General features: G+C 39.6%; 3 protein-coding genes across 3 annotated transcripts; 1 reads left to right on the forward strand and 2 right to left on the reverse strand.

Annotated features, from left to right (window-relative positions):
* Positions 1-8281: 8281 nt before the first annotated feature.
* LOC134659137 (uncharacterized) lies at positions 8282-22695 on the forward strand. Its single transcript, XM_063514763.1, has 10 exons — positions 8282-8419; positions 10590-10797; positions 12087-12393; positions 15780-15945; positions 16252-16391; positions 17278-17410; positions 18080-18301; positions 19445-19502; positions 21069-21181; positions 22562-22695. The coding sequence occupies exons 1-10, from the start codon at positions 8306-8308 to the stop codon at positions 22682-22684; spliced, it is 1584 nt and encodes a 527-aa protein (XP_063370833.1). The 5' UTR covers positions 8282-8305; the 3' UTR covers positions 22685-22695.
* A 3790-nt stretch (positions 22696-26485) lies between these two features.
* Positions 26486-37036, reverse strand: LOC134658954 (serine/arginine-rich splicing factor 7-like; the record flags this gene model as incomplete). Its single annotated transcript, XM_063514561.1, has 2 exons — positions 26486-26673; positions 36726-37036. Coding segments are annotated over 2 exons (351 nt in total), but the record flags the coding sequence as incomplete, so codon positions are not given.
* Positions 37037-41226: 4190 nt separating this feature from the next.
* LOC134659179 (uncharacterized) lies at positions 41227-54382 on the reverse strand. Its single transcript, XM_063514812.1, has 10 exons — positions 54227-54382; positions 53391-53598; positions 52691-52854; positions 50420-50564; positions 49939-50093; positions 48332-48471; positions 45891-46020; positions 44213-44434; positions 42741-42911; positions 41227-41346 (listed from the first exon to the last, which is right to left on the reverse strand). The coding sequence occupies exons 1-10, from the start codon at positions 54338-54340 to the stop codon at positions 41227-41229; spliced, it is 1569 nt and encodes a 522-aa protein (XP_063370882.1). The 5' UTR covers positions 54341-54382.
* Between the last annotated feature and the right edge of the window lie 17707 nt (positions 54383-72089).

Raw genomic sequence — 72089 nt, forward strand, 5'->3', positions numbered from 1 at the left:
AACGACAATGTCTGATAAAGTCATAAATATTAACAAAGTGCGGCCCGCGTCAACTTCGTTAACTACTACCCTTGGCTGCTAAAAGGTTGCCGACCGCTGAGCTAGACTATAGATTAGATTAAAAATAAAATCATATACAAATTCACAAAATAAATGTTAATAATTATAAATAATAAATGTTTTGTTTAACAATTGTATTAGATATACAGGGTGGATTTTCTTTTTGGGTCAGTGAGGGCAGCTACCAGACCAGACCCCGTGCTGCTACGAGAAAACGGTCTTAGAAGACCTTCCCTCGATTTTAAATTAATGAAGATTGGCTTTTACATATTTTGGAAAAAACATACAGGATGCGAGAAAAAGATCATTTTTGACAAACTTCTTTTTGGATGCCAATCGATCCCGTTCCTGGAACCAAAAGAAAATCCACACTGTATAGGTACTCGTATACACGAGTATATCTAATACAATTGTATTATAACATTTCTATGAATATATTTCTATATGGAATTATAACATAGACATGTTATAATTCCATATAAAAATATATCCATAGAAATGTAAAAAAATAGATATATTTTTATATGGAATTTTGTAATCCAAAATAGTTTTGTGTCTATGTATCATTTACAAAATATATACATTTGTGGACTGAGCAAATTGTTTTTTTTTCATACGACGTCGGTGGCAAACAAGCATACGGCCCGCTTGATGGCAAGCAATAACCGTAGCCTATGGACGCCTGCAACTCCAGAGCACTCGCGACTAATCTTTAAAACAAACAAATAATGTATTATTATAAAAACAATACAAAAAGAAAACAGACACACAAGCAGAGGTTAAAACAACAGGCGGTCTTATTAATATCGATGGAGGCGGTCTAATTGCTAAAAAGCGATCTCTTCCAGACAACCTTTTGGGTTTGGGTTCAAACAAATGCATTATCTATGAAAAGGGACCTTATTGTCGATGGCGCTTACGCCGCACAGCGTCGCGCGGCATTGTATTTATATCGGAGCATCGTTAATAACGGCGTAACCGCCATCGACAATAAGGTCCCTTGTCATAGATAACGTCACAAAAGGCCTCACCGTTTTTTTCGTTGATTACGGCTTATGCTTTAGGTCTCGTATAGCCGTAAGGAAAGATGTTGTGTCTATAAAGAAGGTTCCTCTTGATTAAATCTCGTGTGTCCCAAATCTTAGTATACTTTTTGGAGAGTTTGTACCGGTGTCTATACTCGTCTATGGTGCTTAAAAACTGCAAGTAGTCGCCCACTGTTGTTGAAAGAAAGAAAGAATAGTTGTTTACGATACAAGTGCGGAAAAGAGGAAATTCGAAACGAGTGGCGATAAATTAAAACACGACCGAAGGGAGTGTTTTTAAATAGACACGAGTTGCGAATTATCTATTCGCACGTGTATCGTACAACGTTTTACAGTACATATGGCCCTTTAAACTTTTGACATCACACGAAAAGTGATATTTTACGCACTAGTGCGGGAAAATTAGGACCATATGTATACTGTAAAATACTTTTTAGAGGTATATATGTAAGAATATATTACTTAGGAAATTGTTTCTGTTGACATATCAAACTTTGAGAGCCACAAATTTACCAAATTTTCGCGTGTGGGTCAAGATCGGATGCAAAAATACAAGAAAATAAACATTTGATGAGAACTTTTAAGTTTCTAGTTATTCATGGCTACAATTTATATACTTACGTTGGAGGAGGTTAAACATCGGATATATCCTTTTGGATACCTTATTTTCTGATCATTAGAAGTGGTTTTGTTTCGCCATCCGATCTTAACCCGTGATGACAAATTCATCGTTACCCCCGAAAAAAAAATTGTCTCATCTTCACACCGGTACAAAACTGAAACCGTTCAATATTGAAAGTTGCCAATATTCAGGCCTAAACGTGCCTAAACTATGGTTATTATTTAACGAATTGCACCACATTTCTAGAATCTACTGTGATCGAATAAATAAAATTTTTTCGCGAGGTCTCTCAATTAGTCCCAAAATCGTCCGGCATTACCCCAACATACTTTAATTTAAACATAAACTTACACATGAGCTGAAGAGGTATGGCTGAAGTATTTCTCAATTGATGTTGTTCAGCAATTTCCAGAAATACATGGGAGTTGGAATGGTTATTGTATCTCGAAATCATGGTTTTGAAACGCGATTCGAGATCTTGATACATTTTGCCAGCGCCGAAATCGAAATACCTGACGTATATTTTTTCCACCCTGTATACGTCGCGCATCTTCATATCCATATCTGGAAGAATAGATCTATCTATAATAATTAAATATCTGGGTGACCGAGCTTCGCTCGGAAAACATATAAAAACTCGAAAATGCGCGTTTTCCCAGAGATAAGACCTAGCTAGATCGATTATTCGCCCCCGAAAACCCCCGTATAGCAAATTTCATCGAAATCGTTAGAGCCGTTTCCGAGATCCCCGAAATATATATATAGATATATATATAGATATATATATATATATAAATAAATAAATAAACAAGAATTGCTCGTTTAAAGGTATTAGATTAGATAGATAAAACAGCCATATTCGAACTTTAAGATACTTACGTCAAATAAGTAGGTAGGTAATAGATTCTGGGCGAAAAGCTCGGAAAACATAAAAACTAAAAAACGCGCGTTTTCCCAGAGATAAGACCTAGCTAGATCGATTTTTCGCCCCCGAAAACCCCCATATAGCAAATTTCATCGAAATCGTTAGAACCGTTTCCGAGATCCCCGAAATAAATATATGTGTCACCGTAAAATTGTAAACACTCGTCAGATTATAATCTCGCTAGTTAAATTATAAACTGACGGTAGGGAGATTATAAAGTAACCTAACCTACGTTAGATTGTAAACATGGTAAACTAATAACGGGTACACAAACTTACGGTGTCATAATATATAAATAAACATATAAATTAATAAATATGCAAGAATTGCTCGTTTAAAGGTATAAGATAAGCATAGAATAATTTTGAGATCTGTTTTTCCGGACCTACATCTACATATACAGTGGCGCCAACTGGTGAGCACAAAAACGGTAGCCCTCAATGAATGCATGGGATAAGGGCAAGCGAATGATGATTGTAGTAGAGTCCAGACGAGATGATTAAATCGACCGATTTGATCAGAAAAGAAATCGGCGTCGATCTCCAATTTAATCACTATTTTTAGTTTTATGGTGATATTTTAGGGTTCTAAATTAAAAAAGTGCACCCAAACGCAAATACTGGAGTCACAAATTGGTATTCTTGCGTCCGCACCTCCATTTTATCTGTAATATTGGTCATCGGCGATCGAATCAGCGAGCCAAATTGGCGTTTGCGTCCGCCGGCCTGATTCGATCGGACAATTTCATCAGATTGGCGAAAAATTGTTTCGTCTGGACACGGCTAGTACTTTACCTTTTAGAAATTCTATAGTCATTAGTATAACGGCGCTCGCTTCCTTCTCTCTCATCGTCTTGTTGTCAATTTTTGGTTCTTGTTTTTTCATTCTCCTGCTTTCGTTCTCCAAAATTTCCTTCCAGGATTGGTCATTACTGCCTGTCAGTTCGATTATCCAGAGCACTGAAGAGCACAGATTTCAAAATCACTACACCCATAGAGAAACATAGTAAGAATAGAGTATAGATAGAGTGCTCACTCCATACAAGATGTAAGATGTACAGAAATGTTTGAAAATTGTGACCTGTAATACCTTATTACCAATAAATAATGTCTATGTCTACATTACAACAGTGTAAGGCCTGAGTGGACGCTAGAGTTTGGCGTGCAGCGAGGCGGGGCGTGCGGTGTGCATGTTAAACAAATGCAAACGTATAGGAGCGGCTAAGGCACGCTGCTCAAATTACTCCTAACCCGCTGCACGCCCCGCCGAACGCTCCGCTTCGAGCGTCTACCCAGGCCTTACAAGACTATTATTTTCGTAGTCGACATCTAGCTTCGAATAGCGGAATTATCAGTACCGCTACTTGATACCAGATGTCACACCTGTTGCTACTGACGAAAAATGTACTACTAAAACAAACAAGTGACAAAATCATAGAGAAAAAAATACATAGAGTGCTCACTCCATACATCAGTTTTAGTATCAAAAAGACTATTAGCATCTAGCATCGAGTAGCGGAACTATCAGTACTGTTACTTGACAATAGATGTAGCACCGACCGGAAAGTCTTATCTCAACAGCATAAGACTTTCCGGTCGGTGCTACATCTATTGTCAAGTAGCAGTACTGATAGTTCCGCTACTCGATGCTAGATGTAGACACTGAAATTAATAGTCTGAACTGATGTATGGAGTGAGCACTCTTGTCTTACTATATTTCTCTATGACAAAATTCACGTCATAATTATTTTTTCTACGTTTTCGTAATCAGAACACGATACCGAAACTATTTTTGTTACACCTTGTATTAAGTAAATAAATATTAGGGGACTATACTTAGGTACACACTATGGGTACATATTAAATACATACATGAATTTATAATCCAATGAAATTTAAATATTACACGGGCTATGGTCACAAGAAAAACCGGATAAGTGCGTTCCGTACATTTAGTAGGTATTTGTTTTTTTTTTTATTTATTTTTCCATTTATATCAGCATAAATGTATAAGCAATGTTATACCAAAGCGCTTACATACTAGTCACAATCATTATAAGCAAACGGGTCTCTATTGTTTCCCAAAAAGTTTTAAGTTATAATGCCCGCATTTTCGTTAGTCATAATTTATTTGGTTCAGAATCGCGTCACTTTTCAGGATTACCATAAAACAAACCTAAACTAACCTATCCACAGGATAACCTTACGAAAATCCTTTCAGGAAAACCGTTAGGTTTCAGTTTGATGTATGATTCCATGTACCTACATATGTATATATTTTTAAATCTAATTTCTATTACACCTTATGTATATAATTGCATGAATTCTATAGTAATTTAAATTGTACCTATTTCTTTTTCCTTATTTTCTCGTAATGCATGTTAATTATAAGATGTAATTTTTTTTTTGAAAAGATGTGTCCCGCCGAATTTGTTGCCGGTCCCATATTGGGATACCCTCCTCCAATTGAGGGGGGATTTAAATCTTCTCGGGGCAGAGGTGTAGGGTTGGAGCCGGTCTACCTAGCTTTATTTGACGTTCATAAGCGCATTGTAATTATGCCTACTTGAATAAACTATCTTTTTATATTTTATCTTATCTTATCTTTTATGACTAATGATAATATGACAACCAATACATTACCTATGACTTAAAACTTTATGGGAAACAAAGGGACCCCTAAGCAAATACACCAAAATAATTTAATAGCAATTCGATAGTAAATTCAATATTAATTAATGTCTTATAATAAATACAAATATAAAATCTCTTTTCGTAATAGGGTCCCGATTTTACCCTTTGGGTACGGAACCCTAAAAAGGGTACTCACGTAAAAATAATTGTATTCCCAATGGAAAATTCTTCATGTTGTTTCTTTTTAACCTGTTTAAGTTTGTAAGTTTAGGTAGGTACATTGTGAGTGGGCCCAATGAAAACATTGAAAACAATTATTTTTTTACAAGAAAGAATCAAATCCCGGACAAGTGCGAGTCTGACTCGCCCGCCGAGAGTTCCGTGCAAATTTAACTTATTTCTTATTTTATTCATTGAAATAATCAAAAGGTAGCCAAATACAGCTGTCTCGGCGCTCAATACGAATTTGTCGCATTTGGCGTCGAGAAGCTTACGCTTGGTTCGTGGGGCAGAGGCGCACAGATGCTCCACAAGGCGCTCGGGAAACGGCTGAGGGAGGCAACGGGCGACCCCCGCGCGGGCAGCTTTCTCGCGCAGAGAATTGCAATCGCAATCCAGCGCGGGAACGCTGCCTGCGTATTGGCCACCCTCCCGAGGGCACCAAATTTTGATAGGTATTTTTAATTTTTAGTTTTAGTTATTTTAATTGTAGTTAGTTTTAGTTTTATATTCTATGTCTTTTAGTAATTTTTATTAATAAAGTTATTTATTTACAAACAAGATATTATAAAGTACTAAAAGAAATTAAAAACTAGCTTAAATCTAAAATAGGCCCTTAAGGCACTGTACCAAGGATTTTATTCATATTTTTTTTATATATTTACAAGTTTATAGTTTTCAGATTTTCCCTGTACTTGTAGTGCAAGATGATTGACTTGCTAAATTTCATAGTTCTAGGTCAACGGGAAGTACCTTACTGTGACCTTACGCACATTACATACGCACATTAACATATACATTTTGATTCCCTTGAGAGTGTCGAAATGTAAGTTTTTGCGGCGTAAACGGGCGTATCATTTTTATACGTTAACTTAGAAATTAGATTTTTTCACAGCTTCAAGTGACCGTAGACCTGAGATACCTCCACGCGTTCCCGAGATAAAAAGTCTTGACAGACAGACGGACGGACGGACGGACGGACAACAAAGTGAGCCTATAAGGGTTCCGTTTTTTCCTTTTGAGGTACGGAACCCTAAAATTCCTAAAAATGAATAAATTTCAATGGGAGGTCTTATTCTTTTTTTTTTCACGTTCCATCCAACAGATATCCATTTTCACCGGTGGTGAAATAGCTAGGAACCAGTTTATTTATGCACAAAAATGCGGTGAAAGCTGTTTTTTTTTTGTTGGATTTGGATATTTTTTTAGCACAAAGTGTCATTTTGTATTTTGAGTTTCCAAAACGCCGCGCTTGGCGCGCTCTTCAAAATCTCATACAAAAATATTAAGAACTATATATATTATTATATAATCTGTGGTTCAGGTGCGGTACAGAATAAGGAACTCTATCAACACCAAATTGTATCAAAATTTAAAGGAAAAATATAGACAATAAATAAAAAATTGGCCCCACAACCACAATGAAAACTTACCACAATCTTATAAACTTAATATAGGTAATTTTCAATTGTGTATTAAGTAGCTGTACTTCAGTTTACTGTCAATTTCCTAATTTCACAGTTCCATGATTTCACAGTACCTATAATTAATAGTTTAATCAAAATTATCACATTTATGATTTAATTAACAATTGAGATAACATGAACAATCTACTATAGGTAATTATAAACAACAGCGCGTATCTATAATGGTGTTATGTTTATTTCATAGGTATTCTTTAATTAAAATTTAAGCATATTCATGGTCATAATAATTATGTTTGAAAGTAATGTAAATTAAGTACCTAAACGAATCACAATGTAGGACCAGTGCCGTCTTTACCATAAGGGCACACGGTGCCCGTGCCCTCAGGGGGCCCCCATCCTCAAAGGACAGACAGTAACAGTATATTTGATTACCCATAATAATACAATTATAGAAGATCATAGTAGAAAAATGATAGTTTAATTAGCTTTCTTTACTTTCCAAAAGGGCCCCAAATTCTTATGTGCCCAGGGGCCCCAGCATATATAGTTTAAGACGGCCCTAGTGTAGGCACCTAATAAGTGCTAAGTAGGTACTTCAGTAAGTAAAGTTGAGTTCACCGATTGTTTGATGTTTAATATAATAGAGCCAAGCGTTGTTAACAATTTGGGTTAAATCATTGACTTGTATCTCAGGACTAGCCTTACGGGAAATAAGAATGAGAATGAATGGGGCCAGTACAGCGGTGTGAAAACGCTGCAATGCGATTGGTTGATGAATTCGCGTCAAGCGCGCGCGGCCGTGCGATTGGTCGCAACTAGCTGCGTTAGACTGCACAATTGGCTCGAATTCGTGAGTGATACCGCTGAACTAGTATCATTTTTAGTGCACGTAAGACCAGTCCTGAGATATAAGTCAATGGGTTAAATACAAACAAAGAGAATAGAGTGAATAGAGAATTACTGTCATGGTAAATTATGTAGCCCCAGTACATTTACTGCCATCTTTTGACAAAAGATTAAAACTGTTAGAACGCCATTTGACTTAGACCCTTATTTTTTCACTGTTATGTGTGAATTTGTTAAATATTGAAATCAACTCCATCAACCCGAGTGTAGGCCAAAGGCTATGGCGCCATCGCTCGAAATAATAAAATTGACATTTACCTACACTTCGCGCCAATAAACACACCAGTGCTGCCACCTACAGTTTATAAATGTACATTCCTAGCACTAAGTATATGTTATTACGCGAACCTGCCAAGCAACATACACTAAACAACACAAACATAACATCTAACTTCAGTAGTTCAGTACCATCTCAACCGTGACACAGACAACACGTTAAACATACCTAAGTATTATTATCAATCAAAATGTTAAAAAACAAAAAGTACATATACGGACCTACAGATATTGAAGTGCCCTCACATTTACATCTCGGACACTATATGTTAGATAGATTGATTGAATTCAAGGATGGAAAAATCGTAAGTTATTTATGTTAATACTAGTTTTTCCTGTTATTAGGTATCTATGTTATTGTGTCATTCTGATGTTGCATAATTTCTTACTTACCTACAATCAGTTTCAAAGTTGATATGTACCTAGTTATTTTTAGGTTTCCGTACCTCAAGGAAAAAACGGAACCCTTATAGGATCACTCGTGCGTATGTCAGTTGTCCGACCACTCACTCTCTTTATCTCAAAAACTACTGTGTCTAAAATTTTGAAAAAAATACACAAATATAGTGTTTTACCTATACATGACAGGATAACCTATTAAAAAATGTGCAGTCAAGCGTGAGTCAGACTTAATTACGTAGTTAATAGCATCGGTCGCAGACGTTTCTGCTTGTAAAAAATTAAATTAATTACGTAGTTTTAGAAACCGACCGCTACGGGTTTTTTAAAGATAAGTATTTCATTTACGTTCCACATAAAAAAATACATTGTTAAAAATTAGGTAATATGCGATACCCTTGGAACGGTTTTTTATATACTTACATACCTAAGTTTTTCGCTTTTTAGAATGACCTTCGAAGAGTTCAAAGGTTACCATAATGAAAACCTCGTATCTCGTAAAGTGTAACTTAAAAAACTTCTAAATTAATGATTACACGGATAAATTCTATTCTGGGGCACGTTTCTCAAAAGCTTGTACTTACTTCGTAACTTGTTAGGTACAAGTGGGAGTCCCTTTCTAACAAAAGCTGTCAAAAAGTGTCATCCGCTTGTATTACAAGTTACAATCTTTTGAGAAACGGGCCCCGGTTTAATTTATTGCCCGTATTGGATTTACACACTGTATTATAATATATGAAAATCATACAAAATAATCAATAGGTAAGTCATACAAAAAAAAACGTTATGAAGTAAAAAAAACAAATTTGTTTAGAGCTTGTTGCTAAAACAAAATATAAAACTTGTTAATATTATATGTGAATTGTAAATTCGTATACCTATTTAATGTAAATAAATGCGGTCAAAGGTCCACTATTGTATTTAGGTTTATTATACTTACAAAACTGATTCGGAATGCTGACTGAATGTCATTAGTACCACTACCACCAGTTTGTCACTGACATAAACGTCATCGAGAACGTAATTTACTTTCTATGCATCTCGCTCGTACTCGCATATTAGTGCAAGCGAGATGTATAGAAAGTAAATTACGTTCTCGAAAGCGTTTAAGTATGTCAGTTTTGATACTGTCAATGACTCATGGTACGGGCTTTATAATACACGGTTAACACAGTGATTTTAGATACAAGTGCGAAAAATAGGAAATTCGCACGTATATAGTACAACGTTTTACAGTAGGTAAAGCCTGACCGTAATATATGATCATTGTCAAGATGACGCTGTTATTCTCATGTATAGGGTGACAGTTCAGTATAGTATGAAATAATTAGTTCCAGTGAAATTCCACAAAATGGCGCGTGATCATATATTCCAGGCTTTTACATAATACATTATGTACATCGACAGAGAGCAATGAACTTAGTATACTAAGATGACTAGGTACTCTAAAACTATTATAATGGAATATGTTCCTTAATTCAACGAAACTAACATTACAGTCGCATGTTTATGAAATATATGTTTTATCAGTCTTAAGAGTGTTTACATAAATAGTCGCGATAAGATGGAAATAGCTAAGACAAATATAATGAGCATGGATTGTACTTCACTACATAGTATAAAACAAAGTCGCTTCTCTGTCTGTCTGTCTGTCTGTATGCTTAGATCTTTAAAACTACGCAACGGACTTTGATGCGGTTTTTTTAATAGGAAGGTTTATGTATAATTTGTTAACCCGTGCGAAGCCGGGGCGGGTCGCTAGTACTTTATAAAATTAAACTATTTAGTTAGACATATCGTGTATACATTACGATACATGTGCGAAAAGTAGGAAATTCGCAACGAGAGTGGCGATAAATTATCGCTAAAGCTCCCTTCGATCGTGTTTTAAATCGACACGAGTTGCGAATTACCTTTTCGCACGTGTATTGTATAACGTTTTACAGCACTTATGAGTGGCCCTATAAATCCCACTCGTTGCGAATTTCCTATTTTACGCATTTGTATCGTAACGTACTATATACGCGATATAATCCGTCTTAATAGTTTAATAACTAGCTATGTTTCTATTTTCAGATAAATGGCCAAACCCACGAAATGACAACCCTAGGACAGATAGCTCAGCAGTCCATGAATCTGGCTGTCTCCCTCACACACATGGGGGTTAGAAAGAGAGACGTGGTAGGGCTGTGCTCAGAGAATCGCGTCGAGTTTTGGAGTTCTGTTATAGGGACTATACTGTCAGGAGCTATATTGACTACTATCAATATGAATTATACGAAAGGTAATTTACTAATTTTACTATTCACTCTATTTTAACGGCATTGGCAGCGGAAAAGTGTTAAAGTGCCACTATAAACGTCATGGAATTCGACGCTCTTCCACACTCTGATGTCACTATAGTATAGTTAAAAACTCGCTGCAAAAAACAAGTAAAAAAGAGACAGAACCAGGCGTGGCTCACTCCGCGATTTCGTCGCTTTGCTACAGGTAGTTAAAAGTACATCCGTTCCGCCCCAATTTTGGGGAAAGCCATAAGCATAGAGAAATAAATAGTAAGACAAGAGTGCTCACTCCATACATCAGTTAGACTATTAGTTTCAGTGTCTACATCTAGCATCGAGTAACGGAACTATCAGTACTGCTACTTGACAATAGATGTAGCACCGACCGGAAAGTCTTATGCTGTTGAGATAAGGCTTTCCGGTCGGTGCTACATCTATTGTCAAGTAGCAGTACTGATAGTTCCGCTACTCGATGCTAGATGCTAATAGTCTTTTTGGTACTAAAACTGATATATGGAGTGAGCAATCTATGTATTTTTTCTCTATGCCATAAGCCGCGCGTGGCGCTGTCGCCAGCGCCACCTAGCGGCCATATCTGTGCTGATCGTAACAGACGCGTTTTGTTAGAGAGTGAGTCTTCTGTACTTAGTACTATTATTTATTCTGTGACAGGACGCCGCCCGCCGGATGCATTGACGTAAGTATATCTCAGGACTGGCCTGAATGCCTGGGGCATGAATGGGGCCAGTACAGCACTGTGACACCGCTACAACGCGATTGGTTGATGAGTTCGCATCACGCAAGCGATTGGTCGCAACTAGTTGCGTTAGACTGCACGATTGGCTCGAATTCGTGAGTGACACCGCTGAACTAGTACCATTTTTAGTGTCCTTATGTCCTTAAGGCCCGTCCTGAGATATACGTTAATAGCATGTAGGTGTGTTAAATCGGTGCAGACTTAGCGTGGTCTGACTAGTTGAGGAGAAAACCGCTACGTTTACAGAAGGTCGGTATAGCAGAAAAAGTGAAGCTGTACGTACGTACGTGAGTGAGAAGAGCGGCTGTGTGCACATTTCCCCCCGCAAAAAATGGCAACGATTTGTAATACGTGAGATATCGCTTGCCCTCCTCCCTTCCTTGTCCGAACTTCCGACACGTCGGAATAAGGGATTCCGACTTCCGACTCGGAAGCCGCGGTGTTGCTCTAAGCGTATGACGATCTTCTGCATATTGACGTGACATTGACCTTACCCAGGCTACATTTTAAGATGTCTTACTTTGCTTTCAGGTGAAATGACCCACGTATTAGGCATATCGAAGCCAAAATTCATCATCAGCTCCGAAACCGCCTTCAAAACCCACGAAAAAACATTCAAATCTCTTCCTCACATTAAAAAAATCATAGTCTACGGTGACAACCCTAAAGTGTCATACAACGACTTGATTTACAAGAATAATGTGGAATTTGATGATTTCGTGGCCTCTGATGTTAACGGCCAAGAAGATTTGGCATTCATTTTATACTCTTCGGGCACAACAGGGTTGCCAAAAGGAGTTATGTTGACGCATTTGAACTGCTTGAATACTTTTTGCCAGTGAGTAGGTACCTTTTCGTAGCATTGTGTGTTTTCCACAGCCTTAGTGTTTTCCATTGACGTGTATCTCAGACGGTCTAGCATGCGAACGGGCCTTACGTGCATTGAATATGGTACAAGTTCAGCGGTGTTACTCACGAAATCGAGCCAATCATGCAGTCTAAAGTGGTATCCAGACAGGACTGATCAAATCGGTCGATTTGATCAGAAATGAAATTGGCGTCAATCTCCAATTTTAGATTCAACCGCCAAATTGCCGAATTCAACCGCCGATAATGACCGATATTACCGATAAAATGAGGTGCGGATGCAAGAATACCAATTTGTAAGGCCAGTATTTTGGTTCAGAGGGATTTTTTCAATTTAGAGGGCTCTAATATCACCATAATATTATTATAGTATTCTTGCACCTCATTTTATCGGTAATATCGGTCATTATCGGCGGTTAAATTGGGCAAGCCAAATTGTTATTTGCATCCGCACCTCCTGATTCGATAGGGCAATTGAATCAGATTGGCGAAAAATTGACTAATCTGGATACGCCTTAACGCAATTAGTTACGACCAAATCGCGCGCGTGATGCGACCTCATCAACCAATCGCGTTGTAGCGGTGTCACACCGCTGTACTGGACCCATTCATGCCCCATTTCGTATTGCCCATAAGGCCAGTCCTGAGAATGACCGTCAATGGTATTTTCATCTTTCAGATGACAGTTGTAAGTAGTGCATAATTATTTTCCATCGTACTTTCGGAAACGTACGAACGTGTCTTGCTATTTCAGTCTCGGTACAAAAAGTACTGACTGAAGTGGCATGACAAATACGAACGTTTCCGAGAAAATACGACGGAAATTAATTATACGATACATCTATAGCAATGTACCAAAAATAAAAAACAATGGGTTGCACTCCGGGAGTGCCGATAGAAGTGAAAACTCAAAGACTTGTCCAAAATGTCTGCAGCACTATGTATAATTGACCCATCCTCCTTTCTATTGACAATCTTTAGTTCCGAAATTGCTGGTAAATTAGATTAAAATATAAATTGTAAAGTTACCTTGCAGACCTCGCATCTAAATACACTCGGGTGCAAAGAAATCGGACCACCCCAGCATTTTCAACATTTTTTCAATTTGTGTAAAAACTGTAACCTCGATCATGATAATTTAAATACCACGTGGTAGATAATTTTCTGCCCTATCAAATGACATCAATATTCAGGAGTGGGGATGGATATTGTGCAAAATATGGGCCTGGAAATCACCCCCCTCCAACTGCCTCATTAGCGCATGCACTAATTGACCACTTATCATTAGGTATAAAAACAGTCATTATCATTGTTTATGCATCATTCGTGATTGGTACGTCTTCCTGAACACTACTCTCATCGCCTGAACCTGGAAAAACTGGAGAAAAATGGATACTACCTCGACTGAAGCCGGCCAAGCAGTTGCCCTATTGCAGGGAGGGCTTAGTCAACGTGCAGTGGCTCGACAACTCAACCTATCGAAGTCATCGGTTCAACGTGTCTTCCAGAGATTCCGCGTAGATCAGACGTTATCCAGAAGACCCGGAACTGGCAGAACTCGCATCACTTCTGAGAGAGATGACCGTTTCATCGTTCTTACCTCGCTACGAAATCGTCGACTGAATGCCGTTCAGCTTCAGCAGAAGCTCCTAGAGACCAGGAATGTGTCTATCAGCCGATGGACAGTTAGAAGACGACTGAAGGAGAAGGAATTGACAGCTCACAGAGCTGCAAATGGCCCAAAACTCACCCCAATACATCGTGGACAACGACGCGTCTTCGCTCGCGAACATGAAGAATGGACCCTTCAGCAATGGAGTTCCGTACTTTTTTCCGACGAGTGCAGGATAACTTTGTCTGGCAATGACGGACGGGTACGAGTCTACCGAAGACCTGGGGAGCGGTTCTCTCAATGCTGCATCGAGGAACGTGTTGCTTATGGTGGGGGGTCAATCATGGTCTGGGCTGGTATTTCTTTGGAAGCGAAGACGGACATTGTGTTCATCACAGGGCCAGGTACCAGACCGAATTCAGGCGGTTTGACTGCACGTCGGTACGTGGAGGAAATCCTGGCTGATCATGTGGTCCCATTTGCGGGTTATATCGGCGATGAGTTCATCCTCATGCAAGATAACGCTCGGCCGCATACAGCCCGGATCACTAAGGAGTACTTGGAGGAGGTCGGCATCAGAGTCATGGAGTGGCCAGCCCGCAGTCCTGACCTAAACCCGATCGAGCACATTTGGGACGAGCTGAAAAGAAGAATCCGGGCCAGAAATCCCGCCCCTGAATCCTTACTGGAGCTAAAGACTGCGATCGAAGAAGAATGGGCGGGCATCCCTCAAGACACTGTAAAAAAATTCATAAGATCAATGAAAAACCGAATGACTGCATGTCGTAGGGCTAGAGGAGGCAATATACGGTAATAAAATGCTGAAAATTGTTTTAATTTTTACTTGATATCTTTAGAATCGCAGTTTTCCCATTATGCATAAGTTTCACTCCAGTATGCATTTTTAGGGTGACAAAGTTCTTAGCCCTGAAAGCCTGAAAATATTGGAAGTAAACCTGTGAAAAGCACATCAATTTATAGAGGAAAAGCCAACCTTTCATTAGGTATATAATATGTCACAGTAGCACATACAGTTTTTACAGAAATTGAAAAAATGATAAAAATGCTGGGGTGGTCCGATTTCTTTGCACCCGAGTGTATATTTGGTCATGATATTTTGAGTTTTATTCACCAGTACTAGAGTTCACTTTTATTAGCGACATCATCAAGATGTAGCTTTATTGAATTATTTCATTGAGTTTTTCTTTATTGATTTAAATGCGCGCGCCTAAACGAAATAGCAGGCTCAGGCATAGATTTTCGAATATTTACACTTACTTTCCACTTTAAGCAACCTTGTGTAGTTTCTAATAAGGATTAAAATAGATTTGCGCGTACGAAGTTACAATAATGGTCGCACGTTGCGGCAAATTTGTAATTACAGTTGAAGTCCTGGCGGACCCCGGGTCCTCGCGCCCCGCGCGGGGGCACAGCTGGGATTGACGCCAGGATGATGATGAGTTGAAACGACCTTTCTTGCTTTGAGATAAGGTTGTTAATGGATTAAGGGGGGTGTAAAGAGGGTTGCTGGTTTACCTTACGCCTTACGGTGTCTCGAGTTTAACAGTTTTTCCCCACCTCAAAAAGTGCCCAGCGCCGCTAAAGAAGTATTCACTTCAAAAATGCAAGTTGAAGTTTCGCTTACGTGATTTATTGACGACGTTCCAATCTTTTATTTCTTCAGCAGGTTTTACTGTATACCCATGTATTTAATGTTTTAAATAAATAACAATAAACCTTTTCAGTCCCAGAGTGGAACCGCCATTCGAACCTATAGTGCTAACCGTGAACCCATGGTTTCACGCCATGGGCCTTATGGCTGGGCTCCTGGGCTTCTCGCAGGGGAGGACCATGGTGTTTCTGCCGAGGTTCGAGATGGACCTGTATCTGAGGACCATTGAGAAATATAAGGTCAATACATTGATTTACACTACCTAACACGGGGCTCAATCGCGTAAGACTTATGTTTATTTATGGCCTGACGTTTCAAACGTTTTACCGAACGAGTACCCTCAAGAAATACTATAAGTATTACGTAGTCATGTTTAAAAAAAATACTTTCCTAGAGTAAAGTGTTTAACTCGGATGAAAGTCATCATTTCAGCCTCGGACTATTGGCGCTCTCACTGCGTTCGACCACCATACTAACTCGGCAGGAATGAGTGCCATTCATCCCTTGGTTAACAATATACTAATAAATAACTTTGCATATTCCAGGTGACAGTAGCACAAGTGGTGCCCCCTATATTAGTGGCGTTAACGAAGACGGATATCAAATACGATGTCAGTTCAGTCATGATGGTTTTCTGCGGGGCTGCGCCTTTGGGGAGTGAAGTCAGCAATGCCATACAAAAAATGTAAGTCTCTATACACTCTATAGTCTACAAACTAATTTCTAATTTTTATAACTTATAGTTGGTCAAACCAATTTGTCAGTCCGTAAGAACCAGGAAAACTATACTCATACTTTTCTTTTGGGTGCTAGTACTAGTGTAAGACAAAGATAGTATAATTCTCTCTGTCTATGTTTGACATTTGAAATGAGACAGTCCTTTGACAAACTAGGTACTTTGAAAAAAATATAATACCAAAAAAATTATCATAATTATCATCTTCATCTTCCTCGCGTTGTCCCGGCTTTTGCCAAGACTCATGGGAGCCTGGAGTCCGCTTGGCAACTAATCCCGAAAATTGGCGCAAGCACTAGTTTTTACGAAAGCGACTGCCATCTGGCCTTCCAACCCAGAGGTTAAACTAGACCTTATTGGGATTAGTCCGGTTTCCTCACGATGTTTTCCTTCACCGAAAAGCGGCTAGTAAATATCAAATGATATTTCGTACATAAGTTCCGAAAAACTCATTGGTACGAGCCGGTGTTTGAACTCGCGACCTCCGGATTGAAAGTCTCACGCTTCTAGGCCACAAGGGCATTAAAAACCGGCCAAGTGTGAGTCAGCCTCGCGTTCCAAGGACTCACGCTTGTCTGCACATTTCTAATAAATAGGTTTTCCTGTCATCTATGGGTAGGTAAAGAACTATTTTGTGTATTTTTTTCAAAATTTTACACCCCGTAGTTTCGGAGATAAGGGGGGGGGGATGGTCGGACAGACAGACAGACAGACAGACACCGGACGTACGGAACCCTAAAATCATCATATAGTTACAAAACAACAATTTGACAATTTTAATAACAAAAACAATAATTAACAAGATATAAAATAATAATAATTTGACAAATTTCAGTTTCCCAAACGCCATGCCAGTTCTCCAAGCCTACGGCATGACGGAGTGCACCCTGGCCATCACCAGAAACGTGAACATCTTTCAAGCCATGCCGGGGTGTGTGGGTGAAGCTACCTACACTGTTGTCATTAAGGTAGGCCTACTAGCAGAACACGATGGAAGTGCTGAGGTATGTAGTGCACTCTGGCCATCACCAGAAACGTGAACATCTTCCAAGCCATGCCGGGGTGTGTGGGTGAAGCTACCTATACTGTTGTCATTAAGGTAGGCCTACTAGCAGAACACGATGGAAGTGTTGAGGTATGTAGTGCACCCTGGCCATCACCAGAAACGTGAACATCTTTCAAGTCATGCCGGGGTGTGTGGGTGAAGCTACCTACACTGTTGTCATTAAGGTAGGCCTACTAGCAGAACACGATGGAAGTGCTGAGGTATGTAGTGCACTCTGGCCATCACCAGAAACGTGAACATATTTCAAGCAATGCCGGGATGTGTGGGTGAAGCTACCTACACTGTTGTCATTAAGGTAGGCCTACTAATAGAACATTATGGAAGTGCTGAGGTATGTAGTGAACCCTGGCCATCACCAGAAACGTGAACCTCTTCCAAGCTTCTATTCTATTTTGTGTCACCTTTTTACCAGATGGTCTCATCGGAAGCGCTGGAAGTCGCCATTATCTGAAATAAGCCTTTCGCCTTTCTTTGTTTCTATTAAGATAATTTCCTCTTTGTGTTTACGAATAAAGTACTTACCTGGGTTATTTTTATCTTATCTTAAATAATCTTTTAATTACTTTTCCAGGTCACAGACCTTGAAACCAAGGAGCCGCTAGGACCTAACAAGCCAGGGGAGGTCTGCGTAAAGGGCGGAGTGGTCATGAAAGGATACGTCGGCAAAGACCTGAAGGAGGATTTTGATGATGAAGGTTTCTTCAGGACGGGAGACGTGGCGTATTATGATGATGATGGGAACTTTTATATCGTGGATCGGCTGAAGGAGCTCATCAAGTATAAAGGGTTTCAGGTCTGTAAATAAGAGTAGATTCTTAAGGATGACTCACGTTAGACCGGGCCGTGTTCGGGCCGGAGTTTTCGGAGCTTCGTTCTCTATGGAAAGCGTCACGTGATCACCTGTCATCTGTCTTAAAAAAGTAAGCGCCGGAAGCTCAGGCCCGGACACGGCCCGGTCGGCCCGTTCTAATGTGAGTCATCCGTTAATATTTACTTTTAATTTATTTCTATGCTTAATAGTTCGCAAACATATCTGCTTGATACAAAATTAATTTAGAGTAGATTCTTCAATCAGGTCCTTGCGAAAATTGCCGTGGACCATTTTGTGGAGAATTGCTTTGATGAGGACAACTATTTCTTCAGCACCGACAAAGTGTGAGAGTGCCACTTTAAACACCATATTTATGGAATTTTACGTTTATAGTGACACTTCCACACTCTCTAGCCAAGTCATCTACGCCATGAGATTAAATTGTCGCTAAGCGGACCCCGGGCTTAATGAGCCCTAAAAGCCGGGGCTAAGCAAGATGATGAATATGATGATGGTCACATCACATCATAAACTAACCTAACCAAACCTAATAATATCATGAAGTGAATCAAGTCTTAGATGTAGCATTTCATTAACCTACCTACCTATACAGCATGTGGCCTGTAACACGGGCGAATAATTAAAACGTAGATTCTACTCCTCAAACAATAAAACTTTTGTTCAACAACTTTTTGAAATAATGTAGTCTTAAGATTGTCCCTTTTTCAAACAAACTAAATAATATTTTCAATGTACTTTAAATTCCGTCTAATTGACATTGCCTGTCAGTCTTGTCGCCGTACAGGCATAATCAATTTCGTAATACATTGCGTGTTCGAATAAATTTTAAAATGTTTTAAAATACAAACCACAAGTTATTTTTAAAAGTCGCTGAACAAACATTGTCTAGTTTGAGGAGTAGAATCTACGTTTTAATTTTTCGCCCGTGTTACAGGCCACACGCTGTATAGTTTGTTATTGTGTTGTTTAAGTACTTGTGTTATGTATTGTGTGATTTGTCTCAGTGTTTTATGGGTTAAAAGCCTGAAATAAATGATAATTATATATATATTTTTTATTAATCATTCATTCATCATTCACTCACAACGTTCTTCTATCCTACAGGTGGCTCCAGCAGAAATCGAGGCAGTACTATTTCAGCATCCAGCAGTTCGAGATGCAGGTACCTTCCAGACCTTCATGTTATCCGTCGTGGCACAATGATTTATAACTCAAGATAGGTTATAGGCTTGGAGGATATAATCAAACGGAGACGCCATGTCTGTAATTTTCTGTACAAAACAGTCTGCCGATTTTTGCGGGGGAGGGGAACGTCAAATATATGCGTAACGTAAAAATAGCCATGTCAGATAAACGTCAGTCCATACATTGTGTATGACCGTTGGCCGCCTATTTTCGACAGAGGGGAAAGCCTGTTAATGGCTACTCCGTTTAGTTGTATCCTCCAAGGTTATAGGCGTTCCAAAATTGAAGCGCTTACCTTGTGACAAATTGGACAAGTTGCCTTTAGACGCGGCTGGACAAGCGAGAAATGTGCACGTGCTAACGAGCTCCCGCACACCGAAAGAGAAAGACTACCTTATGTTTAACAACGAGTGTGACAATGATGGATGGAATGAGAAAATTAATCAAAAATAACAGATTTCCATGTAGGCACGGAAATAAATATGGAAGTATTTTTTGTGCTCCTCAAGTATGAGTATAACCTATTTATCTATAGTTATATAATATCATTGTCGTGCGTGGCATCACCGAATGGGTCCAACGGAAGACCAGAGCTGGTTTCATAGCTGATAATGATGATGCTAACATTGCTGAGTTGTAGGTATCCATTTTGTCACGTGCACTTAATAATCTGTTTCTCTGCTGTTGTTGTCTGTATGTTCGTACCTACATCGGAGGTCGCGGGTTCAAAGCCCCGGCTCGTAACAATGAGTTTTTCGGAACTTAAGTATGTACGAAATATCATTTGATATTTACCAGTCGCTTTTCGGTGAAGGAAAACATCGTGAGGAAACCGGACAAATCCCAATAAAGGCCTAGTTTACCTTCTGGATTAGAAGGTCAGATGGCAGTCGCTTTTCGTCGTTAAGTATGCCAATTCCGGTATGTGCGTGATTTTAATCAAAGTAATTAATACCTTATTAATTTATTGCTAGGTAACTATTTGTCAATCAAAAATCGAGCACATAACGGATTTGGCATTCTCAACGACGTTTTGTAAAAACTGGTGCCCACGCCAATTCCTGGGATTAGTTGCCAAGCGGACCCCAGGCTCCCATGAGCCGTGGCAAAATTCCGGGGCAACGCGAGGACGATGATGACATGTTCGTATTACCTGCATGTTTTTCTACTCGTCGACTGCAATGTTTGAATTTTAGACTTCATATACCCCAACTCTACTATAATAATAATATTCATTTCGATACAGTTTAGTCAACTATAATGATATTGATCAATCGAAAGCGCGGAGCAAGTACCAGGGCCTCATGAGTTACGAGAAGGTGTCGTTGACCAACCGGCCGGGGGCGCGGGGAGGGGGGGCCGGGGCGCGTACGAGTATGAAGGTATCGCGGCTGCTCGCGCATCTTAGCTGTATACTTTTGTTTTTTTTACCTACATAATATGATTCTTTTTTTTTGTTGACTCTTAGAAAAAATATTGTATACAATAGTGATATAATCAAGCTTTGCAATGCAATATCTTTTATCTTTATCTTATCTTTTAGGTGTAGTGGGCGTGCCTGATGCTCAAGCGGGGGAGGTGCCGCGCGCATTCGTAGCGCTACAGCCCGGGGCTAAAGCTACAACCGAAGAGTTGCAGGCCTTCATCGCCGAGAGAGTTAGTATATGTCCACAAAAGTGAACTGAACGGCGCACTGACTATACCAGCTACAGAATACCTTATGGCATTAAGTTCGCCTTTTTAGGGTTCCGCACCCTAAGGGTAAAAAACGGGACCCTATTACTAAGACTTCGCTGTCCGTCCGTCCGTCCGTCTGTCCGTCCGTCTGTCACCAGGCTGTATGTCATGAACCGCGATAGCTAGACAGTTGAAATTTTCACAAATGATGTATCTCTGTTGCCGCTATAACAACAAATACTAAAAATAAAATAAAATAAATATTTAAGGGGGGCTCCCATACAACAAACACGATATTTTTGCTCTATTTTTTGTTGATGGTGCGGAACCCTCGGTGTGCGAGTCCGACTCGCACTTGGCCGGTTTTTACAGTGTGTTTCCTTGTGCAATTATGGCGTTATTCATAAACGGCTGCTAACTTAATCAGTTGATGATCTTCGTTTGTCCCTATCTGCCGTTATGCCATAGAGAGGGGCAAACGACGATCATCAGCTGATTAACTTAGCAGACGTTTATGAATAACACCGTAGCCGTTTATGAATAACGCCATAAATAGTTAAATACACACACACACACACACATAAGAGCAATTTTAGTATGTGGTATAGGTGAACCAGGATCTATTGAGGGTGCGCCATGTTGCGGAATTTCACTGGAACTAATTTTTTCATACTACACTGAATTGTCACCCTATACATGAGAATAACAGCGCCCTCTTGACAATTATCATATATTACTGGTCAGGCTATAACGGCGATTGTCTTATGTTCTTCGTCTAGTACAGTGGTGGGCAAACTTTTTTCAAGGGGGGCCAGAAAATTACAAAAAATCCGTGGAGGGCCGAAACTGCAGAAAAAATACATTTTGATTTGAAACAGTGACGTCGCGAGTAGGGTTACCAGATGTCAGGAATGGGGACGGAATACGAAAATGTCAGGATTTTTTTGAATTGATAGACTTTATTACAAAGTACCTTTTTATTTACTTAAATTAATCAAAAACATTGTAATTTAAGTATCAAAAGATAAATTAACAAATCTTTAATCAAGCATACATATACCGAGCGTGACGCGCGCGGCTCGGCTCAATCGTCGTGAAAAATGAATGTCAGGAAAAATATTCGGAAATCAGGAAATTCTAAATTTGTATCTGGTAACCCTAGTCGCGAGCCATAGGTACCTATACTAATCATTTCGTCATTTCGAAGGCCGGCAGCGGGCCGGATAAAATTCTTGCGCGGGCCGTACTTTGCCCACCACTGGTCTAGTACCTAGTTCAGGTGGTCTGTGGTCTTATTCTACGTACATAGATAAAGTTACGGGTAGAGGGTAGTTGTTAATATAGTTAATATCTTTCCAGCTCTCGAAGCCGAAACACCTGCGAGGCGGTGTACGATTCGTGCCGGATATCCCCAAAAACCCGAGCGGCAAGATCCTGCGCAAAGAGCTGCGCAAACTAGCACAGGAAAAGAGCAAACTTTAAGAGCAATCGTAATTTGTATTTGAGGTGTCAGAATATTAAATTAATTAGGTAATAAACTACAAAGCTTAATAAAATATAAGGATGCAAAGGTGCCCATCATACTTTCCGCGTTACCTCGTGGATAGCGAATACAATGGATGACGCACGCTAGATCGGGCCGAGGCCAGGCCAGAGCTTCGTTTTCTATGGAACGCACCACGTGATCACCGATCAGCCGTCATAGAAAATGACATGTCGGGCGGAGAGATGATGTTGCGAATATCCGCATCCGCAACCGCGGAACTTCCGCATTATTTTCAAAATCGATGCGGAGTTGAATGCGGATGCGGATGTGGTACAGGTCGATACAGGAACGTCTTAGCATCGTAAGTGCTAGACTGCTAGGTAATTTAGTCATTAGCCAAAAAACCCATTAGAAATGAGCAGTCAAGCGTGAGTGGAACTTAATGTACGGAACCCTTGGAACGCGAGTCCGACTCGCATTTGGCCGGTTTTTTGAAATAAAATTTACTAAAATGTAATATTTGACGTTTTTTTGTACATCGGCATCTGCGGATGTGAGCCTTACAAAATCCGCATCCGCATCCGCATCCACGGATGTCAAAAAATCGGCATCCGCAACATCCCTGGTCGGACGCCTCGGCCGTGGCCCGGTCTAGCGTAAGTAATTCTTAATACAGAATCGACCTTACCCACAAGAGATAATTGCAATTAAAATCTCAAATGGTATAAAATCAATTTTCCATAGATAAGGTTACTATCAGGAGTCATAATCATAAGTTATTTGATTAGAGTACCACAGCCATGATGAAATTGCTAGTGATTTTGTCGATTTTGTTTGCTGCTACCAAAACAGAGATGGAGGGACAGGACGGGCACAACCCAAACGACGATTATCCTGACGGGAACGATACCATCCGTAATATATTAACTAACTAACTAGCTTACTATTACGGCTCAGCGACCCAAAGAGGATCTTGGCCTCTGAAACAAGAGCACACCATTTTTCCCGATCCTGCGCCGTTTCCTGCCAATTATCGGCTTGAAGCTGACGCAGATCCGCTTCCACTGTCTCCCCAGCGATATCTGGGCCGACCTACCGGGCGGCCACCAGTCAGTCTTCCCAGGTACGCCCTCTTGGCAGCTCGGTCCTCTTCCATTCTCAATAGGTGCCCGAACCAGCGAAGTCTGTGGGATTTCGTTTCGCCGATGATATTGGGTTCGTAATATAATAAGCTTTTTATTTTTGTTTCTGAATCCCTGGTATAAATTTCGTTCGATAGCTTGGCGGGCGCTCGCGTTTCGTGTCTATTTTTAACCCCCGACGCAAAGGGGGTGTTATAAGTTTAACTGTCTGTCTGTGTATCTGTCTGTGGTATTGTAGCTCCCAAACGGATGAACCGATTTTCTTTTAGTTTTTTTGTGTCATAGATAATTTTATCCCGAGTGTTCTTAGCCATGTTTCATGAAAATCTGTTCTGCTGTTTGAAGATCATCAGCTCTTATAATCTTATAGTCGGGGGGTGTTAAAATTTTTGAAGTGAAAACTTCTTTAGCGGCGCTGTGCGCGTATAAATTTGTGCAGCAATGTAGGTTTATATTCAAATTTCCTCAAGTGGACGAAAACGAACGCACCCTATAACGTTATTATCGTTTCTCTTTCCAGCTGACGATCGGACAGACTCATTTAATTTCACAACAATAGAGTCCGATTTCCCATACGACAACTGCACAGAGTACAGATGCTCGAGGCAGTGTTGGATTAAGTTGTTCAGAACTATTGGATACTGCTACAACGAGGAATTGTGTGTCTGCTATAACGAAGAGGATTAAAAAGGCGTTTTTCCATACAATCGTGGTCCCCATTTACAATACAATACTATTATTAAATTGTACAACGGGACTTAATCGCGTATCTAATTTTAAGATTTACCTCCGACGTTTCGAGGACGGCGTTGTCCCCGTGGTCTCGGAGAAGACTGGCTAAAGTTGACGTGACTTAAAAATATTTATAACTGTTTAAAAGATGTACAGTGTGTAAGTCAAATACGGGCAATAAATTAAACCAGATATAGAATTTACCCGTCTTATCATTAATTAAGATGTTTTTTTAAGTTACACTTAATTATGACCCCGTGATTAATTTTTTCCACATGTACCGAGCAGCAATGTACTGTAAACATTAAGAAACAAGATGATAATGACCAGGTATCGGAGTTTTTATCGCATGGTAAGACTAATAGCAAGCTATGGAGTCGACATTTGCCATAAATGTAAACTCTTATTCATACTCATACTCATGATTAATTTTATTTAATATGTAGTAACTATTTAGTAATCTGTTCTCGATTACTAAATAGTTACTACGTATATGAGTTTAATGATGATATGACACAGATATGTTTTAAAATAAATGTATGTTTTAATTGGGTGAGTTGTACTTCACAACTCAAGCACACTATAGCAGATTTTTCATAGTCATATTGTAAATCGTTGTATGGCTCTATCCATGCCAAAATTGCAGCTATTTCTGGGTTAGGCATAATAATTAATTATGGAATATTCCACAACGTATTTACCACTTACAGATATAAATAACTACTACGTTTGCAATCACCAGTGATTGACACATGACAAATACTAATCATTTTTATCAGCGGTCAGTACCTACATGACATTAGGTCTTTCGCAGCGATGTAGTTTGTATAAGTAGTTGTATGTTAAAATAATTGAAGTTATGAATTCATAATGTAATAGAAAAATATTTTTATATATAATTCGACTAAGATAATATACACGACCGACCGCTCTAAAGGCATTTTAAGATAAATGAAATATGTAAATGAGTATGAGTATGAATAAGAGTTTACATTTATGGCAAATGTCGACTCCATAGCTTGCTATTAGTCTTACCATGCGATAAAAACTCCGATGCCTGATAATGACATTACGAGATACGAGCTTTTCATAGTAACTGCCAACAAGCGTTGACAGTTACTTTAAAAAGCTCGTATCCCGTAACGTGTGTGGTGTATTACATTGCGGGCCGAATTATTTTGTATGGTTATAATTTTCAATGCATTTCTAAGTAAAATCTATCTCAATATACTTTTTAGGTCCTATGCTAACCACCGTTTAAATATTCGCCCGTATTGGATTTACACACTGTATAATAATAATTATGTTGCATGATCGCATGGTCATTATAAGAGATAGCCGTAAGCCTAATTTATAATTAAGTTAGATTTAAGTTATATTGCAGTGCCCTACAGGGTTTTATAGCTGAACCAATAAAATGTACCAATCTGTATAACCTATGAAAGCAATAAACACACTGATTACTGACGTCAATATCTTCTAACGTCAAAGGTAAATCTTAAAATTTAGATACGCGATTAAGTCCCGTTGTACAATTTAATAATGTGTAAAAATCGTGAAAGTTTAAATCAGTGCAATACTCTTTATTCACACCTCACCATACTCGTAGTTTACAATAAATGTACAGTAATGTGGATATTGAAATTATAGAAAATATTTTTACATAGGTTACATTATTTTTCTAATGAAATATAGTTTATTATTCTTTACATAATTAGATGTATATAATATTAACCATAGCTATGCCCCTAACTTTGTCTTTTTTTGATGTTTTGATGATGGTAAAAATTGGAGCGAAAAACCGATTTCATACAAATTTTTAAATGCTAACTCTGAAAATAATTGAAAATTCGAAAAAAATCAAACGTAGGGGCATAACTGGTAGTTGATATACAACAAATTGTGTCAAAATATTTTCGATTATTCGCAAGTCACTTTATTGATCCCAAAATTAATACCTTACATAAATAAGGAATGTCTTCCTCAGCAAAGAATCCAAAAACTGTATCACTTAACACACAAAAGAAATCGTAGTGGTAATAGTAAAGCTAGTCAGGTGGTCAAAAGGTTTTTAGTTGGACTTCTTGGATTCTTTGGATGGTGACCTAGACCTCGAGCACAGAATAAGTAATAGTATTATCATACAGAACGGACACGCACCGCCCCGCCCCGACTCGGATTTCCTCGCCCCGTGACTGGCCGCGACATGAATGTGTGCGTAAGTCGCTCTACTGAGAGCATGCCAGAAGTCCGTCAGATACACAATGGCGCGTGTACAGACGTGCCGCGCACACATATAAACGCAAATCATTTTTAGGGTTCCGTACCCAAAGGGTAAAAACGGGACCCTATTACTAAGACTCCGCTGTCCGTCCGTCCGTCCGTCCGTCTGTCACCAGGCTGTATCTCACGAACCGTGATAGCTAGACAGTTGAAATTTTCACAGATGATGTATTTCTGTTGCCGCTATAACAACAAATACTAAAAACAGAATAAAATAAAGATTTAAATGGGGCTCCCATACAACAAACGTGATTTTTGACCGAAGTCAGAGACAAGGGAAAAGCATAGACGGTTCTCTCCTTGTCTTGCAAAATTAACTCGTGAAAATCTCGACAGGGGGCGTTACGAGCCTCGTTCGAAACAATAAACGGTTGAAATCGATGAATTATCGTACTTTACTGTATAAAAAAATCATTTTCATTTATTTTTTGCATTATTATGTAAAATTATCGTCACTCCATACACGAGATAACAAATTCACATTCGATCATTTTTAAACATTCGCAACTAAATGAAATTATACGAAGTCATAGTATTTCGTACGTAAAGGAGCATGGTGTTGACAGTCAGTTCCAACAGATGGCGCAAAAATAAAAATTGTTTTCTGTGTAGATGTTTTGTCTATGCTATGACAAAAGGTGTCATTAATGACATTGATTGATGTCAGTAGTGTCAGCTCAGCGTGTTTTTTAGTTTCGTCATAATATTGCATGTAATATTGTGTAATTTGTTTCCTTTGCCTGTATCTGTATTGATGGTGACGGAGCCTGCCGTGGGAACCCCTGCTTAGTGTTACAATGCAACTTTCAAAGTTTCAAGATCAACTCTTGAGCGCTGCAACGGACTGCTGAAAGACAGATCCCGCTGCTTGAGAAAAGAAAGGGGACTTCAATACAGTCCAGAAAAGGCCAACAAAATTATAAATGCCTGCGTTTTGCTGTACAACTGTGTATCAAAAACAATATGGGAAGAAGAAAATATACCTGTAAACCTGGAATGGAATTGTGTCCTCCACCCAACCAACCAAGAGGAATTCTTAACCAAGACCTTTTGCGTGGTCAGGCATTGCAAAATTTTATGATCAATAATTGTTTTTGAATAAAAAAGCCCAATCTCTTGTCATACGTTTTTATTGAAAACCTATAAGATGCATAAAGCCTGTAACATGAATCAGCAATTTTTCTTAGTAGTAGTTTCGTAGCCTTAGCATTAGTGCACCGCGACTATACCTATCAAGCTAGGGATTATTTATTCTGTGACTCGGGATGAAGACTAAACTTCCCTTTCTAATTAACAGATAGGCCTTTCCCTATCTTGGTGGGGCACTACAGCATCTGTAATTAAAAATATTTTTTATGTCATAAATTTCATTCTTGATAGAAGCTTTTATTGTTGACTGTACTATTCAACAGACAGATCATGCAGACATAGGAATCCGTGGGGCAAATTTTCTTGACAGGTAAGGACTTCCTATATTGATAAACTCAATTATCGATTATCATTACTTATATATACTAGTGAGTAGTGATCGTCCCCAACATTGTGTGTGTTTTTTGTAACTATTGTTTTGAAGACAAGTATAAAATTCACACAGCATATTTTAAATAATCACTAGGTTATATAAAGGTAGGCCGTAATACCTATTGCACTATAAAATACAAAGCTGGTCAAGCAGATCTTGTCAGTAGAAAAAGGCGGCAAATTTGAAAAATGTAGGTGCGAAGGGATATTGTCCCATAGAAAAATTTAATTTCGCGCCTTTTTTTACTGACAAAATTTGCTTGACCAGCTATAGTTAATATTATCTCAACCTCATAAAAAGAAGAAACAAATTGAGTTATTATTATGCTATTATTATGCTTAAATTATGTTATTATGCTTTATTAAAATTTTATTTTAAAATAGGTTTACAATTACATGTATGGTAATTATTAAAAGTTCTGCATTGAATTGTTATAAAATGTTATGATAAAAATCATATTTTTGCAAGAAAACGTTTGAGTGATCACTAGTATGTAGAACGAGCATCGATAATTGAGTTTATCAATATAGGAATTCCTATACTGATAAACTCAATTATCAATGCTTGTTCTATATACTAGTGGTCACTCTAAGGTTTTCTTGTAAAAAAAAGTCCCTACCTGTCAAGAAAATTTGCCCCACGGATTTCTATATCTGCAGATTAGCTACATGGTACCATAATATTACATTGTAATCCAATTTACATATGTGTGCAAATAATCAGCTTCATCGGAAACCTGGAAGTGGTACAAATTTAAAAAACTTAATATATAAATATCTTCCATGTTTTACATTATTAACTAGCCGCATAGAACTCATTTTTTTCGCTATCTGGACACGTAGCACTCTAGTGTAGTTAATATGGAAGATATTTCTATTAGTTGAAATTAGCCCACAGTCGAAATTGGCCCCCTACACCTTACAAGATTTGACACATAAAAGTTGTACAAAATGACTTTTCCTTTGTATCTGACAAAATATAGTTACATTTAAACATTGTAAGTTAAATCAAATACATAATTATTATAGGACATTATTTGACAATTTAAGTCCCACCACAGATCACAGTAACCTCAATAAGGCTTTTGTTGTGGGCTGGGCACTTATACAATGATATATATATACTTACATAATATTTTAATATTTATAAATAGGTACTCAAATACATAAAAACGGAACAAATATCCATGCTCATCACATCACAACCCATGACCATCGACTTCATAGGCAGGGTCACTGCCCACTAGGCCAGACAGATGGGTCATCAAACACAACACAGCCTGTAACAAGAGTTATTTTGTAGCCTTTAATAATTATGTAAACACTATTGTGTTATTATTTACTATTAGTTTCCTTTCTCCGCGCTTTCCAGGATCTCAGCCTTGGCCCCTGGCGGCCCTGGCATTAAATTCAGTATTTCGCTAGGTAATTTTCTCCCACTCCTTTTGGGCATGTCGGCCAGCCGCTTTTTTTTAATTGGCGGATGTAAGTATATGAGATTTAGGTATATTTTCAATGTTTCATTTTCTTCTTTCTTACAATTATTGTGCTTAATAAGTAAAGCAGGCATTCTGGAAGCACAACATTTACAGATTTTAGTTGTATCCTCCAAGGAGGGAAATAACGTTTCTAATTTCTATTTCTACAACGTTTTTACACTAAGTCAGGCACATAAGATGATGTATGATACACTGAAAATGCACTTATTTGAAATTATTATTATGTAGTTTTATTACAATTTTCAACGATGTTTTACCTTAAATTTATTTTATAAGCACTTTTTTAATAGGTAAGCGGGATTTGCCGATTTTCTGCGTACAACGAAACGCTCTGTAGTCAATCGCTAGCGGTCGAATGGAGACTTTTCAAAATAAGTATTATGGATCATCAATCAACCAATTTTAGTAGGATTAGCAGAAAAAGCGCCATCAGTGTCATAACCTCGTAAGTCCTGTGTTTTTTTCAACAGCAGTAGTCATATCTGCCGGCTGTACTATATCAAGTACAAACCAAGAATAGAGCTTCAGACCGAGACAAAACGATGTCGGTTTTAGAGATTAAATTTTTTGAAGTGAGGTCTTGTTGTCTGTATTTTTTACGGTATGTTTATTATTTATAGCACCTCTTTTAGAAGGAAATCATTGAAAATATTTTGTACTTGTGTGAGTACATTCGGTTTTTACACAGTATAATAAAAACAGTTTTAAAAAGTTAAAGGTATTATTTAGTATCAAAAGTAAAACAATTTTATTATTTAAACATCACTTAAGTAAAAAAAAAACTATTACAACATAACAAGTCTTCTTATTATAACAATAATTATTTTAACACTGTCTCGAAGACACTATTTTCATACCCTTTTACCCACTTTGCCTACGTCGCGCCCTCGTACTTGTACTTCTACCACGGCCACACCCACCTCTTTGGCCACAAGCACTTTGAGATCGACGACTAGACTAGACACGTACTGCAATTTCTATTTCTCCATCTTCAGATTCCGAAAACGAAGAAGAGTGGCTATTTGATTCTTAGTCGGGTTCAGGTATAAAACATCTTCATCATCCGAGTCCTTGGAAGTCAGAGTTATTGAGAAGTTGTGATATTTGAATGCTATAATAAATAAAAAAAACACTTGTAATATAGACCGAACGTATTACCATAAGTACAAATTATAAACAGTTTTAATATAACAAACGCCTAACGTACCACGTCAAGTACAAATTAATTTGACCGGTCACGAGCCTCCTTAAATATACAGTTTTCATTAAAATATTGTTTATTTCACAAAATTCATAATTTAATTACAGCAATTCATATATAAGCCAAAAGAATAAACAAATGATTACTTGAATTTTAACAGATTAACTTACCTCGTGCTGGCCGGCGATCCGACCGCGTTGCCATTTTGCAAAAAGTGACACTGACAGTTGATCTTACCTGTCAAACATGGCGGAATCGACCATAGTATATAGAATGAGAATGATCGTGTCAGTGTTACCGTTGTAAAAAAAACTACCCGGTAAATGGGGAATGAATAATTTGTACTTGGGTAAGTACATTAGGCAGTTACGCCATCTATGTAGTTAAAATGTCAGGTCTGAACTGCTATCCTTAATTTGTACTTGTACAAGTACGCGGGGACTTACGAGGATAAGTCTCACTTTTCCTTTCTACCTGCTTCAAAATAGTTCTAATAGCCAGCTTAGACTCTCGCGCGAGCAACGAGACGAGCCGCGAGCCCACCGTCGAGCTAATATAATTTAAACACTAACGGCACGGCATAAGGTTTATAACCGAATGACAAGCCGAACGCGTGTGTCGAGGCGAGCCACGAGACGCGCCGCGAGCCTAATAGCCGATTTAAACTCTCGTACGCGGATTAGACTCTCGCGTGAGCAACGAGACGAGCCGCGCCACGAGACGCGAGTCCACCGCTTACACTCGCGTTCGGCTTGTCATTCGGTTATAAACCTTATGCCGTGCCGTTAGTGTTTAAATTATATTAGCTCGATGAGCTTGCGAGCCACGAGACGAGCCGCGAGCCCACCGCTTACACTCTCGTCTCGTGGCTCGTGCGAGAGTTTAAACCGGCTAAATGATGTTGATGATGGCGACACCGTTGCCCGCAGTGGTAGGATGGGAGTTGTATACATCAGTGCGGATACCACACATATGCGGATTCGGCGAATATTCGTTATGGCATCTCTTAAATTTTCCCGATAGCGAAAGATAATATATGTAAACACGAATATTCGGCTAATCCCTATATGTGTGGCCGCACCCTAAGGACGCTTCCCTATAGAAATATTTTTAAAATAAAACGCAATATTTTTATTAATTGTTTTATTCGGAATCACTTAATGATGGCGACACCGTTGCCCGCAGGGAGTTGTATCAATGTAATGCCTCTTTCTTAAGCTTTTTCGTCAACTACAAAGTTTTCATATTTATGCTTAACTATTCACACTTTTTCATTTGTTGCCGCTTAATCTCCTTAGGCCCAAAAGCTATATTTTCCGATTGCAGCCATTGCTGGATCACATCCTTTTTCGTTTTTAATATTGGTGCCTTCTCAAGTTTCCGTGAATGGTATGGCGCGTTATCCATTACAATCACTTGCCAGAAAGATCAGCTCGCTCTCCTCAGCTAGTTGATGATCCTACAAAAGTACACAAACATGTTAGTGCAAGCTGACTAATACATGCTATTGTTATATATGCTATTATATTGATAGTACAATTTTCGCAGATCACACTCAGGTTATCTTACCAGCCTCCTAGCCTAGCCAGTAGCTCAGAAGTGACTTTGCCTATGACGCAGGAGGTCCAGGGTTCGAGTCCGGGTGTGGCCATTTGTATGTGTGTTTATCACATACATAATTATGTATATTTATTCCAGATTCATGGATGTTTTCTATGTATTTAAGTAGGTATTTATCTAAGTATATCTATCTGTTATCAATATCATTGTGTAGTACCCTCAAGAAAAGCCTTATTGAGCTTACAGTATCACTAGGTTTGATTTGTGTAAGACTTATTTATTTATTTTATTTATAAATACAATATGTAGGTGTATATTGCAGCTGACAATTATTACATACCAGTATGTCCTAATATTATAAGGTGTTTGGAGTTGTAGTCCTTTGGCAGGTGGGATTTTGAGGTTGGTTTGTTGAAAGCCCTTGCCATAGACAATTAATTATCTTTGCCTTTGTCAACGAGCTCTGAGCATGTCAAAGGTCTAGCCAATGAGCCCTTGCAATTGGTACTCTTGATGGTGGTATGTTGCCATACTTTATCCTTAGTGTGCCCTGAAATGCAAACAATTAATAGCAATAAGTATTATAATTACAATTTACAAACAAAACAAATTTAATTTTAACGACCGGTCTGGCTTAGTGGGTAGTGACCCTGCCTGTGAAGCCGATGGTCTTGGTTTCGAATCCCAGTAAGGGTATTTATTTGTGTGATGAGCACAGATATTTGATCCTGAGTCATGGGTGTTTTCTATGTATATAAGTATGTATATCGTCGCCTAGCACCCATAGTACAAGCTTTGCTTAGTTTGGGGCTAGGTTGATCTGTGTAATATGTCCCCTAATATTTATTTATTTATTTTATTTAAACTAGGACCCGCCCCGGCTTCACACGGGTTACACAAAACCTTGCCTAAATCTTCCTCAAGAACCACTCTATTGATAGGTGAAAACTGCATGAAAGCCGTTATGTAGTTTTTGAGTTTATCACTAACATACATACAATACATACTAGGAGGGGTACTTTATTTTATAAGGTGTAGTGATGGTTATTGAATTTTAACCATACCATTTAGCTTCCTCAAAAATATAAGGTTAATGTGGCTAATTCCGACATAGGGACTATTCCGTTCACTAGCGTTTTTCTCAAACAACGAACAAAATTGATAATTGACAAAGCAGCAATTGCTTTTAGTTTCAGCAATCAAAAGCATATGGTTTTTTTCCTACGATTGAAAATCAAAGAAATATATGCTTGTGGACGGAATAGACCCCATGACGGAATTTGCCACATTGACCTTAGCTTTTTAGTTTACAACAAAAAATAATCTTATTCACAATTTAAATGTGAATTTCTTTATTGCATCTTTAATTTGAATGATTACAGAAGAGCAAGAAAATTAAAAACAGTAAAACAATTTAATTACCTTCATTAACCCAAGTCTCATCCATGTAGTAAATCCGTTTCCCTGCCTTTTGCTCTTTATGTATTTGGAGACAGTTAATACTTTTTGGTTTCTTTTAGAATAGGTACTTGAACCCTAGTTCTTTATAAATAAAATAAAAAGTGTTTCTTGATAAATCTGGTAGTGTGTCATCATTGTGTACAGCATCACTTGCATCACAAGCATGTTTACAATAAATTTGCTGCACGCTGCACTATTCTTCGAATACCAACGTCAACTTGTATCTATGTCACCGTGGAGATCGAACACGACCGTGGGTTTTGTATTCTTTGCATATTCTTTGAGAACACTGTACACTATAGAAATTTATCTCTTAACCACCATTCTTCTACGTAGGTAGGTATTTAAATACGTTCACAAGCACTCTCAATTGATGTTAGGTATCCTGTCTTAAGTTCGCTTTTTCTTCGGAAAGGGAATGGAAGCAAAGAACTAGGCCGGCTAGGCTCGGGATCACCCATGTCTTCGTAAAACCAAAACACACAACTCCGTGGAACAACACCTAGATGGAAGGCTCGAAAACTCTACAAAATATATTATCGCACCAATCGCACGCGCATCAGATCAGACAATTCAGATGACGACAAGGCCTTGTCTCTGACAAGGCAAAGCAATGGCAAATGTCTAGAGGCGTCCAGACGGTATGATCAAATCGACCGATTTGGTCAGGAAAAAAAATGGCTCATCTAGCGTATTTTATACTAGCGTCGAAAATTGGAATTCTTGCGTCCGCATCTCCATTTGATCGTTCAAAATCTTAAAATCGATTCAAGATTTCTCCTTGATCAGACAATTTAATCAGACATGGCAAAAATTGTCCCGTCTGAATTGGCTTTAAAATCTCTGCTAGATTGGATAATTTTTAGTGACAATTTACTGTCAAAAAATAAAATTTCCTTTAATATGATAAAAATATTTTTACAGTACATATGGGGCTACTTTTCCGCACTAGTGCGCAAAATAGCACTTTGCGTGCGTATGTCGAAGCTTTAAAGTGCCATATGTACTGTAAAACGTTGTTCGATACACGTGCGAATAGGTAATTCGCAACTCGTGTCGATTTAAAACACTCCCTTCGGTCGTGTTTTAATTTATCGCCACTCGTTTCGAATTTCCTCTTTTTCGCACTTGTATCGAAAATAACTATTGTACTCGTAAATGTGTATGTAAAATATATTAAAATGAATCTGATTTACATATTATTAGAACGGAACGGACTGCAGTAGTGAGCTTATAGCTGGTCAACCAAATCTTGTCAGTAAAAAAAGGCGCGAAATTCAAATTTTCTATGGGACGATATCCCTTCGCGCCTACGTTTTTCAAATTTGCCGCCTTTTTCTACTGACAAGATTGCTTGACCAAATATATTTAATACCTAACAAAGTTTAATTTCGACCTAAAGCCCCCTCCAGACTATGTGCGTGAATCGCGGTGCGAAGCCGCAAACGCGAGTGTGGAGTCGATTTCGCTGCCTGCAAAAATCAACTCCACACTCGCGTTCGCGGTTTCGCGCACGAGTGTGGAGGGGGCTTACCGCGAAAGCCGAACTTCGCAAATTGCGGACACACGGAATTTTCCGTACGGAATGACATGTGCAAGCGAGGCAGCGCTATGCATTTGTAGTTCGTCCCGTTCCCACCTGTCATTCCGTATGGAAACCGAATGAAAATCCCGTACGTCTGCGGCCAGGGTTACTAAGGTTTAATTAGAGTGACAGAGAAAGATGTCCGCAATTTGCGACGTTCGGTGTTCGCGGTAGGCTCTCAGAGGAGCTACCACGAAAACCGAAATTCGCAAATTGCGGGTATCTTTCTCTTTTACTCCAATGAAGGCGTAATTAGAGAGACAGAGACAAATGCCCGCAATTTGCGAACTTCGATTTTCGCGGTTATAGCCCAGATAGGCAGATATCTTAGAATGTACGAGTGGATGGTGACCACTATAGTATTAATGGCATTGAAGATATTGAAGAGATGGCATTGGTCTTGAAGATATGATATGCCAAGTTATAGTTGGTCAAACCAAATTGTCAGTAAATAAGAACAAAAAAAAACTATACTCAACCTTTTCTGTTGGGTGCTAGTACTAGTGCAAGACAAAGATAGTATGATTTCTGTCCATGTTTGAAATGAGACAGTCCTTTGACAAAATATAGGTACATTGTTACAACACAACTTAATAGAGAAAAAACATTGCGTTTAAATAAAAAGAGACGCAATGGTAGTGTTTTTGTCTATGGATGAGCTCGACACACACGCACACACACACACAAATGTATCCTTACAGGTTACGCCTACATGTATAGTTTGACTCCGAAATTCATCGACTTGGCAATAGATGACACTAAAAATGTCCTGCTCAGTAACGCCATCTAGTATATTAGTCAGGAACGAAAGGTACCGGCGACGATATTAGTTTTTAAGCGAGTTCAAAACCTGACTATGAAGAGAACACTCTGTATCTACTTAATTCTCTTTGCCGAAGTTAAGCAACGTCGGGCGGGGTCAGTACTTGGATGGGTGACCGTTTTTTTTGCTTGTTTTGCTCTATTTTTTGTTGATGGTGCGGAACCGTCCGTGCGCGAGTCCGACTCGCACTTGGCCGGTTTTTTTTTATGTATGGCGTGTCCGCCCTGTACCTCAAGCGCGACATGGAGCGCCCCTTGGAGCGCGAGCGCGAGCGGGGGCGGGGGCGGTTTGGCGGGCCCGAGCGCGGCGAGCGGGACCGGTTGCGGCGGCGGGACCGAGAGCGGCTGCGGCGACGGCGGCGTGTGCAGTCGCAAGCGTAGTGTCCGCGGTCTCCGCAGTCATAGCAGCGGTCGTAGGGGCGAGGCGGCAGGCGGGATCCGGGCGGCGGCCCCCGGCCTCCGAATCCACGGCTGCCGTTGATCTCGACTCGAGCTCGACGACCACATATCGTACGGCCATCTAAACCAGGGATGTTGCGGATGCCGATGTTTTGACATCCGCGGATGCGGATGCGGATGCGGATGCGGATGTCAAGATAGGTACATAAAAAACGTCAAATATTACATTTTAGTATTTTTGATTTCAAAAAACCGGCCAAGTGCGAGTCGGACTCGCGTTCCAAGGGTTCCGTACATTAAGTCCCACTCACGCTTGACTGCTAATTTCTAATAGGTTTTTTGGCTAATGACTAAATTACCTAGCAGTCTAGCACTTACGCTGATGTTAAGACGTTCCTATACCGACCTGTTCCACATCTGCATCCGCATTAAATCCGCATCGATTTTATGCGGTTGCGGATGCAGGTGCGGATGTTGAAAACAATGCGGAAGTTCCGCGGTTGCGGATGCGGATGCGGATATTCGCAACATCCCTGATCTAAACCACGGATCGCATCTTCAGCGTCTCGGTGATCCTCAAATTCAACAAAGGCAAAGCCTGGCGGATTTCTCGCCACCCAAACATTTCTTAACGGGCCATAGTACGAAAATGCATCTTCAAGTTGTTACCCTAATCACCTACGTACACTTTAGTGTAAGGCCTGAGTGGACGCTCGAGTTGGGCGTGCAGCGGGGCGGGGGGTGCGGCGTGCATGTTAAACAAATGCAAGCGTATAGGAGCGGCCTTAGTGCACGCTGCTCAAATTACTCCAGACCCCGACGCCACGCTGCACGCCCCGCCGAACGCTCCGCTTCAAGCGTCCACTCAGGCCTTACACTTACAGTCACCGTAACGTGACATGATTTTGACGACCGGTCTGGCTTAGTGGGTAGTGACCCTGCCTGTGAAGCCGCGGTCCTGGGTTCGAATCCCAGTAAGGGCATTTATTTGTATGATGAGCACAGATATTTGTTCCTGAGTCATGGTTGTTTTCTATGTATTTAAGTATTTGTATATTATATCTATCGTTGTCTGAGTACCCACAACACAAGCCTTCTTGAGCTTACCGTGGGGCTTAGTCAATTTGTGTAAAAATGTCCATTAATATTTATTTATTATTTATATTTATTATTATTATTATGATCAAGCTTTTAAAATTTGCGTGTTGAACTATTCACATTTATATTTAGTATCTCTGGTGCAACAGTCACGTTAAATTAAACCACAACTAAGGTAAATCCATCACTGTGTTATTATGTTAATATGTAAAGAGAAAAATGAGGACTACCTTTGTACGATAACCTCTAGCCGCCCAGAGACCTATAAAAAGGTCTCCTGTTCCATTCTAATTTGAACTTTGTGTTGACAAAATAAAATTTCATTTTGCTTGGCAAGGTTTGACGTATGGGCGACGAATGGGATATAAGGCGATTTCGCGCGGGTCCTCCACTGTCATCTTAACTTTATTTTTTAACAAGCAGAAACGTCTGCTAACGATGCTAACAAGCTTAGAATAAATTTAAAACTGGAAAAATTGCTGTCTTGGGTGAGATTTCAACCCACGGCCTCTGCCATCTGAGCCGCCTAGACCTCATCATAGTCATATTTCATTACACAAACCGGTCTACCGCGATATAATTTCATTGTTTTTACCTTAAATTCCGACGTTTCAGCTGAGTTGCACCAGCTGTGGTCACGGAAAGACTGACGTCCCAAGGTCCCAACAAATGTCAACGGAGATATTAATAATACACCACTAAATTACCCGAAATTAGTTTATAAAAATGTTTATCATAGTCATGCCGTGAGTTCAAGTCTCACCCAAGACAGTAATTTTTCCACTTTTAAATTTATTCTAAGCTTGATGATTAACCTGCTAGTTATTCTATACTTAATAATAAATGCATATGCAGGTTTTTTGTAGTTTTTCTTTATGGAATGGGAATGGGACCTAAAAGGTCACTTCTATCCATACTAATATTATAAATGCGAAAGTGTGTCTGTCTGTCTGTCTGTTACCTCTTCACGCCAAAACCCCTGAACCGATTTAGTTGAAATCTTGTATAGGGGTAGTTTGACTCCCGGGGAAGGACATAGGATACTTTTTATCTCAGAACTCACCCCTTAAGGGGGTGAAAAGAGGGGTGGAAATTTACATGGGCAATCAATAACCGCTGAACCGATTTAAATGAAATTTGGTATGGTGATAGTTTGAGTTGTAGGGAAGGATATAGAATAGTTTTTATCCCAGAAATCATCCTTTAAGGGGGTGAAAAGGGGGGTGGAAGTTTGTATGGGGAATCGATAAAAAGTAGATTGGGTAAAAATAAAAAAAAACAAAAAAATAAAAATAAAAAAGACTTTTATTTCTTGCAACCGTAACATAATACATTTTTTTTTACTTAAATACTAATTTTATATTAAGAATTAACAATTATTGTTTAATTTTGTAAGACTATAAAACAGTTAATCTGCAAGAACCCCTCCGCAGGTGAAGGCCTCCTTCAAAGATGCCCAGGCCCCGTAGCCAATATGCCAATCGCTAACGCTCCGTAGCGACCGAAACGCAACTGTCACTGTCACACTAATATGGAAGAGTGATAGAGTGACACAAGGCGATTCGATGGCGAAGCGATAGCGATCGTCACCTTGGCTAGGCCGCCAGTTTATTCCCTGTTGACGACCGGTCTGGCCTAGTGGGTAGTGACCCTGCCTGTGAAGCCGCGGTCCTGGGTTCGAATCCCAGTAAAGGGCATATATTTGTGTGATGAGCACAGATATTTGTTCCTGAGTCATGGTTGTTTTCTATGTATTTAAGTATTTGTATATTATATATATCGTTGTCTGAGTACCCACAACACAAGCTTTCTTGAGCTTACCGTGGGGCTTAGTCAATTTGTGTAATAATGTCCTATAATATTTATTTATTTATTTATTTATTCTATCCTGGGCTATTTTCATCCAGTTAGGACCAGCTATTTTGGTTATCTCGTCCGTCCACGGTCCGCGGTCTTCCGCTACCGCGTTTCCCACATAGGCCTTTCCACGATGTCACTCTTAGGGTCCATCGGTGGTCTGTCTAGGGTTGCCAGATCGAAAGGCGCTAATATCGGGAAAAAATATCATTTTTTCGGGATTTTGAGACTTAAGTCGGAAAAAAAACATTCAAATTAAAGTAATTGTATTAAAAACAAACGATATTTTACATTATTGGCACTACGTCAGCTGCTCTGCCCATAGACGTTTTTATACGCCACCGGTGCACGGGTCGCTCGCTCGCTCGACGACAGAGGGCCTACCGCGAACCACGTTCGACGTGTTGCCTCTCTGTCGCACTTGTAAATTCGTACGTAAGTGTGACAGGGAGGCAACACGTCGAACGTGGTTCGCGGTAGGCCCTCAGTTCGGAACTTGAAATTATTGTTTTATAACGTGTAGCTGTTTTTCGGGACAATTTCCACTTTGTCGGGAATCGGGAACACATGCTAAAAATCGGGAGAATCCCGCCAAATCCCGACCATCTGGCAACCCTAGGTCTGTCAGTCGTGCTACATGCCCTGCCCATTTCCATTTCTGTTTTTGGGCATATTTTAGAGCATCAATAGCTTTTGATATGCTTCTTATTTCAGTGTACCGTATTTTTTGTTTTTTTTTTTATATTTCTAGCATCATCTCACTTGGGTAAAAATAAGCTACCCAAATTACTAAGTCCACGCAGTCGAAGTCGCGCGCAAAAGCTAGTAATATTATAAATGCGAAAGTGTGTCTGTCTGTCTGTCTGTCTTTCTGTCTGTCTGTTACCTCTTCACGCTTAAACCACTAACGGATTTAGTTTAAGTTTGGCAATAGAGATGGTTTGAGTCCCGGGGAAGGACATAGAATAGTTTTTATGTCGGAAAGTCATCCCTAAACAAGGTGAAAAGAGGGGTGGAAATGCGAAAATTTATGAATTGTTAATTGATGTAAGCAATGCTCAAATTGAAAGATTGCTATTACATTTTATCCAGGCGCTATACTTACTCTTGCTAATATTACTGATTAAACGCAGACGAAGTCGCGGGCAAAAGCTAGTATGTAAATAATCGCCACGTTCAGCCTCTTTTATTAAAGGAAAGTCACAATTGTTCCCGTCTGGACTGGGCTATTTTTAAGGTCTTATTTAGACGGTGCGAGTACTTGCATGCGAGTTTCATTACATTGCGTTCTTTGATCGGTCGGCTGAATTGTCGTAACCTCAATGGTCCGCAATGTAACTAAAATCGCATGCGAGTTCGCGGCCGTCTAAATGAGCCTTTATAGTTTGCTCTGATGCGCAAGTTTGCGCAGCTCTCTGCGCAGGATCTTCCCGCTGGGGTTTTTCGGTATTTCTGGAACAAATCGCACTCCACCACGTAGATGTTTCGGGTTTGAGAGCTGTGAACAAACGTACTTCATTTAATAATAATAATATCATTTATTGTCAGGCAACTAAGGCCCATAGATACATACCTTACAAACTAACATACATACAATAATAATAATAATCTTACAAGTTAAAAATTATTTCGGCGACACTAAGGTTTTCTGCTAAAGTAGTTGTTATTTAATAAAGGCTTTAGATAGATAGATAATATTTATTTCTCATTGAAAATTTACATGTTATTTCTCCATAAAAATGCAGAAATTCACAAAGATATCGTCAATTGTATATAGAAAAAATAAATCCGCATTTTCATCACAACTTGCTCGTTGGTTACACGTAGGCGATGCTAAATTTCGACCTAGGGCTGTAATAAATTTTTCTCAAACATGCAATGAAATGTCGTCGCTCCGGGCGTTATAACAGGCTTCGAAGTATCACGTTTAGGGCGGAGCAACTCCAGAGAACTGTAAAGGAATTTCATACGAAATTGAAGGCCTAGGCCGGGAAGTAATTTTTTTTTAAATTCTAATGTAAACATGGGGTCTGTGTCCATGAACAGGCTAAACAGCCGAATTATATTTTTTATTTTTTATTTTTAGTGAATGAATGGTTATCGGACCAAAATATCCGTGTTAACGCCTGTTATACACGAACGTACTGATATTAAGAATACGAATCTGTATGATTCAATGAATAAATTTAAAATTTTGTCTACACGTAAGTCACCAGAGACCATAGACAATATTTAAAATCCTCTGCATTTATTTTATTTATAGAAATTGAGATTCTTATCATCAGATTGTGTATAATGGCCCTAATAAGGTCTATTCGAACACTACACACGCGAAATACGAACGACTTCCGTAAAAAAAAAACAATTATGGCGGGATTGGAAGGAAAATTAAAAAACTTTTGTTATGAAGTTGGATTTTTATTATAAAGGTTATAAATTTGTTTTTTTTGAGTGGTGTATTTTTTTATTTCATTGCATGTTTGAGAAAAGCACTATACATGCCTAGCCGTGAAAAGGTCTTGCCGGCTTCGTATCACTATCCGGCCTCCCTACGGTCGGCCGGCTATACCTACTCACCCCTTCCCGGCCCTTCTTTCCCGGCGTCTGCAGTAATGTACTATTTACAGTACATACATATGGTATGGTGCTACTTTACCGCCCTAGTGCGGTAATTACCACAATACGTTCCTATGTCGAGAATTTAATGGGCATATGTACTGTAAAACGTTTCGGATGTCTCGGCCCGGGCAGGGCCCGGTCTAGCGTGAGTCCTTTAAGCTATAAAGAAGTAAGTCCTCAAACTCAACCGCACAGCAAATAACTTCTGTAACTATCCAGGCATGACCTGCTGGAAACTGGAAGAAACTGCAGCAACAACTTATGGTGCCTCACCTTCTCAGCCACAAACTTCTGTAGCTCCTCAGCAGTGGCCGTGGCTCCAGGCTGGAGCACCACAAAGGCGCGTGGCACTTCTCCAGCTTGGCTGTCGGGTATACCCACTACACCTGCGTCGCGGACTGCTGGATACTGGAGCAGGACTGCTTCCAGTTCTGCTGGAGCAACCTGGAATAATCAAAAAGTTATAAACACAAGCTTACAAACAGACTAATTCAACGAAAAGTGACGTGATCATTTTCATATAGATCATCTTGGCTACGAGGCCTGACCAAATTCCATGTCTTTCTAACCTGGTAGAGACCTGGTAAACTGGTGGTGGTAAGATTGAAAACCTAGTGGCTGAACCTAACATCATGGGGGAGACTAAAGCTCACAGACTCCGTTGGTTGGGCCATCTTTAAGAACGGATGAAGATCGGAACGTGAAAAGAGCATACCAGGCTCCGTAAACAACATGCCAAACGCTTCGTAGCGAACGAAACGCAACTGTCACTGTCACACTAATATGGAAGAGTGATAGAGAGACACAATGCGATTCGATGGTGAAGCGATAGCGATTGTCACCTTGGCTAGGCCGCCCAGCAGAAGAACGTCATATCGGACGCCCCAGGTATCCCTGGTGAGCCATGGTGGAGGCACTGCGCTGTCAAAAACTGGCAAGAGGTCGCACAGACCGAGAAAAGAGGCGCTATCTTCTTCGGAGGCCGAGTCTCATTTTGGGTCTAAGTGGGCCATTTTATTTAAAGTTGTCCCCTACACTTTTTTTTTAAATTTGTGAATTTATATGTTATTTCTACTCAGAATCACGAGCTCTTTCTATCCTAATAGGAGAAAAAAAGCGTCTCAAGGTTTTTTTCCCATTCCGTTAACATTTTCTCATAGACTTTGTATGGCGGTTTCGGAATGGAAATATCGAAAAATGTATGGAAATCTTGGGACACTTTTTCTCCTATTATGATCAAAAGAGCTCATGATTCTGAGTGGAAATAACATAAAAGAAACCCAATTTTGAAAAAAAAGTGTAGGAGACAACTTTAAATAAAATGACCCAGTCTAACAATCGAATCGACCCAGGCACAATCGGTTGCGTCGTTCAAGGAGAGGTTAAAGAAGCTATGGCTATCTGATCTGACTGATTAATTTGTCTATATTGCTATTGTATAGTTGCTTTATATCTTTCTAATTCTTTCCAATTTTTAGTGTCTTTTCCCCATTCCTTTTTGTGTATTATATGTATGTTTATCCTATAAATTTTGTATGTATTTATATCCTTTATCTTTCTGGTACCTTGTTGTACATTTTGCCGCATTTGTCACCCTCTTTTCACTTTCTCCTCTCATCTACTCAAAGGTTAACTGGAAGAGATCCCTCAAAGGGATAAGTTCGCCTTTGTAACTCTTACTAATTGTATGTTATTTTTAATATGTATTTTTGTACAATAAAGAGTTTACTACTACTACTACTAACCTGGTATCCCTTATACTTGATAAGTTCCTTCAGCCGATCCACGATGAAGAAGTCCCCATCCTCATCGTAATACCCGACGTCTCCAGTCCTGAAGAACCCTTCATCGTCGAAGGTCTCTCTCCGGTCTTTCCCGATGTAACCCTTCATGACAATGCCTCCTTTGACGCAGATCTCCCCAGTCTGGTTGGCTCCGACTGGCTTCCGGCTTTTTAAGTCGATGACCTGTTGGAAAGTTGCAATTTATTTAATTTAATCGTATGGCGTATATACGAGTACTTAAAAATTCTCAAACAATATGTGTAAGTAGCTAAATAAAATAGTTATAATTATAAATCCACATTCAGGGTCCCGAGCCACGAGATTACGTCAGCCAGTTGCAATAAACTAAGTAAGTACTTATAGGTAAACTATTGTAAGTGTAAAAGGCCTGAGTGGACACTCGAAGCGGAGCGTTCGGCGGGGCGTGCAGCGTGGCTGTGGGCTCACGCGTGATGTGAGCAGCGTGCACTAAGGCCGCTCCTATGTCCTATACGCTTGCATTTGTTTAACATGCACGCCGCACGCCCCGCCCCGCTGCACGCCCAACTCGAGCGTCCACTCAGGCCTTAGTGTAAGGCCTGAGTGGACGCTCGAAGCGGAGCGTTCGGCGGGGCGTGCAGCGGGGCGTCGAGCTCCCAAGGGATTTGAGCAGCGTGCACTAAGGCCGCTCCTATACGCTTGCATTTGTTTAACATGCACGCCGCACGCCCCGCTCCGCTGCACGCCCAACTTGAGCGTCCACTCCGAACGTCCGAACGTGTTTAAGCAACCCTTCCCTGTTTATCAGCTCTGTGGTGCTTATACATTACACTGTACCTTTATAATAGCTCCAGGCGTGACTGTTCCAACTGTCCCTGCATGGCTTTGACTCCGCATCAGTGCACTTAGTGACAGCTAGCGCCGTCTCTGTCATACCATAGCCTCTCTCCCTCGTTGTCAAAGCCGTAGCAGCAATGTCGCAACAGTATTGCAGCTACAGTTGCCATCCGAACGTGTTTAAGCACCCCTTCCCTGTTTAATCAGCTCTGTGGTGCTTATACATTACACTGTACCTTTATAATAGCTCCAGGCGTGACTGTTCCAACTGTCCCTGGCTTTGACTCCGCATCAGTGCATTTAGTGACAGCTAGCGACGTCTCTGTCATACCGTAGCTTCTCTCTCCCTCGTGGTCAAAATCGTAGCAGCTGTCGCAACACTATTGCAGCTGCAGTTGCCATCTGAATGTGTTTAAGCAACCCTTCCCTGTTTATCAGCTCTGTGGTGCTTATACATTACACTGTACCTTTATAATAGCTCCAGGCGTGACTGTTCCAACTGTCCCTGCATGGCTTTGACTCCGCATCAGTGCACTTAGTGACAGCAAGCGACGTCTCTGTCATACCGTAGCCTCTCTCTCCCTCGTTGCCAAAGCCGTAGCAGCAATGTCGCAACAGTATTGCAGCTGCAGTTGCCATCCGAACGTCCTTAAGCAACACTTAAGCTGTCAATCAGCTCTGTGGTGCTTATACATTCCACTCATCATCTGCCTCGCGTTTTCCCGGCATTTTGCCACGGCTCATGGGAGCCTGCGGTCCGCTTGGCAACTAATCCAATAATTGGCGTGGGCACTCGTTTTAGTGCTTATAAATTACACTGTACCTTTATAATAGCTCCAGGCGTGACTGTTCCAACTGTCCCTGGCTTTGAGTCCGCATCAATGCACCTAGTGACAGCTAGCGCCGTCTCTGTCATACCGTAGCCTTGGAGAACCGATTTCACGTTTGGGAATCTGTGGAGAATAGGGAATATTACGCGAAACTCTGCGTAGGGGGCGCCGCTCCCACAATCATTCACAATCTAAGGGTCTACCGCAAACGAGAGAGTCGAAATTTGCCTTGTAGCTTGAAATAAAAGTTTTTTTTTCGTTATCTAACCTCTCTATCACTCTTGCATATTCGAGCGATATAAAGGCACATATCTGAGTTTCGATTTCGCGTTTCCCGGTAGGCCCTTTGTGTTTACAAAGCAGACATGGTACATTAAGTTGGCATTATCAGTATAAGCAGGCAGTACACACATGAGCAGGCCTCGGAAACCGTTTTATTTTTCAAACCGGTTTCGTTCATTCAGCCGGGAACGAAAAGGATTTCGTTTTCGGTTACTGTTCGAACTGTTCTATTGTGACACTGATTTATGCCGAATTCGTTCGCCTTCCGTTTTTGTGGAACGAAATTAACCGGTTAAATTGAAAATATCGAAGCGAAATAGAACGAGTAAGTATAGCTATCTCTTTCACGTATGACAACGAGTTTACCCGAGTGTCTCCGAAACAGGGATCGGAACCGGTTTTTTGCAAAAACTTGGAAAGAACCATATTTTTCGAATTATTTTATACTCGAAATGTAGGACTCAGTTGTGTTTTTAGGTAACGACTTCGTATTATTAGATTGTCCAATTAGAAATGAAGTAATTAGCAAAGAACGAATAAATACCGTTCTCGTTCCCATACAAAAAATACCGGTATCCGATCCCTGCTCCGAAAGCCAAGAGTAACCGGTATTATATCGTTCCCGGGAAATAATATGGGGCATTATTTACGAAAAGGGACCTTATTGTCGATGGCGCTTACGCCGAACAGCGTCTCGCGGCATTGTTTTTATATCGGAGCATCGTTAATAAATAGCATAACCGCCATCGACAATAAGGTCCCTTTTCATAGATAACGTCACATATAACGGTTTTGGAACGATATTAACAGGTATTCCAATACAGGTTCCGAGCCCTGCATGAGACTACATACTACATAGATCTTATGCTACCCAGGGCCGGATTAAGCATGTCGGGGCCCCTAGGCAGTGCAATGCTCGGGGCCCCCTTAGGCCCTTACAGTCAATTCTGCATACATAATGTTCATTTTTCAGTTCAGGGAAGTAAGTTTGTGGTTTTAATTTCAACCTTCAGGTGTCGGTTGAGCCGATCCGAACATGCCGAGCGATGTCTTTTTCGCTCTTATTGCGTGGACATAAAGCTTTTTTCTATCAGTTTTTGCCGATTCCTTTTTGCGTCAAGTGTGGGGAGAGCCCTTTTTTTCTCAATAGGTAGTTAAATATTTTGCGAGGCTGAACAGCGATTGTCCGACCATAAGACCATACGCCGAGCCACATGATTAAAATTAACGTAATAATATAGATATTCCATAGGTTTAAATGACTATTCATTCACCAGTTAAGCTAGCATGTAGGTACGGGGTCAACCAGAAAAGCAGCAAAAAAACGCGTGAAAAAAATGTGAAAGCGTGTAAACAGGCCGGGCCGGGCCTAAAAATCCGAAGTTCCCCAGTGAGCCGAGCTTTCATGCGAGGTCAAAACCGTGGTTCAGGATAAGCTCAGCTAGAGCACAGACGCCAACCAATGTCCATTGTATTAAAAAGTGAGACGGCAGGCCGAGCTTGGCGCAGCGAGGACAAAGGCTAAGCTGAAGAAGAGGAGATTTGGAAGACAAACCAAAAATGGAGGTAAAAAGTGAGGCTGAAGGTCGAGCTCAGCAATCTCCACATTACTGAACAAGCCCGAAGCGTACTTATAACCAGCGAGGTGAGCTTTCATGCAAGGCAAAAGGCCAAGCTTCTGAAATCAATGTTTATATTTGTCAAAAAGCGACGCCGAAGGTCGACCTGTAAGAAAGCAGCGCTCTGACACGAACCAATCGTCATATGTTACTCGACAATAATATGTGTTAAGCAAGAGTTACTCAGAGGGCCGAAGTTCCATTGATGAGGTATTAGGCCCTCGGGAGCGAGCTCGATAATACAGACTTTAAATCTATAAAATAACTTAATTTATATAATCATCTAATGATTGTGTATCTGAGAAACTGATATTGCACATTAGGTATAAATATTTAGGTACCATAAAAACAATATTTATGAATTTTGGCCATATGAAACAAATATTGTTTTTGGCGCGCGCGGGGCCACCGGGCCCCCTAGCCGAGGCGGGGCCCCCTAGCCGAGGCGGGGCCCATAGGCAGTTGCCTACTCTGACTTAGGGTTAATCCGGCCCTGATGCTACCTACTTATATCTTCAACTGACTGTACATACTTTTCCTTCACTGCATCAGCTGTCTCTTTCGTGAGCGGCGCTGCCCCACTGTATATGAGGTCGACTGAACTCAGGTCATACTTGATCTGGTATTTGACTAATGCCACCAGTACTGGTGGCACTACATAGAGACGAGTCACCTGTAATGAAATGAAATGAAATGAAATCTTTATTTCAGGCAACTATAGTGGCCCATACATATGTCAGGAATCGTGGGCGTTTTGGTAACTAAATACATTGAGGTATATACAAGAGACGACATCTCGAACAAAATTTTTCCGCACCTCAGAGAAGTGCATGTACTTCTTTACTTTTAGTACGTCACCGACCACTGACGAGATGCCACACATGTACAGAAAATTAAAAAAAAAAATAATAATTAAAAAATGCCTTCGTGCGTGTTAAAAAGTTGCAACAATAGCACAAGAAAATATAATAAAAGGGATGGAATAACATTTCACCGGTAAGCAATGGAATAACTGTTGATTTACTATTATTTTAGTTTTCAAAGTAAATGTTTGGTCGTAGAAAAAGTATTATATCGTCTTTATTAACAATTTTCGGCTTCGCATGCATGCATGCACTTCTCTGAGGTGCGGAAACATTTTGTTCGAGATCTCGTGTCTTGTTATATACCTCAATGACTAAATACACATACTTACACAACTATAATATTGTATAGGTACATATGTATATCACATATATGAATAGGAGCTTTAGCAATTTTTTTATGTTTATTTGTTTGGAAATATTTCGTCAGGTGACAAGCAAAACTCACTAGGTACCACCACAAGTTCATAGCCATAGTGAACCATATTAGTACGAAAAGAAGGTTGATTTTTGTTTAAATATTTTATAGTAATTAGTGACTTTTGCTTGTCACCTGACGATTTGACAGAAGATCTGATGTTGCCAGGTAGGTGTAGAATTTTCTAGTTAATTTTTATTTACTTTCTACTCTTCATTGTCAAAAAATAGCTAATGTCTTTGGACACAACACATTTTTAACACGCTTTTATTAGGTCGACCTGTATGTAACTATGTAATGGAATCTTGCAAGTTATATTTGATCCACTTCCCGGTTTCCGATTGAGCTGAAATTTTTCATACACATGTAAGTCGGGTGACAATGCAATATTATGGTACCATCGAGCTGATCTGATGATGGAGACAGGAGGTGGCCATAGGAACTCTGTGATGAAACAACGCAACCTAATTGTGTTAGGGGTTTTTAGAATTGTCTCGATAAGTATTAATTGTCTGTCGTAAGAAAAGTACAGTCAGCGATAAAAGCGCCAAAAACTTATTTTACCTTACCTTCTCTAATTGATTATTTTAGTTTAAATTGGGTGTTACAAATAAACTTTACATGTATACCTATATAAAACTACTTATAATAAAATTAAAAACTAAACTAATCTAAATTATAATACATCTAAATAAGGCCCCCGCCCCGCTGCGTTGTGCCCAAGATGCTGGCAGCATTCCCTCGGTGAATGGCAATACTTATGCGCTGCGAGAGAAGGCCGCGAGCTCTCTGGTCACCCGTAGTATCAATGAGCTTTTTAACTACTTCTTTAAGAAGAACATGTGCGCTTATTCCTTACCTTATACTTTTCAATGCATTTCAAGTAGACCTCGATCTCGAACTTCGGTAGATATACCATGTTCCTGCCGCTAGCTAGGTACATAAGCGACCCCATAAAACCCATGGTGTGGAACCACGGGGTTATTAGCAGATATATGGGTGGTTCAGGAGTCTCTATGCTTTTGCTGTAACACATTGGACAGTTTTATGAAAACTAAATTCAGCAAATTTCGTTAATAATACAGTCCTTAAAAAATAACTTAAAAATACCAGGCGTGGCTCACTCCGCGATTTCGTCGCTTTGCTACAGGTAGCTAAAAGTACATCCGTTCCGCCCCAATTTTGGGGAAAGCCATAAACCGCGCGTGGCGCTGTCGCCACCTAGCGGCCATATCTGTGCTGATCGTAACAGAGGCGTTTTGTTAGAGAGTGAGTCTTCTGTACTTAGTACTATTATTTATTCTGTGAAAATACTAAATATATAAGATCTTACGAATTGCTTGAGGTGAGTGCGTTGCGATGTGTCAAAGCAACTCCTTTCGGGAGGCCAGTGGTGCCTGAGGAGTATAGTATGAACAGCGTATCATCCGGACTGTCCACGTCAACTGCTCTGAACTCCTCGTATTTCACGTTTTGAGCTGACACCTAGAAATTAAGGACATTAGAGACATTATAGACATTATAGGTGTAGGTACAGCTGGTAACCTGTGAAGCGTTGGACCGATGACATAGTAGAGCTTGCGTCTGTCGCATGGATGACTGTCAACTCCCTAAATCCGTTTTCTATTCGGAACTCTGCGGTTTCTGCGATATAAAGACGTTCTGAAGCGCCATCTCAAAGCTTGCGACACATCCCATCTGAGCGTTGGGAGGAGCTAGCGGGTAAGAGGTCAGAATGGCGCAATAAGGTACAAGGTGTAGCTACTTTCGAAGAAGCTCGACTTGAACACCTGGACCAGAAACGCATTCAACGGCAGTCTCGACCTAAGCCCTCTTACGCATACACATATAATGACCAAGGGCAGCTTTATTGTGCACAGTGCGATCGGATATTTAAAACGAAGTTCGGTTTTGCGAGCCATATATGTGCTCATCAGAGAAAAGTGTAAGGGTCGCCGATGTCGGATACGACATGGAAGACTATAGAGGTTGCAGGAAAAGACTGGATGTACAATGACAAAAATAATGTATATTATTATGAAATAAATACTTTTGTATTTTTTTGTATAAACACAGATATTTATGGAAGAAATGGGAGAAGGCCTTCAAACGGGTTTCATACCCCAAGAAAGGAGAAAAATCAACCAAAACAACAATAACATAAAAACACATTTTAACCGAATCTAAAATCAAAATTGTGAACTAAATAATTTGAAGAGTATGTAAATAAAGAGGCAATAATAATAATAAAATATATGTGTACAGCCAAGTGTAAAAATATAGGTGCGCTCATCATACTAACAATTTGGTTTGCAGATCTTTGCAATAATTTGAATACCTATTCATAATAACACATCTATTATGATCCTATAGACAAGGGTCAACGCCCTATGCGCTTGCTTCAAATGGAGTTGATTTATTTTATATTGTATGTATGTATTGTATTATGTATTTTTTCTACTCCAGCACTTAAATGTGTCAATTAAATGACTGACAGTGATATCTAAAGCAATGTCATTTGAATGCTTTGTCTATAGGCTCATAAGATGACTGCTAGCAGTCATCTTATGAGTATAATACAACTGCTTTATTTTTTTTAAAGATACAAGTTCCGATCATCTTGATTGAAAGAGGTATGTTTTCATTTACAATAATAACTCTTTTTTTTTTTTTAAATAATAACTCAATTTTTTTTAAATAATAACTCTTTTTTTTAAATAATAACTTTTTTTTTAATAATAACTTTTTTTTAATAATAACTTTTTTTTTTTTTTTTTGCTGCAGCTGTCATAGAAAAAGTAATGTATGCAACAGCTCATAATTGGTTCTTAAAATTCTCGGGTCTTTTTTTACAAAACTCGACTACGTCTCGTTTTGTAACTTCGACCCTTGAATTTTAAGAACCCTTATTATATCACTGTTGCATAAACTACTATTTTTATAAATTTGGTCGGACTGCAAAAACTGCCAGGTTAAGGTGAGGCTGACCAAGACATATGTCAACAGGTTTATTTTAGCTATTATAATCCGTTTGTTTCATTCTATTTTTCGATGAGGTAAATTGTAGCTGTCACGTGGTCCAATAAATCTGGTCGGACTGCAAAAACTGCCAGGCTAAGGTGAGGCCGACCACTTTTTTTTACTGTCCTCAAAGTCAGGTATCCTACCATACAAGTTTCATTCTATTTTTCGATGAGGTTTTTTTTGATGAATTTTTGTCCAACTTTTTTGCCATTTGTACAAAATCTGCCAGGTTAAGCCTAGGCCGACCAAGTGCGTTGGAAGCTACTAAATGTCAGGTACCTCCACAGGGTAGGTATATTCTATTTTTTTATCAGGTTTGTTTCATGCAGCCGGCCACCGAACTATTAGGTATCACTGGCCGTCATTTAATAGACAAATAGAAGTGACTAGATTAGTAAATATAGTTATTTACGATACAAGTGCGGAAAGTAGGAAATTCGCAACGAGTGATGATAAATTAAAACACGACCGAAGGGAGTCTTTTAAATCGACACGATTTGCGAATTACCTATTCGCACGTGTATCGTACGTTTTACAGTAGGTACATATTCGACATCAAAAAGTCAAAAAGTCATTAATGAACTTACCAAGTCATTGTACGCAATAGTTCCCGCCGGCTTATCGTCACCAAAAACTATGATTTTCTCAATATACTTCAATGATTTTAACGTTTTTTCGTGCATTTTGTAAGCCAGCGGCGAACAGAAGACGTATTTCGGCTTCGAGATTCCAGACACATGGGTTAGCTCATCTAAAAACGAGAAATATGGGGTTGGTGGTATTTTATTCTAGCCACCTGAGTCCCAGAGGACCCTACGGCCTGGCCACGACTGTGCGCGACCGGCAGTAGCGGCGGCGGTAACCATAGGCATAGAGAAATAAATAGTAAGACAAGAGTGCTCACTCCATACATCAGTTAGACTATTAGTTTCAGTGTCTACATCTAGCATCGAGTAGCGGAACTATCAGTACTGCTACTTGACAATAGATGTAGCACCGACCGGAAAGTCTTATACTGTTGAGATAAGACTTTCCGGTCGGTGCTACATCTATTGTCAAGTAGCAGTACTGATAGTTCCGCTACTCGATGCTAGATGCTAATAGTCTTTTTGGTACTAAAACTGATGTATGGAGTGAGCAATCTATGTATTTTTTCTCTATGCCATAGGTGGGAACGAAAGGTCCGATCGCTGTGTCTCGCTCCTATCTATGGTTGCCGCCGCCGCCGCCAGTCGCGCAATGTCGTGGCCGAGCGTATTAAGCGGGTAGTATAAGAAATACCCTTACGTTTCGTGTACATCATATTGAAGGTGGTAAACGAGGCCCCGGTACATATAGACCCCACAACGGCGCTCCAGAACTCTGCTCTGTTCTCAGAGCATATTCCAACAACTTGTCCCTTTCTGACGCCTAGGTGAGAGAGGGAGATGGCGAGATTCATCGCCTTTTGGGCGATGTCTCCGTAGGTTATAGTTTCTCCTGTGGATCCATTGATCTGAAAAAAGAGGGATTTAGAGCGGCCCCACACTAGCGTCTCCCGAGCGTCGGCGTCTAGTCACCTCTATGGCTGCTGCTCGACGCAACGTTGGCTCAACTGCGCAGCGACGCCATTTTCCATAGCGCTGACTAGACGCCGACGCTCAAAAGTCTTCAATGTCAAAAATTACCTCGACACTAGGCCAAAGGTATGGTGCAATATTTTCGAGCGATGACGCCATTTGGCCGTCGTTACTGTCGAGTATATGGCGTTAATTTTTGACTTTTAACAAATTAACACTACCCAGTGAAAGAATAAGGATCAAAGACAAAAGGCGTTCTAACAGTTTTAATCTTCTGTCGAAAGATGGCAGTAAATTTACTGTGGCTACATATTTTACCATGACAGTAACTCTCTATACAGTGTATTCTCTTTGGTAAGGGACATATTAAGTGGCTCTAAAATACGATAATGAGTATATCAGTGACGAAATATTATTATACCTACTGTACCTACATCATAATTCGTAATTATATCAGGCGAAACAATTTTGATAATCCCTCATAATTAATAACACATTTAGACGCATTTGGTTAGAGAGTGAATCTTCTGTAAGTACTATTATTTATTCTGTGTCGGTACTTACAATAGTTATCTCTTTATATTCCACAAGCTTGTCCAATATAAACTCACTAAAGCTCAGATTCACTGGTAACTCCAAATCCGAAGCTCCGTATTGGTAAAAAGGGTGTTTTAACATTTTAACAAAACTACGCGTACCTATACGTCTGTTCTTAGCGAGGCCGCGGAGAGTACTGGTTGATAAGAAAGAGTGTTGTATATAAGTTGATAATTATGCTATAACAGAGATAATACCTACGTCTCAACAACTTCGTATTATCTAAGTATAATGTAAATATTTAATGGATACGTCGACGTCACAGATATATGTGACGTTATCTATGAAAAGGGACCTTATTGTCGATGGCACTTACGCCATTATTAACGATGCTCCCAAATAAATACAATGCCGCGCGACACTGCGGCGTAAGGGTAACATTCCATTTCTGACCGCAGCTGCACTACTGGTACTGAACGCGTCGCTGTTACTGTCAATTTCCATAGTATAAAATGAACAGTAGTGCGGCTGCGGTTGGAAATGGACTGTCACCTTAAGCGCCATCGACAATAAGGTCGCTTTTCATAGATATTTAATGCCCCATATTATGTTTACACTTTTACACCTTACGTCTTTGTAATAAGGCGAAAAGTGTAAACATATATTTGACGTCGACTGTAGGTACGACCATTGAGGTATATAACAAGAGACGACATCTCGACATCCCGAAAATTGGTGAAGGCAACACGTCGAACGTGGTTCGCGGTAAGGCCTCATGCACTTCTCTGAGGTGCGGAAACATTTTGTTCGAGATGTCTTCTCTTTTAAACTTTAAACCTCAATGGGTACGACTAATGGACTGTGAACTACAGGAAAAAGAGTGACAGAGGGAGTCAAAATACAGTTTTTCTTTTTACAAGTTTTTATTTATTACACTTTAAACTCTTGCGTTTTGTACACATATTTAATTACACAAACGGGTTTAACGCGAATGAATGAAACTATATCGCGGTAAACCCGTTTGTGTAATTAAATAAGTTCTTTTTTGACTTGAAGAGAATTTGGAATACATAAAGTGCTCACTCCATACAATCAGTTTTGTTACCAAAACGACTATTATATTCGTAGTCTACATCTAGCGTCAAGTAGCGGAACTATCATTTCTGCTACTCGACACTAGATGTCACATGTGTCGGGACTGACAAAAAGTGTATTGCTGAACAATTTATAACTAATATTATAACCAGAAGGAGTTGCAAATAGAGTTCCGGTTAATCCGGTTATATAAAGTCTATTTTTTTATTCGGTAGACTGAAATGACAGTTAATAGTATGAAATGACATTTCATGTTCATACTATTAACTGTCATTTCAGTCTACCGAATAAAAAAATAGACTTTATATATGTCGGAGCTTAATGTAGGTTTTAAGTAGGTATTCAGGAATGGCTAGATGCACTAGGTATTACATCCCTGTGGGCACAGGTATTTAACACGATAACTAGTACGCGAGGCACAATGTAACCAACATACGGGATACAAAAGGAGTTAAATACTAAGTTAGGACTTATTACGAGACGTAGTCCCACGGATGCGTGTTTCATGCGCTAAGTCGCAAATAAGAATGTCCTCACACCCTCGGCTCCAGCCCTTGCCTGACCTGGCGCCTAGGGTCAGCTTCGCCACAAAAAACCACTAACTAATTAATTACCAAAATTACCAAACACGACCCGTGAGAACACATCCAGACGGCATAAGTGGGCCGACTGTCGCCAGCATTCAAGTGGTGTCTAGTTCACTCTCTAGTCTTGTACTTAATCGATCTTTATTATCCACGTCGCTTACAAGTTTTATGATAAATATGTCATATAAGCGCGACCATTATTTGAATTTACTAATTATATCACCTGCGCGTCGACATATTCTCCTATTAGCTGAAAATCGTTGAGCATTAGACTTTCCGTTCGCCGCGAAATCTATTGTCGAGTAGCAGTACTGATAATTCCGCTACTTGACGCTAGATGTCGACTACGAAAATAATAGTCGTTTTATAATATTTAAAACCTTCGCGTTTTGAACACATATTAACTCACATTTATAGACGGGTCTAACGCGAAATTTATTCAATTACCTTTATATACCGACGTTTCGACACAGGTTTCACTGGTCGGGTAGTTGCACAAATCTCTGTTTTGACATTTTGCTGAGACTTTAGTTGGCCGCGACCATGACCAGTGAAACCTGTGTCGAAACGTCGGTTTATAAAGGTAATTGAATAAATTTCGCGTTAGACCCGTCTATAAATGTGAGTTAATAGTCGTTTTGGTAACAAAACTGAGGAATGAGCTCCCTTCCGAGGTTTTCCCGAGGGTCTACAGTATGGGGTTCTTCAAAAAAGGAGTGTACAGGTTTTTAAAAAGGTCGGCAACGCGCATGTAACACTAGGCTACGGTGACTGCTTACCATCAGGCGGCCCGTATGCTTGTTTGCCACCGATGTGGTATGTATAAAAAAAATGTATGGAGTAAGCACTCTAATATGTCTTCTTAATTCTTTTTTGCGCAATCGAACAGAGTACTAAAGTAGAAGTAACATAAAAGACTATGCGTAAAGCTAGGGCTGCCATCAGTCCAGGTTTCCCCGGATTTGTCCTAGTTTGGAGGCCGTCCGGGCAAAGGGCGGACACGCCATACATCAAAAATGATTTGCGTTTATATGTGTGCGCGGCACGTCTGTACACGCGTCATTGAGTTTCTGATGGAATCCTGACGGAATCTCAGTAGAGCGACTAAAGGTGACAGTCCATTTCCAACCGCAGCTGCACTACTGTTTATTTTACTATGGAAATTGACAGTAACACCGACGCGTTCAGTACCAGTAGTGCAGCTGCGGTCAGAAATGGAATGTTACCCTTACGCACACATTCATGTCGCGGCCTGTCGCGGGCGAGGTAATCCGAATCGGGGCGGGGCGGTGCGTGTCTGTTCTGTATGATAATACTATTACTTATTCTGTGGTCCGGGGGGGGTTTTGAAAAAGTGTCAGGGGGCCGTCCGGGGGGGGGGGTCAAAACATGTCCCGGGGGAAAACCCGGACACTTTTTAGAATGAAAAATAAGCGATTGTTTTTTTTAATAATATTATTTTCGGACACGTCCGGGGAAAAATGCGAATTACGCCAAATGTCCGGGTTTTTTAAGTCTATGTCCGTGTTCTTCGAATTTAGGGCCACCCCACATTTAGCGTCTTTCGAGCGTCGGTGTCTGGTCAGCGCTATGGAAAATGACGTCGCTGCGCAGTTGCGTCGACGTTGCGTCGAGCAGCGGCCATAGAGTTGTAGACGCCGACGCTCGAAAAACGCTAAATGTGGGGTGGCCCTTAGAGATGGCAGCCGAGCCCTACGTAAAGCAATCGTGCGGTCACTTTGACTGAACATCTAGCGTCCTTCACCAAGGAGGAGTTTTGGCCGAAGGATGTCAAGTTTCGGCGGTTCCGCGGCCGGCTCCCTGACACTGCGGGGTTGCGTAATGCATCGCAATCATAATGTGGTTTTTAGTGTTTAGTTATATTTTTTTATAATGCGGTGGTGGCCGAGTGGATATGACGCCCGACTTTCAATCCGGAGGTCGCGGGTTCAAATCCTGGCTCGTACCAATGAGTTTTTCGGAACTTATGTACGAAATATCATTTGATATTTACCACTAGCTTATCGGTGAAGGAAAACATCGTGAGGAAACCTGCATACATCTGCGAAGAAATTCAAAGGTGTATGTGAAGTCCCCAATCCGCATTGGGCTAGCGTGGGGACTATAGCCCAAGCCCTCTCGCGCATGAGAGGAGGCCTGTGCCCAGCAGTGGGACGTATAAAGGCTGAATTATTATTATTAATATGTATGCTAGTTTTTAAGGTATTTATGTATGGACCACTAGTTGCCTGAAATAAAAGATTTCATTTCATTTAATTTGCTTCTAGTTCTCATGCTTAAGGTTGTCGGTTATCGGGGTGTATCCATCTCTTATTCATAAATTTTTGCGTCAACGTGGTAATATCTTGCATGTCCACGTCAAGTTTTAATATCTTCTCGTAAATTGTGAAATACGACTGAAGATCCATGTACGATAACGCTATTGATTTCTGTGTAGTAGTTTTATCTGTAGTTGACCCTGTAAATACAAGGAAGGGTATTTGAATTTTTTTATGTATAGGGATGATGACACATTGATTTACGGTTTAGACTCACATGTTTTAAGTCACTCGCGCGCAACGCTGCTCGCACTGTAGTGCTTGAGAAAGGAGACCTAGGCTCTCCGAAACATGTCGCGCGAGTGACTTAAAACAAGTGAGTCTAAAGTGTCTAAACCGATGATGACACATGTTGAATTTTATAACAAAATCTAGTAAAATAGATAGCAAATGAGCAATTTATCACAATAATGTGGATATTAAAATAATATATGGAAATTATGCAAAAATACCGGACCTGAAAGGTTCAAAATTTAAGTTTTTTCTTAACTTCCAAAAAATAAATAAGTAAAGATAGGTACCATTCGATTCCTTACATTTTATCCAAAAAAGATTGTATAGCAACTATATACTACTTCGATCAACACGGGCTTCCGACACGTCGGAAGGGATAGGCCCAAGCGATATCTTGACATTCAAATCATTCTGCCATTTTTCGCGGGAGGGGGGAACGTGCACACAGTCGCACTTCTCACACACTTACATACAAAATCCAATCTGTAATGACGACACAAATACATAGAAAATGACACACGTCAAAGACAAATCTTGCAAACCTCGATCTCTTTTTGTGTACGGACGAGTCACAAGTGTGACAACACGCAACTAACACATTTACGTCGAAGAATTTTATTGTATTCTGAGAGATGAGAAGTCGGATTTGTCGCTCGACCGATCCGCAATTTGTACTGGACGAGCAAAATCGATAAATCCAGCAATTACATGAGACTAAAATATAATAATTGTGTTTAAATGTAATTAAACGTATGACATGCGAGACCAGTCGCGCGAGTGAACACAGCAGCAGAAAAAATGCCTAATTGCTCGGTTTTTTGTTGTAAAACGAGGTCGAGGACATCAAATTTATAAAAAGAAGGTGTTACATTTCACATGTAATATTTTTTTTACATGTCATACGTTTAATTACATTTAAACACAATTATTATATTTTAGTCTCATGTAATTGCTGGATTTATCGATTTTGCTCGTCCAGTACAAATTGCGGATCGGTCGAGCGACAAATCCGACTTCTCATCTCTCAGAATTCAATAAAATTCTTCGACGTAAATGTGTTAGTGTGCGTGTTGTCACACTTGTGACTCGTCCGTACACAAAAAGAGATCGAGGTTTGCAAGATTTGTCTTTGACGTGTGTCATTTTCTATGTATTTGTGTCGTCATTACAGATTGGATTTTGTATGTAAGTGTGTGAGAAGTGCGACTGTGTGCACGTTCCCCCCCCGCGAAAAATGGCAGAATGATTTGAATGTCAAGATATCGCTTGGGCCTATCCCTTCCAACGTGTCGGAAGCCCGTGTTGATCGAAGACATAAACGCAATATTTCACCGACAAAAATGCAAATTTCTTGTTTTGTCCATACTTCAAGAAAACTTGTCAAAAAACAATTTAAGGTAAGTACAGTATGTATAAGTTACTCTATCGTATACTAAAGGCGGTAGTGCTGCACTCTGGCGGCAAAACATTTCAGTAATACTCACTATTGCCAGGAGAAACGTAAAACACCCATTTTTTCGCACTATTATGAAAGAGTGATAGAGATAGGCTACGCCACGGAGCGTTAACGATTGGCGGCGGAGCGGTGAGCGATCTCCATGCGATCTCAAAATGAACCATGGATAGAGCATAAAATTAATGAAATCTTATTTAAATAAGTTAGGTTGCAATTTGTATGTATGTCTATTTTTTGTTTTTAGCGATTAATGCACGTTAGATTGTTAGACATTAATTATTAATGCCAATTAGCACGTAAGGTTTATCTGTTAGATTGAATGAAAAATAAAAACTAGTGCCCACGTCAATTACTATAGGATTAGTTGCCAAGCGGACCCCAGGCTCCCATGAGCCGTGGCAAAATGCCGGGACAACGCGACGAATAGTGATGGGTAGGACATCAATTTAAAATGAGTTTGTATGAGTACCTCATTTTCTAAAATGAGGTGTTACAATGTCTTACTTCAAATGAGGTGAGGTACTAGCATATTTTCAGCGTCAACTATTCCATTAATTCCAACAGCGACAATTTTTTTAAAGATGTATGAAAGCTTGCAGCGCTTACGCTTGTTGTCTTTCGTGTTTAAAGCCCTTGCTACACGGTCGCCGACAAGCCTTCTAACCGTCTGTCCTTGGTCTGACCCTGGTCAGTTTTGGTCAAATTTTGTTGGAAACAACTGTCTACACGGTCCATCCAGACCAAGGCCACGCGGTCTGAGGGGCTTGTCGGCGACCGTGTAGCAAGGGCTTAATTGTTAACGTATTTTCGGTGGTGACGCGAAGCGATCTTGAAGTACGTCGCGTGTCGGTCTCACTCCCTCTTTGGGTATTTCTAATTCATTGTTTCATTTTGAAAGGATTATTGAGGGGTTCATGTCACAGAGAGGCGGTGAGTGGTACAAACTCAACGTATTTCTCGGTGGACCTTTTGTCGTTGCAATAAGGTTTGTAGTTCGGCAGTTGACAGTGTGGATCATTACTCGTTTCTTCAGTTGAGACATTTGAGTTTTGAGTGTCGGCGAGCAGGCGAGCACCTAGCGCCTCGCGCGATCCAGGGACTCTTTTGCGAGTTGTGAGGAGTGTATGACTTTTGAGGGTCGCGAGACTCGCGAGTGAATTTGAACGGATAAGAGTTTTTTGAAATTTGAAGTGTGTGAATGATTTGTGTGGCAAGAGGTGTTTGTGATGCGCGCGATTAAATGAGTAAAATGAATAGAGGAGTGAAGTAAGACATTTTTGCGGTACGAAGTACTGCGACAAATTAACAAAATGAGTGGTACAAATGAGGTGCCTCACGAGTGAGCGACTCAACACTAGCGACGAAGATGATTGAATGAAAAATAAATAAAATGAAATAAAATGAAAACATCTCCGATCCTCCTTGCGCTATTGTTGGGTTTTACCTCACTCTGCTTCAGTGGACAGGCAGCCTAAGGCATAACTTACCGTGTATTTTGTATGTTTGACGTATATATAGCTTGTAATTAGCGTCCATGGTCGAATATAGTGACAGCTGCTGCTGCCTAATGTCCCTCATAAGGGCGAAGCCGTATCCTATTTTATATTCTAGAGTGGACTTATATTGCAATCTCAATAATTGCCCGTATGTTAATTTATACCTGTATAAAAAATAAATAGTTAATAGATGAAAGGTACCATCACGTTTAATTATCAAAAATGTAAAATTATAAAAAAACAGAATGAGCAACAACAAAAACATGGCGCTAGTGCAGGGTGGAGGTAGACGGGTTAAGTATGGCTGCACCGTCATTGAGACTGAAGAAATGTTGGATGGGTTTGAATTTGTGCCGTGTCCCACGGATACACATGCTGGTGCAATAGTTAATAGATTATACAACTAGGGCATAAAGTGACCCATTTCATCCGAGGCGATTCGAGGATAAAATGGGACATTTATGCCCGAGTTTTATACTTCGATTACGAGGAGAAAAAAAGCGGCCAAGTGCGAGTCGGACTCGCCCATGAAGGGTTCCGTATTTAGGCGATTTATGACGTATAAAAAAAAACTACTTACTAGATCTCGTTCAAACCAATTTTCGGTGGAAGTTTACATGGTAATGTACATCATATATTTTTTTTAGTTTTATCATTATCTTATTTTAGAAGTTACAGGGGGGGACACACACATTTTACCACTTTGGAAGTGTCTCTCGCGCAAACTATTCAGTTTAGAAAAATTGATATTAAAAACCTCAATATCATTTTTGAAGACCTATCCATAGATACCCCACACGTATGGGTTTGATGAAAAAAAAAATTTTTGAGTTTCAGTTCGAAGTATGGGGAACCCCAAAAATTTATTGTTTTTTTTCTATTTTTGTGTGAAAATCTTAATGCGGTTCACAGAATACATCTACTTACCAAGTTTCAACAGTATAGTTCTTATAGTTTCGGAGAAAAGTGGCTGTGACATACGGACGGACAGACAGACGGACACACAGACAGACATGACGAATCTATAAGGGTTCCGTTTTTTGCCATTTGGCTACGGAACCCTAAAAAATACCGAATTTATTCAAGACGGGCTCATTTAGACGACGCGCGAACTCGCATGTGATTTTAGTTACATTGCGGACCATTGAGGTTACAACAATTCAGCCGACCGTTCAAATGACGCAATGTAATGAAACTCCCTTGCGAGTTCCAGCCCTAAAGAAAATCGTATTCGGGCCGGTCGGGGCGCGCCGGCCGAGCTGCAGTGGCAGTTTGTATGGCAGATTTTGGACGTTATTGCTAAGTAAATAAGGGTCGTAATAGATGATTTTACTTTATGCTTTAGAGTCTAGAGCATAATAAGCAACTTTATGCCGCTTACACGACTTAAACCTCAATTTTACGAGCATAAATCTCGTCACAGATGCAGCGATAATATCGGCCGATATCGGCAGATACCGACAGATATCTTACGAGTTTTTATTCGACTTGGTTAAAAGCGCAGGTAGCCAAAAATTGAGTATTCAAACCATTGATTCAAACCGGGGGCAGAAAATTACCTTGCTGCGTAAACAAACTGTGCCATCAAATCGAAGGCCCTATCCAAGGCATTTTTGTTCGCTACGCCTTGGTTGTCATTCCGTAATATATTTTTCTTAAACTTCGTAAACGTATTCTTTTTCTTCTCATACATAGCTTTTAATTCTTCAAAACGATGCGCAGTGTCATTGATTGAGTCAGTTTCGAAGTTTGGAACGACGCTCTCTGTGTTTGCGATCATACTCGCTAATTCTACTGGTGTGAGGGGATTCGAGAAAGTAAAATCCCTTGTTTGTTGCTGGAACTCTCTCATATCGTGAGGAATTAAGTTTTTGTTGAAAGTATAGTTTACGAGGGCAGACTTGGACGGGTAAACTGTAAATACAGATAAAATAAAATTATTTAAAAAATTAAATAAAAAATCTTTTTTAAACATAGATATCTCTCTTTAGCGATAAGACCGCCTGTTGTTTACCTCTGTCTTCATGTATTATTGGTGTTTCCATGTACATTTATTCTGAGGTTGTGCAATAAAGAGGATTTGTATTGTATTGTATTGTGTATATCTACCTACATGAATATGATGCAGGGGATGCAGCCACCCGGTAAGCCAAAAAGGCCTGTGTTGGGAGTAGGGCTTCCAATACCGGGATCCCGGTATCTCGGGATCCCGGGATCCCGTCTTTTTAAAGCATTTTTCAATACCGGTATTTTTAAAGGCAATACCGGGATCCCGGTATTTAAAAAATGAGGGAAATGCGCAGAAGAAACCCTTTAAATCCATTATATTCGGCTGTATCAAAAAGCTTACTAAAGGTCAGACGCATCTAGAGTTAGACAAAGAAAAGTCTGCAACGATTTTGATAGCACGCGCAGTGCAAGTGTTATATTAAACGTCAAACTTCTATGAAATTATGACGTACAAATAATACTTGCACTGCGTACTGCGTATGGCATCAAAATCTTTGCAGACTTTACTTGGTCTAACTCTAACTGGTCTCTAGCCCGCATTTTATTATTGAAACAAGATCGTTGCCTAATGCGTCAGATAAATTATTTGGTGGTTGGTGGTGGATGGATCCTGAAGTTATGTGAGTGATGAATATGATGATAGTGACATTAACATAATTAGTTCTTATAATTTTATCAAAAAATAAAACGAAAGAGCAAGGATAACTGTAATAATGGCAAACCAATTTTGACAGAAATTTGAAAAAATGTTGTCTGGTTGGTTAAGTTGGACTACAAATGTGACTGGTGAGGTGAAGTCAACAAAATGGATAAAATTATTGCCAACCTGGAGTGTGAAATAAAATTATTGCAGATGGCGGTATTGATTGTTTATTGTTGTAATAGCTTTTAGGACATATCTGGTATTCCAGTGAGCCTTTCTAATTCCCCTTTTTAATAAAACTAAACTATATATTTTAAGCGATTCATATTCAATACCGGGATCCCGGGATCCCGGTATTGATGAAGACAGTTTCGGTATTAATACCGATATTGTGAGAAGTCCGGTATTTGGAAGCCCTAGTTGGGAGGCACCGCTCTTCCCTAGGTTTATGAGCTTAACAAACTAACTTAATACTTGTGTAAAGCTTTTTACCCTTTTAAACAAAATAAAGAAATCAGTAACATAAGAGCCCATCAACGTGCACACTAGCGCCACTGCTAAATAATCGTGATTATTTAAATTTAACGAAATATATTTAAAAAAGGGGGCCGTACGTACCGCATCTTGTATTAAAGTACCTTTTGAATACATCAAACTAGTTTCTATGTTGCTGGATTCGTCGATATACGAACTCAAAACAAAACCGGCCGTTTTATCTTTGGACGCATAGATTGACGAATCCAGCAACATAAAAACTAAGTTGATGTATTCAAAAGGTACTTTAATACAAGATACAGTATAGGTATGCGACCTTGTCAGTAGAAAAAGGCGGCAAATTTAAAAAATGTAGGCGCTAAAAGTTGACTCCTCATAGACACGTGTCATGTCATTCAATAGAATGTACTTACTTGCTATGGTTGAAACATATGTACAGATTTTCGCACTAATGTATTGTCATCTCAAAAACGGTTAGAAATATTAACGTGATTAATAAGTGAAAAATAAAATACGTAGCCTGAAAAAATTCCCGTTTTCGTAAAAGTACTTCGTTCTGTTCCACCCGATATACAGGGTGTTTCCTGTAACAGGAGCAATAAATTAAACTATAGGCTGTAATCCTCAAACTGACCAACATTTGTTCAGCAACTTTTGAAAATAACTCATGTTTTGATTTTTATTACACTTTAAAGTTTATTCTAAGACGCAATATATTGCAAATTTTGTTATGTTTAAAGCGTGACAAGCAACGTCAAACACACTGATGTCAGCGTACATTGAAGGCAATATTTATTTTGTATGAAAAAGAGGAAGTCTACTCTAAACGATTCATAATTTTTAAAAGTTGCTGAACAAATGTTGGTCAGTTTGAGGAGTACAGCCTTTAGTTTAATTTATTGCTCCTGTTACAGGAAGCAACCTGTATAATATATGTATGAGATTATATTACTTACTAAGTAAGAACAAGGAAAAAGCAGCAAAAATCATGGCGGTTTCTGCTTCTTCTTGTTCAACTAATAATAAATTTTCCAATATTAATAGGAATATTAACATTAAACGCAAACCATATAATTTGCAATTACAGATCAGAATTATACAGCCTATAAAGTATGGTTTATTATAAGTATTATGGGATATTATACTCCGTGCTAGATAGAATTCTTTAATTGCATCTGAAACACCTACTGACATACATGTATTAATTTCCGCTACGCTATAAGTTTTACGTATTATACAGTGTGGAAAAAGTCTATGGGCCCTGGAGGGAAAGTACCTTAAAACCTTAAGCTCATGTTACTTAAAGGCAAATTGTTTTATTTTCTCATCTTGTGGGCTACATCGGTAGCGTACACTTTACACTTACGCCTCGCACCTAAAAATTTACGTCTCCTGTGCTGCCCCCTATTATAGTTCATGCTCGCTCCCTATGTAGTTACCCATGGAATATGTGGCCGTATCAAAAAATACACTGTTTACATATGATTTGAGTCACCCGGACACAAGTAGCAAGATACCAAGACATACTTACTTACAATAAGTCATTATGTAAACGTGCATTTCACCGAATCTCGTCTCTTTACACCGATATTCGTCACTTGAGCGTCGAACGAGCCGCACTTTCGCTTTTTAAAAATCGAACTCGCATTTCGAAAATAGAACGTTTCAAGTGTTCGATGATAGCGCGTTTTCCCGCGTTCAAACTGGCTTGTGCGTTTCGTTGTTAATTAAATAAATGATAATCGTGTTTTATTTATGTCCGAAAGTACGTCTTAATCCATTCAAGTGTTTTAAGTAGACTAATAGACGATAGTATTTTGTTTTTGGTTGTTTTCAAGTAGAACAATATACGATAGTGATTTGTGTTTACAAATGATCAACTGTAAAAGGTAGATCAATAGATGAGTGTTTTGCTAACGTTTTAGTAAAATCTGAAGGTGCGTTTAGTTCGTTACGGATGATTTAGAAAGGAACTATGATTAATTTAAATAAAGTGATAGTTATTATAATAATAGCAAATGTCAACAGTGAAGATACTGATGATACAGTGAATGAAAATATGTATGACTCTAAAAACTTTATAAATCCGAATGGAAATAATGTTATCTCGAGACTTATTAGTGAGAGTAGATTTAATTCAGAAATAATAAAAAATATAGGCAAGGACAGTGATAGCGTGAATCACTATGAAGACATTACGATTTTGGACGAAAATGGACAGTTGAAAAACTTAAAATACAAATCCGCCAGTAAAATAAAGATACCAAGTGATGAAATTAAGATTTATGATAAAGTGAGTCTTAGTGACAATCAAGTGGAAACCCCAGTGACTTTAAGTGAAATAGATGAAACGAAATATGAACTTAGTGGGCATAAGTCGAAGTTCTTCGATGAAATCGGATGTAAGTAAAAATATGTTTACAAGCTTTTTATTAACTTGCAATGTACCTATGTAAGTATGTACGTAACTATGTTTGTACGAGTCAAATCTTGCAAGTTAAATTTGACCCACTTCCCGACTTCCGATGAAGCTGCAAATTTGCATACATATGTGAGTCGGGTGACAATGCAATATTATGGTACCATTGAGCTGATCTGCTGATGGAGACAGGAGGTGGCCATAGGAACTGTGATAAAACAACGAAACGGTGGCAGGGTTCAAACCCCGGCTCGTACCAATGAGTTTTTCGGAACTTATGTACCTACGAAATATCATTTGATATTTACTTACCTGTCGCTTTTCTGTGAAGGAAAACATCGTGAGGAAACCGGACTAATCCCAAGAAGGCCTAGTTTACTCTCGGGGTGGAAGGTCAGATGGCAGTCGCGTTCCTAAAAACTAGTGCCCACGCCAATGCCTGGGATTAGGTGCCAAGCGGACCCCAGGCTTCCATAAGCCATAGCAAAATGCCGTGACAGCGCGAAGAAGTTGATGAAGTTATTTCATAAATACCCAACACAACTTACTCGTATAGTAACTCTCACAGCATGTAGATTGAACACTAAACTTATATTACGAAATCGTATCATAATGATCGTTTATCGTAACTATTATGTTATGTTCCCCATAACTTGTTTCATAATCGAGAAAGCGGTGTCCGGTTTGAGTCATGTAGACTAAGGTCACGTGTCTTTAGGCTGGTTTTTTTACTTTCTTATTTTAGATACCTATTTAACTTTGTTGTACTCTGACAAGATTTTGTTTGACCTACGCCATGTTGAGTATTATCATAGAGAAAAAAATACATAGATTGCTCACTCCACACATCAGTTTTAGTACCAAAAAGACTATTAGCATCTAGCATCGAGTAGCGGAACTATGTACTGCTACTTGACAATAGATGTAGCACCGACTGGAAAGTCTTATCTCAACAGCATAAGACTTTCCGGTCGGTGCTACATCTATTGTCAAGTAGCAGTACTGATAGTTCCGCTACTCGATGCTAGATGTAGACACTGAAACTAATAGTCTAACTGATGTATGGAGTGAGCACTCTTGTCTTACTATTTATTTCTCTATGGTATTATCATGCTATATGGTATAAGAAAAAACCGGCCAAGTGCGAGTCGGACTCGCGCACGGAGGGTTCCGCACCATCAACAAAAAATGGAGCAAAACAAGCAAAAAAACGGTCACCCATCCAAGTACTGACCCCGCCCGACGTTGCTTAACTTCGGTCAAAAATCACGTTTGTTGTATGGGAGCCCCACTAAATCTTTATTTTATTCTGTTTTTAGTATTTGTTGTTATAGCGGCAACAGAAATACATCATCTGTGAAAATTTCAACTGTCTAGCTATCACGGTTCGTGAGATACAGCCTGGTGACAGACGGACGGACGGACAGCGGAGTCTTAGTAATAGGGTCCCGTTTTTACCCTTTGGGTACGGAACCCTAAAAATGTATTATTTAATGGTCCGGTGGTGTTATTACGAGCCCAAAGTTAAAACGGCCGTTTTTGTTTTGAGTTCCTAGATCGACGAATCCGGCAATATAAAAACTAGTTCGATGTATTCAAAAGGTACTTAAATACAAGATACAGTATACGTAGCGGCCCCCTTTTTAGAGTTCCGTACCCAAAGGGTAAAAAACGGGACCCTATTACTAAGACTTCGCTGTCCGTGCGTCCGTCCGTCTGTCCGTCCGTCTGTCACCAGGCTGTATCTCATGAGCCGCGATAGCTCGACAGTTGAAATTTTCACAAATGATGTATCTCTGTTGCTGCTATAACAACAAATACCTACTAAACATAAAATAAAATAAATATTTAAGGGGGGCTTCCATACAACAAACACGATTTTTTTGCTTTATTTTTTGTTGATGGTGCGGAACCCTCCGTGCGCGAGTCCGACTCGCACTTGGCCGGTTTTTAAATATATTGTGTTAAATGTATAATCACGATAATTTAGCAGTGGCGCTAGTGTGCACATTGATGGGCTCTTAAGTGTATTCTACTGGTTTGGTTTGACGTAAATAAATGTATTTTTTTTTTCTTGTTTCTTTCTAATATTTTTAATCCTAGAATCCAGAAGTGGCCAACCGTCGATCGTTCTAAATATAAAAATTAAAAAGTAAAACCGGAGGCAGCTTTCCATCGCTCTCGCCAGTCGCCAGGGGCGCGCCACTTCATGCTTTTATTTATTAATATTAATATTTTACACAGTAAAAAATATATCAAAATTCATTTATATTTGGGCCGTTCAAAAACGTTCAGGAAAATGGGCGGTCTTTCCTGTGAACAATTCAATAGTGAACGATTTGTAAGTAGGTATGCATTTTATTAAAGCTTTCAAAGTTCAGATTTTTAGAAATGGAAGGTTTGAACGGGTACACTACATAATTCCGAAATATTTTATGCCGAATTTTAGAATATCGAATTTTATTATTCCGTTTTTTAAATGCTCGACCCATCAAAATTCCGACTGTCTGTAATTACGAAAGATGAAAATCACGAAAGTGTATATTTCCGAATAGCAAAAAAGACGATTTTTTTAAATTCCGAACCACATAATTCCGAATATAAAAATTCCGATAGTGATAAACACCGAATTTAACATTTACGATTTTTGAAATCACGAATTCCGAAATGCCATTATTCCGAAAATTTGAATTCCGATTCCACGTGACACCTATTTTAAATATCCCCATTTTTTAAATTTCGAATTTATCGATTCGTGCTCCGCATCTGCTCCGGCGCTACTAGCAAAGCAGCCCCTTCGCCCTTGCGTATCAAAGCGCAGGCACAATAAATGCTCGCCTCCGCAGCTTCGGCTTGCTGGTCGCCTTCGGCGACCAACAGTTTATTTTCGTGGGGTCGCAGTTCTAACCTAACCTAACCCACCTTTCAGGCAACAGTTTGTTTTCGTGGGGTCGCAGTTCTAACCTAACCTAACCCACTTTTCTGGCAACAGCTCGTTTTCTTGGGGGTTGCAGTTCTAATCTAACCTAACCCACTTTTCAGACAACAGTTCGTTTTCTTGGGGGACGCAGTTTTAACCTAACCTAACCCACTTTTCTGGCAACAGTTTGTTTTAGTGAGGTCGCAGTTCTAACCTAACCTAACCCACTTTTCTGGCAACAGTTCGTTTTCTTGGGGGTCGCAGTTTTAACCTAACCTAACCCACCTTTCAGGCAACAGTTTGTTTTCGTGGGGTCGCAGTTCTAACCTAACCTAACCCACTTTTCTTGCAACAGTTCGTTTTCTTGGGGGTTGCAGTTCTAACCTAACCCACTTTACAGACAACAGTTTGTTTTCTTGGGGGACGCAGTTTTAACCTAACCTAACCCACTTTTCTGGCAACAGTTTGTTTTCGTGAGGTCGCAGTTCTAACCTAACCTAACCCACTTTTCTGGCAACAATTTGTTTTCGTGGGGTTGCAGTTCTAATCTAACCTAAGCCACTTTTCTGGCAACAGTTTTTTTGTTGGGCGCTACGGGCATCTACGGAGCATCTGCTCCGGCGCTACGGGCATAGCAGCCTCTTCAGCGAGGGCTGCTTCCCCTCCGCGCCTCCGGCTTTTTACATACACTCTAGGGGTAGGACAGACAAGACCACGTGGATAGTGGGGTGCTCCGATTCGGATTTTGGTTAGTTAGACTTAAAAAAGTGCGTTTAAGTCTTATTTTGAAAACCACGAATTTCATTATTCCGAGTTTACAAAAGATCGAATTTCTGAATACCGAATTACTTTATTTCCGATCGGTCAATGATTTTTCGGAATAGACAAATTCGGAAAAAATATTTTCGGATTTTTTCTAAATCGGAACTATAAGCTTTCGTCCATATGAAAATCGGATTTTAAGTATTCGGAAATAACACAGTCGTGATTTTCTGCTTTCGTGGTTTTCAAAGTCGTAATTTCGATATTTCAGACATATAAAAAATCGGGATTATGAAAATCGAGGTTATGAAAGTCGGAAAAACATATTTCGGAATATTTGGGTGTTCCCGGTTTGAACAAATTAGACTTTAAATCCATTTATTTTATGGTGTCGACTGGAAAGACCAAAAAACTTTAACTCATACTTTTAGATGCATGCCTATTTAAAATATTCATATGAAGTGAGTAATACCTTCTTGAATCGCACTATAGTTCATTTTTTTAGCATTAGAAAGAACTCCACAGCAGCAAGCATGCAGTTTTTATCAGGCTCTTTAATTGTTAATAATTATTGAATTATCTAATGTAGCATGGTCAATACATATAATTTACTTCAAATTATTACCGCTAAAAGTGCGATTTGGAACCACAAGCTTACTTCTGCGAAGTTCTTTCTAATGCTAAAAAACGAACTATAGGGTTATAGTAAAAATAAATATGAATAGGTACACATAACTAAGTACATTATATTACATACATACGTACATTGCAAGTGGTTTTTAAACTTGGAACTGAAAATTTAACCTAATTTATTTAAGCACGGAGGTTTTTGGTTGTCGACGAGTCTATGAAAAAAATATAATTTTACGAATAAGTACAAGATTCAAGAGATGATCTGCTTTATATGTAGTACGAACCATTGCAGTTAACTGCCAACTACTTACTGTTTAAATGTGAAAATTAATAAAAAAATATAAATATGCAAAGGTGCATAATAAGAGTACAATGTCAATCAGGCATTGATAAACCCCAACTGTCTTTATTTCAACAATTGAATCGAATCACAAGACATTTTACTATGTTAAAATCTGTCAAGGCGTTTAAACTGTTGACTGTGACATAGCAATGTTACATACACATATTGATAAACATTACCTTCCCATCTGACAAAGAAAAGCATTATATAATCTCAGACTCGTTAAAGATGAGACAAAAAGTGACAGAAAAAAACCAATAAACCGATAAAACCACAGTCATTACCCGCTTAAACAACGCGTGCGACGGCGAATATGAATATAAAACGCCTATTACTTAAATCAAACGAAAGTAGCGCGTTGAGCACCCCTCACTTTAGTTCACAGTTTTCTTGTCACGGCAGACTCACAGTGTCGCGCGGGTGCTCTCTGAGGCACGTTCGACAAAAAAATGACGATC

Source organism: Cydia amplana, chromosome 24 (genome assembly GCF_948474715.1).
Source record: "Cydia amplana chromosome 24, ilCydAmpl1.1, whole genome shotgun sequence".
Taxonomy (NCBI): Eukaryota; Metazoa; Arthropoda; class Insecta; order Lepidoptera; family Tortricidae; genus Cydia; species Cydia amplana.

What these genes read in the sequence shown, in the direction of transcription:
- LOC134659179 (XM_063514812.1), bottom strand. Translation starts at nt 54,340, where the DNA reads ATGTTAAAACACCCTTTTTACCAATACGGAGCTTCGGATTTGGAGTTA. An exon ending in CAATATGATGTACACGAAAC is followed by an intron (nt 52,855 to 53,390) that starts GTAAGGGTATTT and finishes TCTCGTTTTTAG; the next exon opens with ATGAGCTAACCCATGTGTCT. An exon ending in CTATTGCGTACAATGACTTG is followed by an intron (nt 50,565 to 52,690) that starts GTAAGTTCATTA and finishes CTTAATTTCTAG; the next exon opens with GTGTCAGCTCAAAACGTGAA.
- LOC134659137 (XM_063514763.1), top strand. Translation starts at nt 8,306, where the DNA reads ATGTTAAAAAACAAAAAGTACATATACGGACCTACAGATATTGAAGTG. An exon ending in GGACCATTGAGAAATATAAG is followed by an intron (nt 15,946 to 16,251) that starts GTCAATACATTG and finishes TGCATATTCCAG; the next exon opens with GTGACAGTAGCACAAGTGGT. An exon ending in TCAAGTATAAAGGGTTTCAG is followed by an intron (nt 18,302 to 19,444) that starts GTCTGTAAATAA and finishes TCTATCCTACAG; the next exon opens with GTGGCTCCAGCAGAAATCGA.